The following is a 72,089-nucleotide window of genomic DNA, read 5'->3' on the forward strand; positions in this document are numbered from 1 at the left end:
GGCTGTGAGGAATGGGTGGATGTTGGTGGCCAGTTTGCTACCTGGGACCACAATGACATCTGAGCTTGCTTCCTATGGTTATGTCCAGGTCCACGACAGCCAGTATCTGTGTTGATATTCATAACCCATGTTGCCACCAAGGTCATGGAGATGCCCTGTGTGTGAGCTGCGACTTGTGGACATTTTGGTGTACAAAGGCCATGCCGCTGATAGGGCCATGTTGATCTGAGTAGCCTGTGATGCCATTGGGGGACATAATGACATCCGGAACTGGCTGCTGCTAGGGACCGTGTCATTGTCTGTGACCCTGCAGCAACCAGGCTTTGTGTTGCTATCTATGGCTCCCGATACCACCAATGACCATGCAAATACCCGGGGTCTAGACCATCACCCGAGGCCAGGTGGGGATTTGAGGGTCATGCTACAGCAGGGGCCAAACATATCTGAGTGATCTGCTCTGCCACAAGGTACCATGATGACACAGGTCCAGGCTACAGGTAATGCACATGTCTGGGTTCATTCCGGGGTCTGTGCTGACGTATGTGGCCTCTGTTACTGTTGAAGACCATGCTAATGCCAGGGCTCTGGGCCACCACTTGGGGTCATGTTGGTGTCCGAGAGCCTTGCTGCCATAGGGGTCATGCTAATCCGAGTAGACCGTGCTGAAACCTGGGGTCATGGTCACATGCAAGCCCAGGCTGCTACTGAGGATCATGTCTGGGTCCCTACCAGAGCAGGGGTCCTTGTTGATGTCCATGGCCCATGGATACATGGGGTCTGGGCTTTTACCTGTGGCCATGTTGCCTTCTGAGGGACATACTACCACCAGAACTTTGCCAATCTGGGTGGCCTGTGCAGTTATATGGGGCCAAAGTGTTGTTCAAGACTGGGCTACTGACATGGGCCATGTCTGGGTCCACGGCTCAACAGCAGGCAGGGTCTGGGCTTCTGTCCATGGCTCATGTTATCATGGGGCGGTCACAGTTGAAATTGTGCTGAGTCGGGCCCCGCCCCTCACTGGTCCCAGGATAGCTGTCCTTGTTTATCACTGGACACTGGAGCAGGAGAGCTGACACCGCCCCACCCCTTGTGCAGGCTCAGGAAAGATAGCCCCAATGGTATCAGTCTAGGTACCACCCAGACCCGCATCCTGGGCCTTGGATTGACCTAACCTAACATCTGCCCAATCTATGACTTTTGGAATGTAGGAAGGGACTGGATCTGGGGAATGAAACCAGGGTCCCGCATGACTCGGGGCAACAGTGGGGATATCCAAGAGGAGTTTCAGTGAGGACCATTAATGATGGTGAACCACAGGCCTTGAACCAGACCAGTTACTCATTGCAATGAACATTTTGTGGTTGGGGCTGGTTGGATAAAATGGTATACTGTGTGACACACTGCAGCTCCTGATGCCAATGGATGAATGAAGAGGTGTTGGAAAGATGGAAGAGTGAGGTGGGTTTTTTGCATGTTTTGTTTTTAATTAATTTTTTGGGGGGAGAATCATGCTGCAGAAGGGTGAGGACAGTTATAAGGGAACTGGGAGGTGAGTGGGATTGGAGTGCATGATGTGAATTTCCAAAGAGTCAATAAAAAATATATAAAAAATCAAGATAAAAACGTTCAACTTTATAAAGTTGCCTTCTTCCTATAGAAACATACTAGAATATACATGATCTCCTGTTTAAATGAAACATAACACAAAAGACCTAGCTATAACTCTCCTAAATAGCATAGGGACACGTATTAAAATAATAATAAGCTATGACATATCAGATATATCATAAAACTATAATAATTAGTGAAGTGTTGTACTTGTATAAGAACAATGTCTCCAAAATGATATCTTAGAAATAAATAAAAATAAATTTGTATATAATAAAGATAAAAACAGAAATCACTGAGGATAAATAAATAATTCAAAGAATAGCACACGGTATTGGTTATTTGTAAAAATAACAGTTTGAAAATCATGTGTGTGTGTGTGTGTGTGTGTGTGTGTGTGTGTGTGTGATTGTGGGTACACATGTGCTATGGAGTGTTGGTGGAGGTTCCAGGACAAACTCACTTGTGGGTCCTTACCTTAAGCCTTGTTTGAGAAAGTTTTTTTTAAAACGTGTTTACTTGTATATTCCAGGCTAGATAATCCATGAGCTTCGGGGAATTCTTCTTTGTCTTTTACCCATCTTACAGTAGGGACATAGGAATGATCTGCTACATGGAATTACAGATATATGATACTAAGGCTTTGTATGAGTTCTGGGGACAAAATTGAGGTGGCTTAGTTGGTAAATGCTTGTCACAGAAGCATGAAGACCTGTGTTTGAATCTATAGGATTTATACAAAATCCACGCTAATGACTGTTTGTAAACCCATAACTGGGGAGATAGAGACAGGGTGATTACAGGAGGTAGCCATCAAGCCTAGTAAGATAAATAAACTCCAGTTTCAACGAGAGACCTGTCCCAATACATAGGGTGCAGATCAAGAGACACAAACATCTGGTACCAAGATCTGACCACACCTGCATATGCAACTGTACACACACCATGTACATATATACATGTGCACAAACACATTCATATACACATGAGAGAGAAAGAGACAGAGAGAGAGACAGAGAGAGAGCAAGAGAGAGAGAAGCAGAATCATGCACACAGACAGCATCAGAGATAGCATCAGAGAGAAAGACAGTGAGAAAGAGAGAACATCTGATGACAGGAATAAGACATGAAACAATAAGAAAAATGATGGATGGATGGGTGGATCAAGGGAGTAGCTGTAGAGAGAGAAAGAGAGAAAGAAAGAATATACATGGAGAGAACATACACAAGAAGGCAGTGTGCATGAATGCTTGCTAAGGGATAGAGAAGGGTTTTCTAACCAATTAAAAATAACCATAAAATGCAGAAAAGAAAAATGTCAGTTGGCTTTAGTCCATAAACATTAAATATAATATAAACACAAATCTATTAGTAAAACAACTCAGTGTCAAACATCACTTTACTTTTCAAAGGTGCCACAGATGTGAAAAGAGGTTGGTACCCTTGGTGTACAAAGAGATATTAAAATTGAAAAAAAAACAGACAAATCAGAGAAGAATCACAATTGATAAAAGTCCTATAAAAGTTCCCTTGACAGCTTTGAACTTAGCAGAGAAAAGTCTAGGACAGGCAGAGATGTTGAAAATTAAACATCAAACTCAGCGAGAAAGTATCAGGATGAAAAGCTTTACTGAAGTTTTAAAACAAAACAAAACGACCTATTAAAATGTGTTTAGTGTGGAACATCATTTAATACTTATTTTTAGCTAAAGAATTCTGTGGTGAAAATACTGAGCATGTCTGAAATGAAAAGAAACTTGACTAAGCTCTTCATTTTTAAGTTATAAAGCATAATTTAGATTTCTATATGATTTCTAAATGATTACATATCCTCATGTCTGATATGCCTAGCATGGGAACAGTGGGAATCACACTCTAGTCTGATCTCAGACTAATTGACTCATGGCTCAGGTAGAACAAAGGAGCATCTATGAAATGGGAGTGTCGGAGGTGCCCAAACTAAAAGGATAGGATCACATGGCTAAGCACCATCTTCTTGTTGTAGCTATACTCTGAGCTAGTGGTTTAATGTCTGCAGGACACATATTTCATTCATCTGAAAAAATGGGCAGGTATGGTTGATAAAGTCAGAGTATATTGAATATGAAGAATATTTAATATAGTTCTTGACACTGAGGAAGTGCCCAGCCAACTTCTGTCATTAGCAGTATACATTCACTGAGCATAGTGCATCAGAAAATACAGCATGACTCCAGTTTAAGTACAATTATTAAGAAGATAATCTCCAACTGGCCAGCAGATGTTTGGATTTGGTTCTTCCTATGAATTGCACTTGGCTGAATCATGTCTACAGTAAATCTGTTATCTCTTTTCCTTTTAAATAGACATCACCCAGGTGAATAGCAAAACACACATCACTGGAGTTTTATTCACTCGACCATTATTAAAATGCCACTGCCATTAATGTATGTTTTAATATTGCCTCTCTTGTTTTAGCATTCCTGGCCCCAAATCCTCCCCTAGGAAAGAAACTCTCAAGTGACCTCAGAAGACATTCGTCCAGTATTGTTAGTATGTCATTTGGCATGATCGCTAGGTGGCCTTAGGAAGCTGTGTAAGAGAGAACCCCGGCTAGAAAAAGCTAATGATGGGAGATACTGGACTTGGGGAGTCTAGTCTGGAAAAATTGTTGTAGTAAAGATAAGAAATAATGGGGGTCTCAAGTAGAGTAGAGACAAAGAAAAGAGGTGAATAAGGCTACTTTGTCATGTTACAAGCAAAGGACTTATTAGGGTTTTATTTCTGGCGCTTGGCATAGCATCATCCAGTAATTTCACCATAAGATCATGGAGAAGAGGGTTAGCAATAAATAATTAACATGACACTCGGTAATGTTTATGGAGTACATATTACATGCTAGGTAAAGTTATTATTTTACCCTCATATTAATTCCTCAGAAAAATCTGATTAACTTTTATAATTACGGTTATTTTTACAGACAATTAATAGAGGGAGAGAAATGTTAAACAAGTCATCCAAGAAAAATTACAGAGCTGGGAAGTAACAGAGTTGAGATTCAAACCCCAGGCAATCAGGCTGTAGAGTTCCCATTTTAATCACTGTTCCATGACGATGGTTATAGTGATGGTGTTAAGAACGAATATCACAGGTTTCCTCGTAACACTGTCAAAGGCTGTTCATGAAGTCCCTGCTTGCTTGATCACATGACAGCAGTTCAATCACAGAAGCTTTCATTAAGGTCTCCATGCCTATATTAAAGCACTAAACCAGGCCAATGCTCCTGACTGCAGTTCCAATTCCTAGGGGTGTATGGTCTACATCCAGAGCATGGAGCATTCAGGGGTGGAAATGGGTCTTGCAGAAAAGCACATTCCTAGTCTCTGAAGCCCTGCCTGTTGCCAGGAGCCCTGCAGGTCTCATTCATTTACTCTCACAAAGAAACTTTCTAAAACCTTGAATAGTAGTATGGCATTCTTAAGACAAAGGACATTCTATTTGGGCTCCCAGGCTGTAGTCCTCTAACATGGGGAAGATAGAAAATTTATCATAAATATTCATCATGCCTATTTTTGTATATTATTTCTTTAAACTTTCCTTTAATTTTTTAAATTGAATTTTGGCTACCCAACTCTCCTGGGAAGCTAATAAAGTTTGGAGTCTTAGTTTTTTCATGAATAAAATAAGGATATGAGTTATTGTGGGACTGAAGGGAGACAGCTCATGTAATAAAGTAGGTACCACAGTATTTGATCTATGTAAGTTTCTTTAGAGGTTAGCTATTACATCACCATTCTTATTTGCAACAACTTCACTCTGAATAAAATGTAGCATTTTTCATAATATTCTGAGATAACTACAGGAAAAAAAGAGTCAGTATAAAATATTTCCCCAAAGAGCTGTCTCAAATGTAGCAAATCTAGAAGGAAATATGAGGCAAATAGTTTAGGGATTAAAATAATTTAAGAACACAGAATGACAGTTTAGATAGCTTTCTAAAATATGACCCATATTAAAGAAAAATGCTGTGTATTTCCATCCACATGGTTTGGGTAGGCTACTATTATGGAGAATTAAAATAATTACAACATAGCACTTTTTTGGTCTTTAATACTCTTGGCATTAAAGAAAAGAAAGGAGGTTGAAACACAGTGGGCCTTTGTGAGAGAACAGTCCTGAAGATGGTAAAAGACCAGAAGAAATAGACTCCCACAGTGTGTGTTAGAATGTGTGTCACCTTTCCTTATTGTGACAAAATACCTGAGAAGATAATTTAGTGGGAGGAGAGATGCTGGGTTAAAGTTATATAGGTTTAGATCCATGGTCAGCTTGTTCCTCTACTTTGGGCCTGTGGTGCGGTAGACCATCAGAGCATCACTGAGAGAAAAGCTGCTCAGCTCACAGCGGTCTGGAAACAGAGAGTGAGTCAGGAATGGGCAAAGGCAGTGTGTAGCCTTCAAATGTATATCCTTCATGACTGACTTTCTCCAAGCAGGGCCCCTGTACTGGAAGCCCATTATAAATTAAATTATCAATGAATTGACCTAATGATGAATTCAGAGTCTTTGTGGTCCAATCTCCTTTTCAACAGTGCCATGCCTTCAAATCAACTCTTCAACACATGATCCTTTCTGGGGGACATGTCATATCCAAACTAAAACAAGTAGCAAATTTAAAAGAAAATGCAGGACATAGTATAGTTGCAGTAATGAGCAAAGTGACAAACATCGACATGTTTTCAATATGAGACTTTGGCTGTAACCCAATGATTCCCTTTGTAGTCAACTAGCTCTTAACTACCTTCCAGTATGTTCTTACTAAATTATTAAAATAAATACTCATGACTTTTCCATGCCTTTACAGCACAAATTTCTTTTGGTTCTAGGTGTCTAAACACTCAGGCTGTTCAAGCTTTGGTCCAGTCTCATTCCCAGAAACACTGATGACTTGGTAAATATAAATCCCTGCTAGTTGACCCTAGAAGGTTTGAGCTTACACTTAATGGAAAGATCAGGAAAAGTAAAACCACTATGTCTCAGTAAAGCCAGACTGCCAGCTCCTTTAAGACATCCATGTACCAAAGCACTGGTTTTATTTATTCTGCTCCAAATGACTCACTCTCCCTCATTCAGGTACAGTTTTTGTTTTTCTGCATCTATAGAGTTGGTCATTTACATATTTGAATTGAATATAATAAAAAATTCAAATGAACAAATCCAGTAATGTCTTTCTAAACTGGTCTGAGAAGTATTTTGAAAAGTGAATACAAATGATTTTGCTATTTTTGTTGTTGTTGTTGTTAATATATAATACACTCAGTCTGGAATAATTTTTAGCTTCCCAGGGAACATAGACTTTGATTAAAGAAAAATATATGCTTTTATGACTCTAAAAGTAACACAAGTTAAATTTGGCAAATACAGATGTTCTTATCAAAAAGGAACAAAGTAAACACAAATCAAATGAGAAAATATTCCCCAATATTAATATATGGAGAAATAAAGAGGCCTTCTGCTTTCAACTTTTCTTGAAAAGAAATGAAGCTAAAAGGAACTGGATCCAGGCATGGTGGTTCATGCCTTTAATTTCTGTGCTTGGCAGGTAGAGGTAGGAAGAACTCTGGGGCCAGCCTCGTCTATGTGAAATTTTCCAAGTCACCCTGTATTTAAACCCTGTATTTTTTTCAAAAACAAAACAAAAAAGTTAAAAATACTTAGCTCATTTATATGACTTGACAACATTTTAAAATGTAATGTGAAGAAGATTTTTGGGAGTAGAATAGATATATGAGAAATGGAGAGTATTTAAAGAAAGACAAAATGAAAAACAAGCATCAGACTTCAAAATAAAGTATAGGTCAGTAGTTGTGATGTTTAGCTTGTGATAAAGATTACAGTCATCTACAATAACTGATTAGCCGTCATACAATATTCTCTACAGTTGCCAAAGCTGATGGAAAGCTACAAGTAACTATGGAGTTACTTGTAACAAGAGTTACACAAGAGTGACTTTCAGGGGTAAACAAAAGCAAAAGGCTTCACTCACAAGAAAAATGTCCCCAGTCTTGTCCTTTTGCAGTAGGACATGAAGATTATCACACAGCGACTAAAATGTCCTTTGGTTTTACTAACATAAGAAATGTAGAAATTGAGCTAAAAGATTAGATGGCCTAATAAAACAATTGACAAACATACCAATTGGGGATATCTACAAAGGCGAAGGGACTATGACAACCAGAAGATTGTTTAATATAATGTCAAAAGCTACCAATACAAAAGACTCCAATTTACTCCTGTCTCCAGATGCTGGAAAAGCTTTTGACAGTTAATTGGAAGCTTTTATTTTTGACATCGAAAAGCATGGGCTTGACACAATTCATTTTATGGGCAGAAACATTATCTGATCACCCAAAGGCCAAAATTAAGGCTAATATGTATAATTGGAGACCATTTCTTTCTTTCTTTCTGTTTTTGACAAGGAAGCAGCCACAGGCTGTCCACGTTTTCCCTCTATTATTTGGTTCATCAATAGAATCTCTGGCAGGCAAGATGAAGGAATAAAAATGGGGTACTTAAGGCCCACAATTTTATTGTGAGTAGATAATGTGTCTCAATTTTGGGTTGCATGTAAACTTGTGAAATCCACTTCTGTGAAGTCAAGTGGGAATTGAATCTCCTCTCTTACTGGAGGTGCTATTTGGTTTTAGTTCAAGAGGTATTTTTCTCTTAGATTCTTTATTGCTAAATAAAAATGTTTTTCAGATGGTGTCTTCTTTGTCCTTAGATCATATGATTCCAGTTACTTTTTCTCTTCTTGACACCCCCATAATAGAAATCTGTTCTATGTGGATCAGATGTGCAGAACTTCCGTAATGGCCACACCCTTTTACATTCTCTTATACTTTTATATATACCTGATATTGTCTGATGGGTAAATAGATAAATAAAAATGATAAACTCATACATCTAAGCATTAAACATCTAACAAGAACAACTTAACTAGAAAAATGAGGCCAGGGATGGTGCATTGTGCAGATTAATCCCTTTTTTCTCTTTAAAACAGCTTTATTGAGGTATACTTAATAAGTACACTTCACCCATTTAGAATGCACTATCAAAAGTTTTATACATTTAAATGGTGTGAAAACCATTCTGATGCTGAACTTTAGGATATGTCTTTTACCCCAAAGAGAAATCCTATATCCATTAGTAGTCATTTGCCATGCTTTTCTAACTTTGCAAGCCCTGGGAAATCCTTAATTTCTATTCTATTGCTAAATATTTGCCTATTTTGAACACTTCACATATGTGAGATCATATATTTGGCTTGTTTGTATCTGGCTTCTTTCATTTAGTACAGTGCTTTCAAGAGTCTCTCAGGCCATCATAAATATCTTATTCCATTCTACATATATATCATCTATTTTTATCCTTTTTTTGTTACTTGATGGGCATTTGAATTGTCCCACCTTTGCCTGTTCTCAATACTATTGCTATGAAAACTCATTCACAACTTCTGTGTGGTTTCATTTTCTTCCTCAAGTATATTCCCATAATGGAATTCTTAGGTTACATGGAAACACTGTATTTAGTTTGCAAGATATTTACAAAGTGGCAGCAGTGTAGAATGGATGGAAGGGTGGGAGTTTCACATGCTTCCCAGATCCTTCTCAACAATTGTTAATGTCAACCATTATTATTTCATTGTCATCACATGTAGTAAGGAGGCCACTTGCTTGGTTCTGGCTGCCCAGAACCAAAATAATCACACAGAAACTGTATTAATTACAACATTGTTTGTCCCATTAGCTTTTGTATATTTCTAGCTCATTCTTATCTTTTAAATTTACCCATTTCTATTATTTTATATTTTATCATGAGGCTTGTGACCTACCAGCACAGCTTGCATCTTCCTCTTCTTGAGGCTCCATGGTGTCTTTGACTCCACCTACTCTCTCTCTCTCTTTTCCAGTCTGGCTATATTCTCTTAAGCCATTGGCCAAAAGCATCTTCTTATTCATTAACTAATGAAAGCAACACATACACAGAAGGACTTTCCACACCAATTACATGATATTTATATTATGTAATAGCTAATGAAGTAATATATTTTTTATGTGATTATTTTTCTTTGCATTATAGTTGTGGGATTTTCTTATATAGTCTAGAAACATTTTGTCCTACTTGATAAATTGCTATGATCTGATACTAGATATTATTTGATAATTTTATCTTTGTCGAAGCTTTCTTTATATTCTATGATGACAGTTTTAGAGGGAGTTCCATGGACTGCTTAAGAAAAATGTATATTTTACATTTGCTGAATAGAAATTTTGAGAATATCTATTAGTCCAATTGATCTCTGACTTAACTCTTACATTTTTTTTTGCTGAACTTTAGTTTTGATGATCTAACTAGAGACAAAGGTGAGTATTGAAATGATCAGCTGTTATCATATTTGTACTTATCTGAATTTTATGCTCTTTAGTGTTTCTTCTATAAAATTAAGAATCTTGATATTTAGAACATATGCATTTACATTTTTATAACTTCAGAAGGTATTGTTCCATTTATTCATATGTAGTGCATTTCTTTACCCCTTCTGATGAAATATGATTTTAAGTTTGCCTTTCAGATAGCAAAATAGCTATACTAGCTTGTTTTAAGATGTGTCAGATTGGTAAGCTGACTTCTAGTCTTAGAATTGCAATTTTTGGGCATCTTTGTCAGTTAGGTGTTCTTAAAGACAACAGAAAGTTAGATCTTGTTTTTAATCCAGCCATCTGGTCAATCTTTTAACTGGTGAACTTAGGTCTTTTGGATTTATTTTATTATTGATAGGGTTGCTGTTTTTTTCCACCTAAAGATAAGTTTTATGCTACTGATGCTTTTCTGAGAGAAGAACATTTTTTTTTTTTTATACCACAGCATCATTCCTGTTTCTTCTTTCCACTCTTTCTGGACTGCTCATTTGATTATGACCCTGGGATTGGTCACTACTTTATACTTAGATTCCTTGGGCTCTTCATCTTCAAATGCTCCTCGTAAATAATACATATGCTTCAATATTAATTGAAAGCAATGTTTGAATTTGATTGACTTGGCCAAATATTTACTGTTCTTTGATAACCAAATGGATTTTTTTCCTTATGTTTAGCCTTTTTGCTTTTACCAATCTACATCAAATTCCCTGTTCCTTATTTTGAACATGTTTCTGGAAAGAACAGTTAAGCTTCATTTGTCAAAATCTACATATTGGTTCAAAGAAAATAATTTTCATATTTCGTGACATAGTCTTACATTAATTTTGGAGTCATTTTAGCATAATCATTACCTGCTCAATGCTATCCAGTTTTTTTTTTTAAAAAAAAACCTTGTCTATGTTACAGTGTATTGTGTACCTGGATTGGTAGCCGATGAGGTTTGCCTCTTAGGAATTCCATATATGAACATATCGTTGTTGTATTTGCAATTTGAAGAATTAGAAATACTTGTACAGCCTCATTTTCAACACTATAGTTGTACATGACTAATATAAAAGTATAAGAAAGTTTGTGCAAATGAGACTTCCCATGTTATTCTCCAAGCTCTAGCTCAATGAGTGCTCCTGACATCCCCATCCATGCAACCTCCTCTGCAATCAGAGCTGCCTCATATCCAGTATATCCTGAATATACCACAACTTACCTCTAGGCTTCTACTAGGAACTATCTCCCAATCTAGAGGCCCTGCTGTTGTAAGGAGGAATGGGCCGCATCCTGCCGCCTGGCTAGCTTAACCCCCTAAAATAACCACATAGAAATTGTATTAATTAAATTACTGCCTGGACCATTATATCTAGTCTCTTCTTGGTCAACTCTCACATCTGGTCTAACCCATTTCTACCAATCTGTGTAACACCATGAGGTCATGGCTTACTGGGAAAGATTGTAACCAGTGTTAGTCTCAGGCAGGAGCTTCATGGCGTCTGCCTGTCTGCCTGTCTGCCTGTTTGCCTTCTTCCTCCCAGGATTCATTTCTGTCTCCCTGCCTATCTAAGTTCTGCCCTATCAAAAGGCCAAGGCAGTTTCTTTATTCAACCAATGAAAGTAATACAAATACAGAAGGACCTCCTACACCACCCTGCTATGTGAGATCTAACATTTCTACCCAGTCAGATCTATGCCATTACTATAGGCTTGAACTAAGAGGCACATCATATACACCATTCCAGTCCCTTCTGTCTACCTGACTTCATTTCACCCAGGCCATTTTCAATTTCTAGGCCTAATTCTCTCTTCTGCCCCAACTTACATTGTGCAGACACAGAACTAATAAAAGAAGTCTACATGCCCAGATGTCAATTCAAATATCCCAACAGTATGAAAGATCAAGCCAGTATCTTCTACACAAATTCTATCAGTCCTGTAGAAATGTTTGCCAATAAAAATTACCTTGGTGAACCCCAAGGCACAGAATTAAATAGAACAATTGTAAACTTTAATAAAGAATTGAAGAATTTAAAGAAGAAACAGAAAACCAATTCAATGAAATTAAGAAAAAATATCTTAAGGAAAATAAACAACATTCCTAAGAAAACACAAGCATAGGGCTGATGGAAATGAAGACAATAATCAAGGACTTAAAAGTGGAAGACAGTAGGGAGATAGAAACACTGAAGGCTCAAGCTGAACAGGAGAGAGAGACAGAGAGAGAGACAGAGAGAGAGAGAGAGAGAGAGAGAGAGAGAGAGAGAACATAGGAAATCCTAAACATCATCAGAAAACCAAACCTTGAACTGTAGGCATAGATGAGGTAGAAGAAACCCAAGTCAATGGCTCAGATAAAATCTTCAACAAAATTATAGAAGAAAAGTTCCACAAACTAAGGAAAGGTTCACCCATACAGGTACAAGAAACACACAGAACACCAAACAGAAAATATCAGAAAGGAAAATCTCTACATCATATCATAGTTAAGACACTAAATATCAATAACAAAAATGTATATTGAGAGCTGCAAGAAAAAAAAATACAAGTCATGAATTAAGGGAAACCAAAACAGAAGAACATCTGGTTTCTCAATGGATACTCTGAAATCCTGAAGAACCTAATACAGTGCATTCCATGTCTCCAAAGACTATGATGGCTAGCCTAGACTAATATACTTAGCAAAACTACCTACCATTATTGAAAGAGAAATAAAATATTTTCAGGATATAAACAGCCTAAAATATTTTATAGACAACTATCCAAACCAAAAGAAAATACAGAAAATATTATTTCAGATTTAAGAGAGGAATGAGCATAGCAGAAAGACTGTGAAAAGAAATACAAAGCCATAATATTAAAACATAAAGTATCACCAAGAACATAAACAACACCAGTAATTAACCAAATGATGAACTTCTTAACATACATAATTCAATAATAACTAAATACTATTGGCCTTAATTCTCCAATGAAAAGATAGAGATCAAAGGAATATGAAACAAATACAATGTATCTGTTGTTGTCCAAGATGCAAACAGCTTTAAAGACAGGCATCACTTTATACTAAAAAGATGGACAAAATATACCAATTAAATAAAACAAGAAAGCAAGTAGGTACTGTTATTTTATTATCTAACAAAATAGATATGGCAGGGTAGGTTTCTTGAGGTATAATAAAGAGGTGAATAGCTAGGTATGAATGATCAGGTAAATGGGAAAGGGAAATATAATTGGGAAGGGGAGATGTAGATAAATACAGAAGAAGGAGAGAAGCAAATAAAATAAGAATAAAGATGTATTAAAAGTTATAAAACATCATACAATTAACAATTTTTCCTTTTAAAGAATTATAATACATGTAAGTCTGTGTATAAATATATGTATATACATAGTTTAAGATTTAAGTGAAATTTTCTTATGTGGGCTTATAATGTGTCCTTCCAAAACCAAAGACCACCTAAGAAAAAGCCAAAAATCTGGCATAAGAGAAGATTTATGAGAGAGAAAATGTGGCATAAGAGTTATTCAGCATTGTCCAAGAGACTCACAAACCATGAAAACTATTGCTATTGTCCTTGCTTGTCCCCAGAGGTGGAAGGTAAGTCCCTATTACTAAAGGCACATACACTTCAGACTCATGTCCCAGATGCCCCTGAAATGAAACTGACTTAAATAGTACCCTCACTGAGAACTAGCTTTTTTGATGCAAGAAGGTGCAATTCAAGCTTCAAAAAGAGGGAGGTAACCAACAGTCCAGCTCTCACACCAATGAATGGCAACAACAAGAATGACACAATATCTCTAAGGGTTCATTAGTGGCACACATATCTTGGCAATAAATATACACAGCTCTCAAATTGGACTTAAGACTCACTCAACAAGAAGGAAACTATTCCTGGTACTGGAAACCTAACCAACCACCAGGGATAGGGAAGTCAGGAATCTTGGAGGAGAGCTTACAACCGTCACTTTATTAAATCAGCTTCTAACAACTAAGAACATTCTAAATATGATTATAACCTTCAGCCCATATCAAAGAAACTTCTCTCTTCAACATACAAAGATCATTACAGAAAACCACAGCTAGTCAAAATATAGTTTGTAGTTCAGTCCCAAAAGATACATCTACAAAACAACTCTTGCACCCAAGGCTTAGGGAACACTGTGGAAGAGAGAGCAGAAAGACTACGAGAGCCAGCAGACCAGGGAGTTTGTGGTAAGATTGTCTCCTAGGAAGGTCAGAAGCTGTAACCATAATTTCCCATCAACATAACTATCTCAGCATGAGTTGAACAAAGGCAACAACAGCAGCCAAGCCAATGTAGATGAGAGAAAGCTCAAGAGGCCTCAACCTTATACAAAGAACTATAGACAGCTAAGAAATGATGGGAGTGGAAGGAAGAGTCTTCTGTAGGGAGGAAGGCACAAATTGATCATCCAATACCAAACTAACATGCCGTAAGACATATATAGAAATAATATTATAAATGCTGTTAAGATTATATTTAGGAGTGCATATATATATATATATATATATATATATATTATAACAATTAACAAGAAAAGAACCCATGACTTTGTAAAAGAACAAGGAGGGTTATATGGGAAAGTTTGGAGAAAGGAAAGAGAGAAATGATATAATTATTTTATAGCCTCAAAAATAACAGAAGAAAACTTGTTTATCTGAAATAGGGCTTGGATTAGTAAGTAAATGTGTAATAACTTATCAGCTGTTGAACGTAAGAACTTAGTTTCATTACTCTCCATTAGCATGAGGCATAATGTCCTGTATCCCATGACATTTAGCTAAATGATTAATTTTATTGCTACTTTTTCATGATAATAAGACTCCAGAATTTGAAAAACATTTGAATTTATGATTTATTATACATTTGGATTCTAATAAATGTTAAGACAAAATAATTTCACTTACTCATGTTTAAAATAAGTTGAAATTATCTCCATGTGCTCTTTGGTTCAACACAATATCTGTCTTGGGTCCTCTTTTTGTTTATTCCTCTCTTCTTATGCATTTTCTTCAAACTTATTCTAAAATTTCTTGGAGTAAAATGTATGAAAAAAGAGAAAATATATACCACTTGAAGCAAAAATGGATTTAAACAATCTAATGCCAGAATTATTTTTTTTAAAAATTTCTGCCACTTTGAGGTCATTTTGTCTAAATACACCTTAAATGTTTTAATTCTTTTTATAAATAAAGTAGGCTCATAAAACAGTATTCAACATAAAATATGTTGAATATATTGATGTCGTTTTTCTACAAAGAAAGAATTGAGCTGTTTTGTGTGTTTGTAAAGCAGCAGAGCAATTCTTTAGAATCCTTGAAACATCTTTGTGCCATGAAAGTTTTGGACAGGAATGTCGGAGTACAGAATCCCCATGGTCAATGGTGTTGTGGGATGCATGTTGTCTTTATAAAATGGTGCATGTTGTGGGGAAGGCAAAGAACCTGGTGTTAAAATATTGAGAGACGTAACTTTTGATGTGTTTTCCTAGACTAGAAATCAGAAAAGGAGGCAATAAAAGCATGCCCAGTGTTGTTTCTCCAAAAAGGACATGAACTCTATAGTTCTCACAGCCTCTTTGTAGTCCCCTAATTATGAACCCATTAGTGAATTCCATCTATTCATAGTCCCTATAATGCAATCACTTTCTAAAAATCACATTGATTGCCAACAGAATCTTTTACTATGTAAATCTGCAGAGCCATTTCACATTCAAACTTTCATAATTGATTTCTATCTTACTTTATTTGAGTATTTACTATGTGACTCTCACTGAGACTCAAGGAATTTCTTATATTGTCTTTATTTCCTTCACACGTGTATTAAAGTTATTGTTTAAGATCATTTATTATATAACTCGGATGGTTTTGCCATTCCTTCTTTTTAGCAGCATCCATTATTGGTGTTGTTATAAAAGGACGAGTTCAATGTCTCTTTCTTTTTTTTTTCTTTTCTTTTTTTATTGAGAAAAGGAGAAAAAAAAAACAAGTTTCCACCTCCTCCCAGCCTCCCATTTCCCTCCCCCTCCTCCCCCCCTACGCCCCCTCCTCCCACCCTTCTCCCCCTCCCCCCACTCCTTTCTGCTCCCTCTCCAGTCCAAAGAGCAGTCAGGGTTTTCTGCCCTGTGGTAAGACCTAGGACCTCCCACCTCCGTCCATATCTAGGAAGGTGAACATCCAAACTGGCTGGGCTCCCACAAAGCCATCACATTACGTAGGATCAAACCCCCGTGCCATTGTCCTTTGCGTCTCATCAGCCCTCATTGTTCGCCATGTTCAGAGAGTCCAGTTTTATCCCATGCTTTTTCAGTCACAGTCCAGCCGGTCTTGGTGAGCTCTCAATAGATCAGCTCCACTGTCTCAGTGGGTGGGTGCCTCCCTCGTGGTCCCGACTTCTTTGCTCATGTTCTCCCTCCTTCTGCTCCTCATTGGGACTTTGGGAGCTCAGTCCAGTGCTCCAGTGTGGGTCTCTGTCTCTATCTCCATCCATCACCAGATGAAGGTTCTATGATGATATGCAAGATATTCGTCAGTATTGCTCAAGGATAGGGTCATTTCAGGTTCCCTATTCTCAACTGCCCAAGGAACTAACTGGGGACCTCAGCTTGGGCACCTGGGAGCCCCTCTAGGGTCAGGTCTCTTGCCAACCCTAAAGTGGTTCCCTTAACTAAGAATTGTGGTTGCGTGCTCCCCTGTCCAACCTTCCTTTATCCCAATCCTCCTGCTTTCCCAAGGCCCGACCTCCTTCCCTTCTAACTTTTCTCTCCCCATCTCCCCTTACCCCCAACCCACCCCACCCCAAGATCCCAATTTTCTCCCCGGCAATTTTGTCTACTTCCCTTAGGCAAGAGGATAACTATATGTTTTTCCTTGGGTTCCCCTTCTTACTTAGCTTCTTTAGATTCACCTATTGTAGACTCCTTGACCCTTATTTATGGTTAGAAACCAATTATGAGTGAGTACATCCCATGTTCATCTTTTTGGGTCTGGGATACCTCACTCAGGATAGTGTTTTCTATTTCCATCCATTTGCATGCAAAATTCGAGAAGTCATTGTTTTTTACAGCAGCGTAGTACTCTAGTGTGTATATATTCCATACTTTCTTCATCCATTCTTCCATTGAAGGGCATCTAGGTTGTTTCCAGGTTCTGGCTATTACAAATAATACTGCTATGAACATAGTTGAACAAATGCTTTTGTCATATGATAGGGCATCTCTTGGGTATATTCCCAAGAGTGGTATTGCTGGGTCCAGGGGTAGTTTGATCCCGAATTTCCTAAGAAACCGAAACACTGACTTCCATAGTGGTTGCACAAGATTGCATTCCCACCAGCAATGGATGAGGGTACCCCTTCCTCCACAACCTCTCCAGCAAAGGTTATCGTTGGTGTTTTTGACTTTAGCCATTCTCACATGTGTAAGATGATATCTCAAAGTTGTTTTGATTTGCATTTCCCTGATTGCTAAGGAAGTTGAGCATGACCTTAAGTGTCTTTTGGCCATTTGAACTTCTTCTGTTGAGAATTCTCTGTTCAGATCAGTGCCCCATTTTTTAATTGGGTTAATTAGCATTTTAAAGTCTAGTTTCTTGAGTTCTCTATATATTTTGGAGATCAGACCTTTGTCTGTTGCGGGGTTGGTGAAGATCTTCTCCCAGTCAGTAGGTTGCCTTTGTGTCTTAGTGACAGTGTCCTTTGCTTTGCAGAAGCTTCTCAGTTTTAGTAGGTCCCATTTATTCAATGTTGCTCTTAATGTCTGTGCTTCTGGGGTTATACATAGGAAGCGATCTCCTGTGCCCATCTGTTGTAGGGTATTTCCCACTTTCTCTTCTATCCTTTTCAGTGTGTTCGGGCTGATATTGAGGTCTTTAATCCATTTGGACTTGAGTTTTGTGCACGGTGAAAGATGTGGGTCTATTTTCATTCTTCTACAGGTTCAATGTCTCTTTCTATGTAGGAAGCTAAAACAGTTATTGAAGCCATCCATCTTATTTACCATCTATCTGAATGGTGACTTGTTGGGAACTTTTCATGTTTTGATACTGACTGAAATTTCATAAGTAATAAAAACATTTCCCCAAACACAAACAAAATATCCAAGATAAGTAGGCTATGTTCCTTTCCTACACTTAGTGCTTTCATTGACCACCTATATCCTCTGATTGCATCTTGATGAAAATTCTTCAGTATTTTGTGTATCAAAATTATGCCGTGTCCATACAATATGTTACTTGTACCTTGTGGTTGCAATATTTCTCTAGTAAATGACTCAACTTCGTATTAGAAGGAAAAGAATCATTCTTTTGGTTTCCTTCATTTTAAATTTCTGGGCGAGTTTTTTCAAATTTAATGTTTCACAAAGAATTTCATTATTGGCATGTGACAACTTGCAGACTACTGTTGGGATATTCATTGGCAGTTGGGTGACATTATCTCCCTGTCGGCTAAAGTGAATTTACTTAGTAATCAAGGTTTTTCATAGCCTAGAAAAATTCTGATACTTTTATGTATTTATGTTGCTATTGTATTTTGTTATTTTTATTTATTTAATTTAATTAATTTAGTTATTTTAATTTGATTTTACATTCCAACCACACTTCTCCCCCGACTTATCCTCCTGTCCCCCATCGCCTTTCACCTGCCTATCTTCCATCAACTCCTCACAATGGGTAAAGGCTCCCATGGGGAGTCAACAAAGTCTAGTGTATTAAGTTGGGGCAGGACAAAGAGCTTCCCTCCTGAATTAAGGCTGGCCATGGCATCTCACCATAGAGAATGGGCTCCAACAAGCTAGCTCATTCACCAAGGACAGTTCCTGGTCCTCCTGCCAGGGACCTCTCAGATAGGCTTCACCTGTCTCCCACATATAGAGGGTTTCTATGAGAGCCCACTGATGATAGTGTACCAGTGGCCTTGAATCAGAGCAATGAATCTTTACAAGAAACATTTTGTGATTAGGATTAATTGGGCAAAAGGGTATACTGTGTGATACACTGCAGCTCCCGAAGTCACTAGGATAAATGAAAAGGTACGAGAAAGATGGAGGAGTGAGGTAGGTTGTTTGTTAATCTAAACATCTATGAACACCTGATTTTTGACAAAGAAGTCAAAATGGTATAATGGAAAGCAGAAAGCATCTTTAACAAGCGGTGCTTGCACAACTGGATGTCAACACGTAGAAGATTGCAAATAGAGCCATATCTATCACCACGCACAAAATTCAAGTATAAATGGATCAAGGACCTAAACATAAGTCTAGTAGCATCGAACCAGATAGAAGAGAAAGTGGGAAATAACCTTGAATGCTTTGAAACATGAGACCAGTTGCTAAATATAACCCCAGTAGCACAGACACTGAGAGCAATGATCAATAAATGGGACCTCCTGAAACTGAAAAGCTTCTGTAAGGTGAAAGACATGGTAAATAAGACAAAATTACAGAATGGAAACCAACTCTACATATGACAGAGGGCTGATTTCCAAAAAATATAAAGAACTCAAAACACTAGACTAGACATCAAAATACCAATTAATCCAATTAAAAAATGGCATAGAGATCTAAACAGAGAATTCTCAACAGAAGAATCTCTTAATGGTGGAAAGACATTAAAGGAATTGCTCAACATCCTTAGTCAACAGGGAAATGTGCCTCACTGAGGACTGTTTTTTCTAGTTCCATCTATTTGCCTGCAAATTTCATGATTTCATTGTTTTTTTTACAGCTGAGTAATAGTCCGTTGTGTAAATGTATCACATGTATTTTCCCCCCATTTTTCAGATGAGGGTTATCTAGGTTGTTTCCAGGTTTTGGAAATTATGAATAGTGCTGCTATAAACATTGTTGAGAAAGTGACCTTGTGGTATAATTGAGTATTCTTTGGGGATATGTTTGGCAATGGTATCACTGGGTCTTGAGGTAGGTTGATTCTGAATTTTCTGAGAAACCATCCTACTGATTTCCAAAGTGGCTGGATAAGTTTGTACTCCCACCAGTAGTGGAGGAGTATTCCCTTGACTCCATATCCTCTCCAACATAAGCTGTCCTCAGTATCACAATGGCTAAGATAAAAAATACTGAGGTATCCCAGACTCAGAAAGGCAAACATGGTATGTACTCAGTCATAAGTGAATATTAGAAATAAAGCAAAGGATAACCAGACTACAGTCCACAGCTCCAGAGAAACTAGGTAACAAGGAAGACCCTAAAAGGAATAGCATGGCTCTTGGATACCAACATAGCTCCAGGTGACATCCCAGACCCTGACATTGGCATGGCCTTTTATGGTATCAGGAGTCATGGACATTAATACCCTAGCTCGCTCTTATCTCTTAAATTAACCCATTTCTATTAATCTGTATTTTACCATGAGGCTTGTGGCCTACTGGCAAGGTTCCAGCTGGCAACTTACGTCTTTCCCCTCTGGAGGGTCTGCTTACTCTCTCTATATATCTTTTCCAGCCTAGCTATATTCTGTTAAGCCATTGGCCGAAAGCAGCTTCTTTATTCATTAACCAATAAAAGCAACACATACAGAAGGACCTCCCATACCAAACCTCAGTATACTTTTCAATAGTATCTATGATAGTGAGGAATGAGTGTGTGCCTAACTTTAGACAGATTATCTGAAAAAATTTGCTGTTATGTGCAACTTTTTCAGTGGACTTCTAATGTGCATGCTTTATATTTTATTAAGTTAAGCAAATGTGTTTGCATCCGTATGTGGATACACTCACATTACCTAGAATGGAGTTCTAAGTATGGTTTTGTTCTAATAGGGTAGAGTAGTGGGTTTTTTAGTCGTTTTTCTTATTTGCAGTTTAAAAGCATTTTGGAGAACTTACATTCCTCTTGAAAAATAAGGAAATGCTATTTGGAAAAAAAATGGAATGTATAAAATGTGTATTACTCATCTCAAACTACCAGTAAAGGGCCAGACTTGAGTGGTATCATTTATCAGTTAGCCATTTGTTTTAAAACGTTCACCAAAATCCATTCCTCGGCGTATTATTGATTCCTCCGTGTAAAAAGTGTTCATAACACAAAAAATTAAAAAAAAATGTGTTACGAAACAAAGTTAAATGTGATTTTTTTTAAAAATGCAATATATTTTTTAAGGTTTGATTCTTTAAGACACACATGAAGTGAATCTCCGGTTTGATTCTTTAAGACACACATGAAGTGAATCTCCAGTGGGGGATACAGAATCTGCTACAATTTTCAGGGGCATCTCCCTATCAAAGTCTTGTTTTTCTCTGTAGTTTAGTGTGATTTTTATGTGTTGCTATTTGAAAACCAGAACAAAAGTCATTGGTATATATGCCCAATTAAGCACAATTTACATCAGAACTGTTTAATAAAGACTTGTATCAGTGTTTCTCTAGGGAGCAGTCTACTTGTCTTAGAAAGCAAACCAAGTAAACCAAAAAATTAGTCCATTCTGCTCTGCTGTCTAGAGATTAGGTTAGTCACAATGGATAAAACTAGTCATTTTAGCACTGAGAACGAAGCTGTCAAAGAGGTTTTAGTTTAATCAGACATGTATTTAGTATCTTTCTTTTGGTTCAAGGGAATAGTAAGACCATTGCTAACAGTACTTAGATTATAAGATACAGGGATAAATGGTGTAGGAAATCCTTCTGTCTTTGTGTTGTTTTCATTGGTTAAGAAAGAAACTGCTTTGGGCCTGTTGATAGGGCAGAACTTAGGTAGACAAGGAAGAGAGAATTGTATGCTGGGAGAAAGAAGGGCAGAGTCAGAGAGACAACATGGATCTGCCAGAGACAGACACTGTGAATTTTTCATGGTAAGCCACTGCCACATGGCAATACACAGATTAATAGAAATGGGTTAAATTAAGATATAAGATAATCAGCCAATAAGAAACTAGAGCTAATGGGCCAAGCAGTGATTTAATTAATACAGTTTTTGTGTGATTATTTCGATGCTAAGCTAGCCGGGAAGCCGGGACAAACAAGCAGCCCCTCCTTGCAACAGATAAACACACAGATTGGTTGGTACTGAGTTCAAGACCACCTGAAATGGAATGTCAGATGGGAATGGGATAGATTCATTTGACTAACTACCACTACTTTATTTAATTGGCCTGGCTTCCTCCCTTGTATGGTGGATACAACTAAGAGATTCACAGACACCATGGAAGTGCAAGAGAGCAGAAGCAAAACATTTTGGAATATCAAAATAATTTAATTGGACCCCAGATGAATTAAGATGCATAGGAGTCCAAATTATACCCCCACCTCAAGCTCGTATAAAGCTAATTTAAAAATAATTTAGAGAGGATAAAGGTTCCATATCAACAGAAAGAAAGCAAAAGCTACAGTGAGTAGCTGGAAGGAATTTCATCCATATAAAATTCCAGCTACCAAGCTTGTATCTCAACAAAGATGGGCAAGTTGGAATCTATTTGAAGTATGGAAATTTAAAGTTTTCTATTCTTCATTTGATGTATAAGTACTGAACACAGTTTATACCAGTTTCTTTGGTTCATTTAATGGTGTTTCTGAAATCTACATGAAATCTTACAGTTTAACATATGCATGTACATAAACAACCTTAGAAAGGTCCTTAAGCAAGCAGGCTGTCATCAGAGTATAGGAAAGGTGTAGTTCTCCTTTCATTTCTCCTACTTTCTGCTTCCTTCCAATTTTCAATTCTCTCTCTCCTCTCCTTTGCCTCCTCACCTTTCTCTCTTTTCCTGTCTCTTTGCTTCAGATAATGAAAAGTCCTCAACTTCCATGTTCCTTTTAGTCTTTTTGAACTTGTGATCCAGTATTAACTTTTACTCTGTTGTTAGGATGCAGCTACTAATAGGGATACTTGGAACACTCTGATGGTGGACTTAAAACAAAAACCAAAACCTATTAGAGAGATCAGGATTTTAGAGATACATATAATCAAAGACCTTTTTTTTTTTTTAAATTGAAAAATCCCATCTCCAAGTATGGAGAAAGGAATAGAGTAAACTAACAAGGTACAAGGACATTTTTCTGGCTCTTGTCTAAAAGTACAAGATATGACGCACTGAGAAATAATCTTTTTGTATACCGTGAAGATGTGTTGCTCTCACTGTTAATAAAGAGATGACTGTCCAATATCTAGGCAGGAAGAAGTTAGGTAGGAAAGCCAGATGGAGAGGATGTTGGGAAGAAGGAGGGCAGCGTCACTGGCCAGACAGAAGAAGCAACATGAAAAGTAGTTGATGTAAATGAACCTCAGGCCGCACAGAGATTAATAAAATTGTGCTAGCTTAATTAATAAGAGCTAGTTAAAAACAAGTCTAAGCTATTGGCCAAATATTTATAATTAAGAATAAGTCTCTGTGTGGTTATTTGGGGAGCAGCTGGCAGAACAGAGTTGACTGGCAGTCTAGACAAAAATCTCTGCCTACAATGAGGATTTCCTGCCTTTTAATTAGCTTTAGTTCCTGATAATGAATGCAGCAGTATAGTCCCCTTTTCTGTAGATTTCTTCTTCTCTTCTTTATTGGGTTCAAAGAACTATTTGCTTGTCTTAAACAAAAACAATATTATTTATAATATGTTAACTTTGAATTTTATGCTGATGAACTTATGACACTATAATAACTATATCATCAAATATGAGTTAGATTAACTGTTATAAATTGCATTTGTCAATATTACTAAGCTTTGTTCAAATGATCAAATGTAATTATTGACATTAACATTAAAATTTTTTTAAAAATCTGAGAAGTTGATATTAATATAACTTGTTGTAATGGAATATAGAAATGATTGGCTAAATTATTGAATTCATTCATTTATTAGCCCTTCTTCAAAATCTGTACCAAATTAGGACATAGCGATGCAATGCCAAAGACTATGACTCTATCTTCTAGGAATTAATAGTATATTCATGTTGTACTCCCCTCTGTATGCTGTGAATGCCATTGGTTAATAAAGAAGCTGCTTGGGCCTATGACAGGGCAGAATAGAGCTAGGCAGGAAAACTAAACTGAACACTGAGAGAAAGAAGTCAGAATCAGAGAGACGCCATGTAGTCTCCAGAGGAAACAAGCAGTCAGCTGAAACTTTGTGGTAGGTCATGGCCTTGTGGTGATGCACAGATTAATAGAGATGGGTTAGTTTAGGATATAAGAGCTAGCTAGAAAAAAAAATGTTTAAGCTATTGGCCAAGTTTCTGTTTGATTAGTTTGGGTCACAGCAGCCAGCAAACAAATGAGTAGCCTCCACCAACAGTGTATAGTGGAGGTCAGAGAGATAAATAAACCATTACATAGTATGGGAAGTTACTAGAGGAATGGGCTATCACCAGCAAGTGGGACTGGGTAAGATTAAAGATGACATAGAGTTGAGTCTTGTGTGCTATGAAGAGTTAATCAGGTAGAGAAATGAGGATAGATCCCTGCAAGAGAAAAGCAACAACAGGGCACAGAAGCAGTATATATATGACCTCCATGAGGTTCAGCATGTTGACAACCCAGTATGTGTTGGTGGAAGTGAAAAAGGTGTTGTTTGGGAGATCATAGAGGACTTTGGATGTCTTCTCCTTATTGGGGGAGAACAGCCAATACATGAGGCACTCCTGGGCTAGTCTGTCATGCAATGCTTTCCTATTGCAGTATTTACTGAGTTCCCTATATATGGTTAAGATTCTGCTACACTCTGTGAGGAATTTATTTTTCAGAGGAATTCCCAAATGAAGTTATCTGAGGTTGCCTTTTTGGTGTATAGTATAAAATTTGTGATATTATAGCTGCTTAACTTTAAGCATACCTTTCCTTATCACATGCTTCATATTTTAAAGTAAAATAATTTCATCTATTTACCAATTGAAAAGCACTGAGGATCCTTACTGAGATTAATCAATGCCTTTTTAGTGTGACACAGTTTCATAGTGTTTAGTTCTCATTGTTCTGGTTTCAATCAGTTTGACAAAATGTAGACTCCCTAAAGTATGGGGAGGAAATCAGAAGACTTCAGATCACAGCAGTGTGTAAGGTATGGTTCTTTGGGATGGGCTGAGATGAACTGAGCTTATCTTATGCAAGTCTGTGGTGGTGAGGGGACAGGAGGAGTCTTTGCTCTGAGGTGATTCTGCACTTTCTGCTGCTGTCAAGGTTCTTCTTTTGAATTTGGTGGCAGATAATCTGGTATTCAGATTACAGGACTAACCAAAGCTTTAAATTGTACTGCTAGTCTAAGGTGGGTAAGGAGATCTCATATCAATATAAAATGTTCTTTAATTTTGTTGAGCATCTCTTTACAATGGGTGCTGTGCATGCATTATTTCTGAAGGTCGTGATAGCACTGCATGAGTCTTCATTTACAGCTCTGGGACCTTAACTCTGAGAAAGCAAGTCATGGTCTGCCTTCTTTTGAAGAGACATCGCAAATGTTCTCATGAAAAAAATAAGCATATTCCATGCGGGTCAGGGTGGGGTCACTCATCACTAAGTCAAAGGCTTTGAGGGTTTTTTCCTATAGGGATTATTTTTCTTGGAATATAACTCACATAACTTATCACGTGCCCTTTCAAGGTATGCAATTAAATGGTATATATATTTCAGGTCAGAGCAGCCGGGAAACAAATGAGTTGCTTCCACCAAGAGTGTATGGTGGCGGTCAGAGAGATAAATGAACCATTACATAGTATGGGAAGTTGCTAGAGGAATGTGTGTGAGGGGCTGTCACCAGCAAGTGGGACTGGGCAAGAGTAAAGACTTGACATGGAGTTGGGTCTTGGGTGCTATGTGAAAGTTAATCAGGTAGAGAAAAGAGGATATATATATTTGATAACATTCCCATTAGCCTTATAAAGAAACTTCTATTTGTAGTCATTCCCAGACTGCTTCATCTTTTCTGGTAGCCACTGATTTGCTTTCTGTCTCTGTGAGTTTGGCTATTCTGAGCATTTTACAGAATTCAAATCATACTATACATGGTTTTTCTGTCTAACTGCCTGTACATAGTATGACGTGTTCAAGGGTTGGTGTAAGTACTTCCGTCCCTTCTATAGTTGTCGACTGCTTCTTTTCATGGGTACCATATTTGTGTTAACTTCTGTCTACTGATTCATCAGGAGATGAGCATCTAGATTCTTTCCACTTTGGGCCCACATTGAATAATGCTGCTATGTCTTTGAGTTTTTGGCTGTGCTAGGAACTTCGTGTCACTGATGTGTGATTTTGTATTATAGTTTCCAGCGTTTTGTCATTTTTTTCTTACTCATCTATAAATCCTAAAAGTTCAAGAATGCATTTGTCTTATTAGCGATATGTCAAGCACAGCATCTCTGTGTAAGCAACATGTGACTGAACAAATTAAAGAAGACAGCCCTCTAGCTCCTGGTGAGAGCTGTGAGCTGTTCATCTAGTGTGCCCTGTCATTTAACTGAAGGTGGTATCCCTTAATGTTGAGAATGAGTCTGGGGGTGAGTCTCCCGGCTCAATTTTTTTCCCTGACATATTTTATTGTGAGAGTGAAGGTTACATTGATACAGCAGACTCATAATTTGTTTGGTTGAGTGCTATCACCTATCAACCAAAGTCAGAGAAATTTGAGATTTGTTTTGACAGCTTGTGCCAGGAGCACTTGGGACATTTATTAGTGTGGGAAGCAGACCATGATCTCAAGTTTGTCTGTTGTCTTGCCAATTAAACCTGCTTGCCTGGGTGCCCATCACTGCCCGTAGTGGGGTTCTTCCCACTGGGGATCACGGACAAGTTCATCAATGTTTAGTTCATCTCCCTTGTTTCCCTCGCTCCCTCTTTGCTTACCTCTTCATTGCTTAGTTCTGAGCTCATGAAGGAAGATTTTTTTTTTCTGGGCTTAATATAAAATGCCACCTGATTACCAATCCTAATTTTAAAAATAAGAGGGACTGATCAGAGCGGCAGTCATCTTGCTTATTGGTCCTGGCGTTGGAGTCTGCTTTTCTAGGGGAGATGTCTGCATCTTTTTCTCTGTCTGGAACCCAGCAGAACACCTGAGGAATGTTGGGTGCTGGGAAGGCCTGTAGTGGCAACTCTGAATGTGGCAAGTGCTCTGGCAGCAGCTGAGTTCCCTCTCCGCCTTCATCTGCCTACTCTTTAGCCTTGTGAGAACGACAGGAAGGGAGAGGGGAGCTGCCAGCTTTCCTGTATGTGTGTCTGTGGGAGGGAGACGAAGAGGGCTGGCAGCCACGAAGTAAGTGGGCTCCATTCCATCCGTCTTTTCTGATTAAAGTGAAGCAGCTTCAGGCTGCTGCCTGGGAACTGTGGTGGGCTCTACAGCTCACAGATAATTTCCAGAATGACTGTTCTAGATGTCACACCCTTTTCTACTCTAAAAAAATCCTCATAGGCTACAGGTGAAATCTAGAGTTGTTTGTGGTTCATGGTTGTCATCTGAATGACAGTCTCCACATTCTATTAAATACATTTCAAAGAAAATGCTGTGGAAATATATAAAAAAGGTGACCTTAGAACAATAAAGCATTTTGGTATAGTATCCATGACTTTGGTTTTCATATTGTTTTATTGCTGTTGATATCTTCTGTTTGCTGTAAGATTGACTAAGTGTATTTGTTACAAGAGAATTGAGCACAAAGATCCATTGAATGCATTAATTCATTTATGCTTTTCTGCCTGGTTATTGAAACCAATTCCAGGTGCTAGGTGATGGTTCTATTAACACCTTTTCTAAGAATCATATTCTAGTGTAGGTAAAACTTGTTAAGAATCTAGGCAATAATCACCAAAGTAGTAAAATGGTATTTGAGCTTGAAGTTCTATGGCAAAATTTCTGGGATGATCCCCTTGATAGAGTTCATCAGTTCTTCTTTGAACCAACAGAACCCGCTTCTTCTCTGTCATAGAGCATACAATGGATGTCACCCTTTTGCAGCTAATTTCAAAGGAAGGCTGCTGATGCCAACATAAGGTTTATTGCTTTTCCTGTTGTAGTTGGTAGTAAAATCATTTTTCAATCACTCTTTGTGCTTCACAATCCCTTTGAGAGTTGATAAAGCATCAAAGGATGAACAATGGAGGTTTTGTGTGTTTTCCCTTTTTCCTTTATTATTCAGACAGCTTCTATTATTACTACAAATTTTGTTTGTTTTAAATTTTTATTTTAATTTTATTTTTATGTGTATGGTCATTTTTGCATGCCTATACACCGTGTATTTACCTGTGCCAATAGAAGCCAAAAGAAGGTGTCAGAGTTCCTGGGACTGGAGTTACAGATGATTGTGAAATGCCCTGTGGTTGCTGGTAATCAAAACTGGGTCCGCTGAGAGAGCAGACAGTTTTCTTAACCACTGAGCCACCAATGCAGCTCCTATTTGTTTCTTTTTATGAGTCCAGATCTTATACTGTATCATGCCTAATCAGGAACATGCTACGTAGCCTAGGGGTGGCCTTGAATTTACAGTAATCTTCCTGTGTCTGTCTTCCAAAAGCAAGGGTTACAGGTGTGAGCAATTCCAGTCTAAGTGATTTTTCTTTTTGCTGTGATAAGACAGCATGACCAAGGCAACTTAAAGAAAAAGAGTTTATTGGACACTTTCAGTTTCAGAGGGTGAGTCCATGACCATCATGATGGGGAGCATGGCATCAGTCAGGCAGGTAGGCACAGTACTAGAGCAGCAGCTGAGAGCTCATATCTTGATCAACACACATGAGATAGAGAGGTAACTGGGTCTGGCATGAGCTTTTGAAACCTCAGAGCCCACCTCCAGTGACACACTCTCCATAAGGACACACCTCCTAATCTTTCTCAAATAGTTCTTCCAACTGGGAAGTAAGTATTCAAATGTATAAGTCTATGGGGTTCATTCCCATAAAGACTACTACAGCTATCAGGGTGACCATATTGTTATATATCTAAAGCATTAAGCTTTTAACTAAGCCTTCAATTTTCTCAAGAAATTAGACATAAAATTTCTTAGGATATGTGAGGACATTTCTGAGGCATTCTGTATTGCTTGTCAAAGTAACCATTTGTCATGATTAGGATCATGTAGCAGTACAAGTTTTATCTCTACCACTGACTTTACTTCTCAGTAGACAGTATTTGCAAGACAGGTATGAACCATGAGGAGAAAAGAATACCAGGTGCCTGTAAGTATGATCAATGTGGAGTAATTTGGGATATTGACAAGTGTTAAGTCATGCTATAACCAGTAGAAAATCTCAGTAACTTAAGACAGAAAGTTATCCTTACTACACGTCCCCAGTCCTTGAGTCCACTATTTAACAACTCAAGTCCTCTAAGACATCATGACTGTTGGATGAAGCATACATCTCACCACAATGATCAGGGTTTGCCATAGTGATGCAGAGATCACAGGAGCACAGCACTGAGATGCTCCCACTTCAGATGTGATACATGACATTTTTATTCATAATCAATCAACTGAGGTTTCATGTCCTATACTTTCAAAGACAAGAGGACTTGGTATCTTGGTAAATTTTGAAAGCAAAAAGAAGGCCTAGCTACAAAGTATGTTGGTATGAGGTTTGAGTAGGTTAGAAGATATACAGGGGATAAAGCTAGCATTCCTACAGGTAGTTTTCTGTACATAGTATCCATTGCTTCTTTCAAGGAAACAAACGATAGGCTGAAATTCTATACCTGAATATTGCTCCAACAAGCGGAAGCTACTCAGAATCCTAGTCTTTGCTATGAGTGTGGCTCCTGTAGAAGTTACTCAAGTGGTGGAATTCAAATGGGGCAATTTTATACTGCCAAGCACACTCTGTCATTAAATATAGAAATGTGTCGAAATTGCTGGATTCACAGGAAGGCCACCAAATGCAACTACATTGCTAGAACCATACCATCTGTTCATAGGAAGGACAACATTGCTGGACACAAATGTTTAGTGAACATTAAGCTAATACACAGCTACTTTGTAAGTTCAGAAGACTCGTATGACACATCTGTAACTTTTTTTGGACAAGACCCACATGTAGGAAAAGTACAACTATTTAAATGATACAGAAGCTTTCATAATTGCCTCATAAATCCCTAGGGACTTTAAGCATTATACACTGCCTCAATTATCCTTTAGACCCATTTCCCCTTTAGACTATCAGACTCATTTATCATCTCTGTTGACAAGGATTTCTCTCCTGTCTTTTCCCGCAGCTGTTCAGTCCCAAAGAAACACACAGAGGTCTACATTAATCATAAACTGGTTGGCCTGTTAGCTCAGGCTTCTTATTTACTCTCACATCCTACATTAACCCATAATTCTTGTCTGTGTTAGCCACATGGCTTGGTACCTTTTATCAGCAAGGCATTCTCATCTTGCTTCCTCTGCACCTGGGTCATTACTGCAGACTGAGTCTTTCCTCTCCCCAGAATTCTCCTGTTCTCATTGCCCTGCCTATACTTCTTGTTTGGTGTCCCCGTTTATATTTCCTGCCTGGCTACTGGCTAATCAGTGTTTTATTAAAGCAATACAACTGATAAATCTTTACAGTGTACATAGAGTTTACAAGATCAGTGTCCCCACAGCACCTTTCTGTTTGCTTCTTTTACTTCTTAGGAACTCCTACCAATAGCATTTAAAATATTTATTTATTTATTTATTTATTTTCTGCCCTAAAAAGTATGTTTTAACCTCTTGGAGGTATGCTTCCAACTGTTCTATCCTTAGATCCTAGATGGTGCCTGACATAGACTTCATATACATATCAAGTGTTTACAAAAGTAAAGAAATTAGTACTAAACATTTTTCCTGTGATACTGTGCTGTGTTAAAATGTCTTAACTATGAAATACAATTTTCTGCTTCCATTCCTTATCTAATGTTTTTGAGTCCCTACTAAGGGTCAGGCATTACATATACATGGGGAAGTAGGATAGCTATCCCTCTCTGTTTATCCATAGCTTGGAGGTAGAAAGAGATTGTCAGCAAATATAAACATGCAATAAATACTATTTTGGAAGGAAATACATGCTTAGAAATAGAAAAACTCTAACAAAGCAGAGGAGGATTAGAGTTTAGGAGCTGGGCAGGAGTAGGAGTATTAGTTTGAGTGGGTAGAGGAAGGTTTATTGACTAGGTAAGTTTAAATACAGAGCTTAAAGGTAAGAGGCATAGCTAGTAGGAAGTAAGATGGGTGAGTGGTACTTGGAGAGATGAGCAGAGATCAGCACCAGGGCAGAGGTTAGAAAAGATAATGAGACCAGTGAGGTTAAAGTAAAGGAATGAAAAGGAAAATAGTAGGAGACAGGGTCAGATGAGACCTTCCAAGTTGCTCCATGTATGTTAGCTTTATCTCTGAGTGAGGCAGGATGCCTCTTCAGGCATCTTTGAATGAGAATCAATGTGACTGGTGTTTAGAAACATCACTCTAGAAGCAAGTGGAATAATGGGCCGTATGGTGGGAAAACTGGAAGTCATCAGGCCTGTGATGAAAAGCTGGCTCAGTCCAAGCTACAGATGACAGTGGTTTGGTCAGGGACAGATCTTGCTGATATTTCTCTCTGTCATATCTGATGGTGTTTTCTTCCTCTGATAGTTGCTGGCAAGCCTGATCAAATTTTGGCTCAGTGAAGGCCTGAGAGCCTACCTTCAGCACTCTGATTTCATCCTGCACTCCCTGACCACTGTTTGAACACACCATTCCCTCTTTATAATTTGCCGGGCTGTCCACCTCCACATGCCATCTGAATCCAATAAGGACACTTATTTATTGAAAGATTAGAGCTTGAAACCTAAGTCTGTGTTCAGCTTTCACTGACTGAACTGTTTCATAGAAAAAGAATGCTCTTTGCTTTTGAAGAAATCTCTGTCATCATTTGTTAGAGAGGGCGAGGAGTGTTCTAATCTTACAAACTATTTTTTCTTACGTTTTAAGTTTGGCTTCTCAAATCACAAAAGCGGAGGCATAGGTCGGGCTGAGGACAACACTCAGCCCATTTTTTTTTCTGTGAGGAGAAAGCCTGTTACTGTGGATAGAGGCCCTGGGACAGTCAGGTCAGAAGGAGCCAGTGACCTTGGTCAGTCATTCACAGCTCTAAGTTCAGCTTGTGTTTTTATCTTTTTTCTGTATTTTATTTATCAAAAAAAAAAAAAACCAAACCAACCAAACAAAAAAACCCACCCACACTCCAAATATATGTGTCAACACCCTTTCCCGAGATATTTTCATGCTCTCTCTTTCGCAGGGAGGACTTTTGTTTTCACAAGCAAAGGTAGTTTTTATTTTCCTCCACAGATTTCTAACAGGTGTTGCCATAAGTTAATCTAATCACACATGTCATCTAACTCGAGATCATTTCTTCCTCGCTCCCCTCCTTTCTGTCCCTTTATGGCAGTGACCCAGAAATCAGGTCACAACTAAGTTTGCAGCATTTTTTTGCATTTTTTTTTTTTTTTTGGTGGCTGAGTTGAATCTCCTTTCTTTTTTTTCCAAGTTTGTGTGAATTTTTATATTTAGAATAGATGCTGTATAAAACCCAAAACTTGTGAGTGTATTTACAGAGCGGGGTCATGTTACCATAAAAGTAAAGGGAGAGTGACTGGGATTTGGCAGCGAGTGGCTGAGAGTGAAGAGCACGCATCCCATGCGAGCAGCCAGCCAACCTGGGTTCGCTGCTCTTTGGAGATGAGAACTGTATTTCAGGACCACTCTTTTTTTTTCCTTCCACCTCCCAAGCAATGGGATCACAAGCACATGCCAACATTTTTATGAGTGTTCTGGGGGATCAAATTCAAGTCTAAGGCAAACAATTTTCTGACTGAACTATTCTAGCAACTAGACATAGTTTTAAGGGTTTTGATATTTTAAGGGTTATGATGAATATTCATTTATTTCATTTTATTTTTTAAATTAAAATATAGTTATGCAGTTTTCCCCTTTCCAACTCTTCCCATATTCCTCTTGAATTTTTGGACCCATGTGTGTGTATGTGTGTATCAGTCTTTTTATTGTTATTTGTATGTACATAAGTTGAGGGCTGCCCAGTTGGTATTGCATAACTAATTTGGGGCTCCTTTCTTCCAATGTCAACATTCCTTATTGCCTGTAAATTTTTGCTTAGGGATGAGGTCCTTTGAGATTTCTCCCTCGAATATTGGCATGCCTATTGGTGTTCTATTGCTTCTGGTCTTTTTTAGGTGGCCATATTGTTGAACTCAATCTCTATTTTTAATGCACCAGTTTCTTGGAGATAAATGAAAATGGAGAAGGTATGACTTTTAAGTCAATTTAAATATTGTGGAAAATCACATCCCATTCACAACTATACAACTATTTCAGCAAACCGCTTTGCCAAATTTGCTTCTCCAGGGTTCCATTAGATTCCTTTGGCTGAATTAAGAAATCCTAGTTTGGGTAGCATAATAAAATAAAAGTTTATTCTCTCAAAGTTCTGGAAGTCAGAATTTCAAAATTAAGATATTCCCATAGACAAGTTCATGCAGATGGTTTTGACAAACCCTGACATCTTGATCTATAATCATTTTGTTCCAATCCTTGCTTCCATGCTCACAATAAGTTCTCAGCTGTGAGTACCAAATCTCTTTCTGTCTCTTATGGACACGTATGGTGACATCTGTAGCCGACCTAGATAGTCTGTGAAAACCTCATTGTCTCAGGATCTCCAATTTAATCAAATCTTCAATCCCTTGTTTTCCTTGGCACCTGTTCTGATGCTGAGACCCTCTATCCCCAGAGCCATATTTCAACTGATGACAAGAGGACACTAACCCAAACACTGCCTCTGTCTCCTTCCTTCACTGATTCTCTCCTACAAGTTCCAAAAACACATCATATGCTTTCTGCCTCAATAAGCACTAACTAATAAATGTATTCCTTTAAAAATGATAGAGACAATTTCCTCCATTGAGTTTTATATCAGAGTTTTCTGTAAAGAGCCAGAGAATAAATATTTGATGGCTATGGTTTTATAATCTCTAGCACTTATTCATCTGTATCTTTGTAGTTGGGAAAGCAGTTACAGCCAATAGAAAAGAATGGACAAATCTCTTTCCCTGAGAAATCAAGATCAAATGCCCTTTATTTACTAACCTGTGTTCTAAAGACATCCTGTATTAGTTAGTTTTCTGTGTCTGTGATAAAATACCATGACCAAAAGTATTACTTAAAGAAGGAAGAGTTTGTTCAACCATTTTCCAAAGGGATGAAGTCCCTAACAGTGGGGGAAGAGGGTTTGGAGTCAGGAGCAAGAAGTTGACTCATCACATTTTCATCTGTACACAGGAAACAAAGAAAAAGAGGAAGAGTGGGCAGCTGAATAAAGGTATATACTCTCAAAGCCCACACCCAGTGACATACTTCCTCCAGTCAGGCTCCACCTTTTAAAGGTTCCACAATTTCTCCAAACAATGTCTCCAACTGGGAACTAAGTGTTTAGATACATGAGCCCATGGGGCCATTCCTCACTGAGACTCCCACACATTCCTATGTCTATTAATTTTTCTATTTATGAATATGAGAATTTAATGACATATTTTCATCAGATTTATTTCCTGTTGGAGCTATTTATTTATTTATCTGTTTATTTATTTATTTATCTATCTATCTGTCTGTTTATTTGTTTTATCCTACTGTTGAGCCAAAAAAAATTTCACAGGTCAATAAATTGAAATTTGGTGCTTTGAAAATCACACATTCATAAAGATTTCCACTTCCTTTCTTCTGCCTGTAGATTCTCCTTCAATAACGAAGTTGTTAATTCAGCAAGTCTTTGTTATCATTGTGATGATAAGCAACAAGTCCAGCTCTGAGGTCCACATGACTGACTTACATCATGAAGAAGGAATGGAAGGTATCATAACTGTTTCTGAGTTAGCATAGGCAACGAAGTGATCAAGACTTGTGCTGGTTGTTAAGGGTTGGGTGTGATGTGTGCCAAGGAAGAACTCAAAGGTAACTCACATTTTGGACTCAGTACTGGCTATAGGTAGAGTTTCTTCCTTAAATGTACTGAAGACAAGATTTTGTGGACATCTTTGAGATCTGATTTTCCTTATCCATATCAATGTTTTTTTTCCTTTAGCTTTTCTTATAAATGTGAATATAATTTGAGCTACTCTTTCAGAGACTATTATAATCTTGATCCCACTTGTTTGCCATCTACATTTTGTAAGAGGCAGGACATTTATTCCTGTACCAATCCATGACAAATTAAAAAAAAAAAACTAAGCCAATAATCATTTATTCAGCACCCACATGAGGTATTTTCAAAGAAATTTTATTCTTGCAAAGTAGCTATGTCATGGCTGGAATGTTGCTTCTAATACAAAATGTTTAAAAGGAGACATAGAAAAGTTCACAGTTTTTTTTTTTGACTTTCTAACCTTGGATTTGTACCCAGCCAGCTTTTTCTTATTCCAAATTGTCCCGACAGACTTGCAAACAATTTGATGATAATTATAAAATATAGTATAAATCCCCCTTTGTATTAGTTTTCAAATGCCACATGTTCCTTTTGCTATTCTACTTATTTGGTTGCCATTTACAGATTGTAAATATTTTTATTTGATCTCTATATTCTAGCATAATTCAAAAATAATATATGTTCAGTACATGTTTTCTAAATTGTTAATCAATCTCTTTCCAGTTTAAGGTCTAGCAGACTATTATTATTTTCCTTAGTTTCTAATTTCTTCACTACAGAGGCAACCAAATAGTTGATTCTTTTGTTCTATTCCTGGTGCAGTGCTACTATTTTGTTCTTGGGGATTCTTAACTAAATGGAAAGCAAGGGAAGCCAATTAAAGTAAGCAAAACACAGAAATGTAGCAAAACACTAAGTCCTGAATCTCCAGTTAAGTGAAGTCTACGGAAGACATGTTCCTGTATGCTGCTATCTAAAGGTGAGCTCCTGGGAATAGGATAGACAATGAGAAGAGGTTGGATCCACCTTCTTTACTTAGAGGCTCAAGATGAGATACCTCAGGGGGAAAAAAGGCATTTGATGATGAGTCTGAGTCTCAGAGTCTCAGAGGTTTTCCCTCACTTTGAGTTGAGGATTTTAAATTTTCACTGGCCCAGTCATTGGAATAGATTTGGAATAGATGTCTTGGCTACATTGTTTAGTTTAATCCTCACAGTGTTGTGGATATATGTTTTATTATTTAATGCTGAGAAATTGAGAAACAGGTACTGCTGGTAATTTGTCCAACAATATGCAGTGCTAAGAATAAATGTTGCAAAGTCTGTATTTTTTTCCTTCCACCATGGAGTGAAATGTTCAAGCAATTTGCAGTGACAAGGGGTGCTACCTCCTAAGTTTCCCTAAAGCACATTTCAAATTTTAATGTCCATAAAACACACCCTAGGATCTTGTGAGACAGGGATTCGGGCTCAGCATAAGGCCTGAGTTCGGGAATTTTTTACAAGGTCCCTGTGACAGCAGAGCTCTTGGTTTATGGACCAGAAATACTTAAACTTAAGGGATGTTACAGCTAACTTCCATGGTGATAGGTAAGATGAAGTTGAAGGTACTCCTGAATCACAGCCTGCCTTAAACTTTAGGTGGAGAAAACTTCACTGCAGGAGTGGATCTCAGATGCCTGCCATGCCTGCTGCTGCTCTTTTAGATGCTCTGCTGTCTTCCAGGGGAAGGAGAGATTGATGACACTGTGGGAAGAGAACAGGATAGAAATAAGGTGAAGATTTGTCTGTCATATGCTCCATCAGCAGTAATCGCCTCTGGCATGCTGTGTTATTGTTCTTTTCTCAATACAAGTTCACTGCTTTTGCTGGTGGTTATGTTGGAGGAAGGACCTCATATAAAATCTCCTTTTGTTTTGACTCCTGGAGGTCTAGTCTTTTGTCACAGCTTGTCCTCAATCCAAGACTGATGAGTGAGGGATCGATGAAGGCTTCTATTCTGCAGCCTCTTCTTCTCTGTTCAGAGTATTGGAGAGCCTGAGGAATCTGGCTCTTATTGTTGGAAAGGGAGAGCTACAAAAAAGGGCTGGCTGCACAGCTTCTCATTCTCTCAAATGGTCTTGTGTATGGCTTTTTGCTTATAGATTAAAAAAAAGATAGTAAGGTAGATGAGACCCATATTATTTTAATTGATTCTTCTGGAATTTGGAGAACCTGCTATTTTTCTGACTTTATCAAATCATTGTTAAAAAGAAAACCAAGACAAAAAAGAAGAGACATAAAAACAATGAAAAAATGCTCGTGGTTTATCTTTGTCATTTGATTTCTGATTAACAATTTATTCTCTCGTAGGGGTTTGAATAGATTGTTCAGTACCTGGGAAGTATGTGTTTATCTAAGCAACATCCCCTTTTTTTCCTCTCTCTCTTGTCTTATCATCTTGTTCTATGATTGCTGTTTCCTGTACTTTCTTAGAACACGTACAAATAGGAAATAGAATTGAGAGACAGGATAGAATCACAATTAAGAGTTGGTTTGGGGAGTAATGACATGGATCCTGCTTTTTTGTTTTTTTCTGGTTCCATGGGAACTTAAGCTTTGAGGATCACTTTGTTCCCATTTTTGTCAGTGCTGAATCTCTGTCTTGCTGAATCTTTTTCCCTAGCGGAGCAAGGGCCACTCACAGCAGCCAGCAGTGCAGACAGCAGGGTTTTCCTGCCTGTGTCTCCAACAGGACTAGTCACGTAGCTCACTGCTGTCACATAGCACACAGCCTGTGTGCTTGGACTTCTTGCCTTACCCTCTTTAGGGATTTCCCCTGGTGCCACCATCTTCTAACAGTGCCTCAGCTTTTCGGCATCTTGTTACTTCTATGTTTTCTCTTCTATTCCCTTCTTTTCTTGCGGTGAAATTCATTGGGACAAAGTCAAATATGAGCACTCCCTAATTTCTTAAGATGAGCATCTAAATTATCACTAATTCTTAAAAAAAAAGCAAAAGCAAAAACCCTGTACTTCTATTAGCATGAGATATCTTTCCAAAGCAAAGAAGGCTATTGAGACCAGCCAACACAGCTTAAATTTTAATTTTTTTTAGATGTATGAAATAATATGAAGTAATACATGTTTTTATGGTAGATAGACGAATACAGTCATGGATGCTGGGGGTCTGAAGTCTGGTCCTCACACGTAAAGCAAGAGCTTTACACATTGAACCATCTATTCAGACCCCTGTTTTTAAGTCCCAGGTTTTTTTAACTATAAAATTGAGCATTTATATCATTCTCCTTGATGTATATTAAAATTCCATATATGTTAATATTAGAATAATTATGATTTAGTACGATCTGCTAAATAGAATATGTCTTCTTAAAATAAACTCTCAGGCATGAAATAACCAAGTCAAAGTCTCATGTCAACACTTAAAGCCCTAGTTCAGAAATAGTGTTAATATAATTTTATCAGATAAAACTTTTAAATTGCCTATTTAACAAATCCAAAGTGCTACCCAGTTTTAAAAGTTGCTTTTAACTGATTATTAGTTAGTGACTTTCAATTGCTTTTTTTTTCTTGATAAGTTCGGTATTTATATCCTTATCACATTTTTTCTGTTGTCATCTAACAGTTTGTTCAATTTTATCACAACCATCGAAGGCATGTTTGGAGTTTTAAGAGTTTTTAAGCTAAGTAGTGACTAGTGTTTTATTCAAAGTGCTTTACTATTCTGAAAAGTGTTTCTTTTCCCCCCTGCTAAAAGCAAACGGGTGTGGGATTTCTTTCCGTTCCAGCATGTGCTGACTTCTTCTGCAGATTTCAAAACTGTCTCTGGGCCTCGTGTCAGCGTGACCCAGAAAAGAGTGGAAACACGGCCAGCCCAGGTCCCTGTCAGAGCTGTAACCTTCACTCTGAATTTTTACGTCCCCTACGGTTGACCTCAATATACATTCCATATTCTTGAGCAGAGTGTATCATTGGATTTATTTTCTTTTTGCCTTGTCAAAGCAGATTAACCCATGCTAAACTTAGAGCATGTCTGAGAATCCATTTCAAAGTCTAGATTCACACTGGCTCCTCTATCTCATTGTCTAGGGATTCCGTATACTGCTAGAAACCTCCAGAACTTTCGATTCAACTGTGTGTTCTGAGTCTTTCATGGGATTATTTTGGCCATCAGATCTTTCTCTCATTTATCTTGTTTCCTCTATATCCTGGTGTCTGCTAGCCTTTCCCTGCAGTGCCTTTAGGTTAATGAGCTTGAGTCTTACTGGATTATCCATTTTGAAGGAAATGTGTAAACAAAAGAATTCCCTATGGTTTCACAGATGTGCATATTCTGCTTGCCATGTATCACTATATTCTTGCTAAAAATCTTTCTTTTAAGATGCTTTGCACATACTGAATTAGACACACAAATTTCCCCAAAGGCCTTAGTTGGGTGACACGTTCAATGGCTTGACTCTCTGGGGTATTGTTTGCTGTCTTCTTTTGACACATACAGAATCATAGTACAATTATTTTCAATTTCTCCTTTCCCACAATGGTGTATGTATCCTATAACACAGGTATATAGAACTGATTTTTTTATGCTCCACAATCAATTTATTTTTCTCATAGAATGAGTGTTCTGTGGTTGTATAATTAAAAAAATCTTATTATTATAATGGTGAGAATTTCAGGCATGATGACAGACTAGAGAAACGTGAGGTATTTTTGTGCTTTACATATGGTTTAATACAGATGGCTGCCAAACATGCCTTATAGAAAGGGCAAACATTGGTTCAGGCAGTTCCTCAAGGAATGCTGAAGCTAAGTTTCAGCTGTTTGGTGATATTCACTTTTAGCAATATTCTTAAAAGTCAATATTATACTTGTTTTTTCTCAGGAGATAAAATCGTCTGTCAAAATGAGTAAGAAAGGATGAATACAGATCTAGCCAGGAAGAAAAGTGTCTACAAAGATGGGGAATGAGTGCTGTGTTCTGCTAGCCACAGGTGGTGTTCTACATGATAGCGTCTTTTTCTGGACTGAGAGAGATGCCATGGAAACAGTACAGGTGTCTGGGTTGTTTCTCTGCCTCCTAGGTGTTATAAAGCGCTCTTCCACCTCAAATTTTCTTTTGAGGATCTCATTTGACTTATGAGTTTGTGCTGACCTGTGCTTGTGCAAGAAATTTGATGTAGGCCACTAAAACTATCATCCAAAATCACTGCTATACTAATGTCTTCATTTTCTGTTTCTATTGCACAACATTCCAGATCTTTTCATCAGTAAGGGATTAAACATAAAGAATTTACACATTCTATTTCAAGGAAAACTCCCACACATATTCTTTCTCTCTACAGTTACATACAGAACTATAAATAACTCAGTTATTTTCTACAAACAAAGAGCTTTCCTAGCCAAAGACTATTTGTAAGTAAATTTTGATGAATTATCCTATTCCAGGTCAGGGAGGTGTCTAAAGACCTTGTGTTTCACAGTTAAAGTAAGTCCAGGTAATAGACGTCATAACTATGAGAAACTGTGTGGTTGGGGGTTATGATGACACAATGTCCTATGCAGACAGAGGCGGACCAGAGAGCCTACCCATGGGTGGATGAGAGCCTGGGATGTACTTCTCAGAAAAGCTTGGGATTTGATTTTGTTTCTTTTTGAGATAATTTGGTTCCATTTAAAGAAGGAGCTGCCACTTAGAACACTTAGGGCAATGGGCATTGATGGTACTCCTCACCAGAGAACAATTACATTAAAGCAAAGGGTGTATTTTTTTCTATTTTTCTCAATTTCAAGAAAAACACATTACTTTCCTGTTTGTTATTGGTCAGTACTGTCAAAAATATGTCAAATTCCTACATCATCAGCACAGTGAACACTGCTGCCTTTTGCAAACATTTCATTCATTCTTGCTTTTGATTTGATGTGTGTGTGTGTGTGTGTGCGTGTGTGTATGCGTGTGATCTAAATTCCCTTGTAAATATTTCAGTCACATGTTTCTGATTTGATGTGTGTGAGTGTGTGTCTCTCTATTTGTGTGATCTTAAACAACCACTTCAATTGTTTGAAAGGTCAAAGATTATAAGAAAATTTGCAGCCATGTAACATACTCTACAATATTCAGAATTCAGATTTATCACTCATCTTGCATCCTAACCATGCCCCCCTCCTGTCTGCTTCCTTTCCTCCTTTCCTTAACGGGATCAAACCCAGGACTATGCACACAACAGGTGCGCCCTCCCTCAACAAGCTCCGTGCCTAGCCTGTCATCGTCTTTTTGTTCTATAATTCAAAATTCAAAACAAAACAAAGCAAAATCAACAAAGCTTTTGGCAGAACTTGAAATCTGATAACGGAATTCAAACCAATATACTAAGGATACAAAAACAGCTAGCTTTTAAGCTTTATTTGGCTCAGCACATAAAGAATCTTGATTGTTTTAGGGAACTATGTCCTTTTTATTTTTCCTTATTTTAGCTAGTATACATCCATGACAACTATTGGTGGGCATTATAGCATGCCTCTCTGATAAATGGAGACATGCAAGTAGAGAGATTCACTTTTCTTCTACTACTGGCTGAGTCTATATAGGATGCCTGGAATACTTGCCAACATGAGAATAGCTGGTGGGGAAAGGGCAGAGGAGGGATGAAATGCCCTGCGCGAGTACCAGGGTAGCATTGCACCGTCTCAGTGCTTGGGACTTCTTACAGGGTATAATAAATACCCTTTTATTTTGGCCGATGGAGCTATAAATTCTGACTCGGATCCAGTACTATCATGCCAGCTAAAGTATGATATTTTTTCTGAGTAGGCTGGAAACCACTACTTTACAGATAGTCCTGTTGTCCTAATATCTTCCTTCCTGAAGGAGTACCAACAGGCGCTTCCGTGAGTTAAGACACTTAGCCCTCTTAACTATAAATATGCTTTCAGAGGATGTGGCATATTTGCATTTTGTCCCAATGTCTAATCAAATCATCATTTGTCACCAAGATCCTGAGAAAGTAGCAAACCAGATCTTAGTAGGATCTGGTAAAGAGAAAGGAGCCAGGCAAGATGGTAGGTGGGGAATCACGCCAGGGAGTGCAGCTTAGGAAGCCAAGCCTCAGGTGGGTGAGCTGGTGGTGGGACAGCCCACTTCAAAGGTCTAGTGTGTAAGGCCAGTGTGAGTGACAGGAGCAGCTCATTTCAGCCGCCAGTTTACAACTTGCAAGTGCTGGGGTGTCACAGTTCTGAGCTGGATGGGACACAGGGCAGGACAGGGTTTGCCGAATGTCTAGTTGCTGCCTACCAGGGTCCACTCTCGTGATGCTACAAGTTTTGGCTGGTGTGGTTTTCAGCTGGCTGGAAGAAACAGCTTCTGCAGCTCACTTACAGGGTTTCAACTCAGTGGAATAAAAAAAAAAACAACTATTCCCATAAAGTGGACTCAGAGTCTAATAACTTTGGTGCATAGAGTTTGGTTTGCGTTCTCCTGTATTACTTCTCTAGGCATCGATCATCGGCCCTCTTCTTACTTTTACATGAAAGGCAGACTCCTCTCTCCTGCATACTTCTCTGCTTGCCTGTTTTGGTTTTCTTCTCTTGGTGGACATCGATTGGGGGAAAAAAAAGCTATCTCAAGGATAGACCCTGGAAAGCAGTGGTAACAAGAACAAGGAGACTGAGGGCAAGGGCAGCTTCTGTTGTCATCCTAGTCGCCATAAGTCACCTTTTCTGAAACCGTCCCAATTTCCTCCTTAGTCACCAGTGCGCCGAGGCCCCCTCCTCCTCCGCCCCAGGTGCTGCCCACCATGCGAGCAGAGCATATGCTTCTGCTAATGGGCAATAAAAGTTGAGGGAAACCATTGAAGCCTGTACCCTTCTGGGAACACGGAGCTTTCTGATCAATTCTCTCATGATCCACCCACGTCCTCTTGGCACCTCCCCTTCTGGGCTCTGCCAAGCATTAGCCCATGGCTGCCTTTCATCTCAGCCAATTTGCTCGTTGGAGGCTAATCCCATGAATCCCATTTGTTACTTTTAGGAAGGGGAGGAGGAGGTAAATCAAGAGATGGAATTGTTTTGGAGATCACCTCAAGGCAATTTCAATAATAAATGACCTCGGGGCTGAATTTCATATGCTAATTATAAGTGATGAGCCCAGCCTCTTCCACAGAGTGCTTCGGCTTCTGGTGTGCTCTTAGCCGAGTACTATTTCAAAATTATGCCTTAGCTTTATTATGCATTCCGCGGAGTGACCAGCGTAATTAAGTTGCCAAACAGCTTCCCCTTTCTTTCTTCACCACCTTCTCTTTTCAATTACTGCGAAGTTTCAGGAAAATTTAGCTTAGTGCCTTCAATTTCCTACTTGATCCAGGCAAACGGGGCCAGAGGAAGCAGATGGTGCTGCCGCTGCACTCCCGCCGGCCAGCCGCCTCAGATGCTGTTGGATTTGAATAGATTTTTAGTACTTTGGGGGCTCCACCGTAAGTACCCACCATTCCACTATTCAGAATCACAACTCTTTTGGTCTGAGCTATGGGATCATTGGAGCCATGTGAGACCCTGTCCAAGGGATAACATACAAGGGTTTCAGCCATGGGATTCCAATTTTTAGTAAATAATTACACATTTATTAAGGTGAAAATTAGTTAATCTGGCACTCTATCAGCCTGAACTCTCAAGTAGCAATTTTGCCCAATTATAGTAAAAGACAATTAGTACCCATAATGAGGGCTCCGAGTCCCTGCAATTATCGGAATGCCTTCTGACTCATCCAAGAGGGATGCCACTGTGAACAGCGCGGTTGGTTATGCTTGTCATGTATTCCACTTTTAAAAGTACGAGAAACTGACCTTGACTTAAATTTAGTTACCTGCAACCTTCTCTTGTACCTTCTGTTAGGATGTTGAGTTTATTTTGCGCCCATATCATTTTGTTTAGGAGGATCATATTATGGGTGTGTCTTTCCACCCTACATCTTCCTGCGTCAACTAATCTAATCTAAATAATCCCAGGCAAACATGTTCAACAATTTGTTTCGTTGGTGATCTTAAATTCCAAGATGGCAGTCATGATCAACCATTACAATATTTCAGCTACTGATGTTTTTTAATAAATTGTATCCTGTTTAGTTTCTGTAATTACCCATCTACTATAAGAGTCAGTCTCCTGGTTTTATAGGCGAAGAAATCAAGGTACAGAGATGTTAGAGGAAAGAGCTGACACTTTAAGTGAGGTTTCATGTGATGCACTCAGCTAGAATGGGAACTGTCGGCTCAATCATTTGTGTTGAGTCATAATGGTGAGAGATGGAGGAACTGGTCCCACACCTTTCTTTAGGCAAACATTGCTCTTACTTTTTTTATCCAATGTACAATGATTGACTAGACCTCCCTTATAATGTCCTTTGTCATTAAAATAATCATCATGGGAATAAAATTTCCTTGAAAATTTATTCTGCAGCAAATACACTTTCTACTGTGATAGAAGCTACTTTAGATAATGAAATGAACAAAATCTGATTCCTGCTTTTCTGATTTTGTCTGTCTGTATGACTGTGATCTGTCATATATGGAGCTTTTCACTGGCCTCTAGGAAACTTAGTGTCTCTAGGCAACAACTGAATGTGTGGGATATAAATTATATCATTGATTTCCTTCTTTCTCTCATGTTTTCCTTCCCTGTTTTCAAAATATTTACTACATCTCTTATTCTGTATGTGGTTTAGTAAACTGTCTTATGTTATCCATAGAATGAATGCAAATATAAATGCTTTATCCCTTCCTTAGGCCATACTAGATTCTTGGCATCTTGTTTCATATGAACGTCTACACCATCATTGTAGCGTATGACAGGTGTGATGCCTGGGCATAGCGTATAGTACTATTGGGTACTGATGATTGTTATCTGTACAAAGGTCACACTTGTTGGCATTATGACATGAGTTGCAAAATACTAAAGGAGAATAAGTATTGTGCTCCACTATGTCAAGATGAATCTTATTCAATTGGAATTTGATACCCTAGGACAATCCTTCTATATGATTGTATTATAGAGACCTTTCTCCATTGTGTGTGTGTTAAACAGTCAAGTCCTCTCCTTCCACCCTTTTGTTGTAACTACAGCCCATTTTAAATTATTTTTTTTCTATCAAACATGAGGTCATATTGAGTAATGACTGAGTGTGACTGAAGTACTGGGCAGACATAGGCTTGGATATGGACTCTCCCTCTTCTGGTTATAAAGTGTAGAGGTTGAGTCCATTATTTAACCTCACTAAGCCTCACTCCCTTTATCTTCAAAATATGGAGCTAATTATGCCCTTTTAGGTAGCAGAGTAGAAAGACAGTATTTGATTCAGAATCATTTGTTAAGGATCACCATGATGATGAACTATTTTAATGACAAAGGACATTATAAAGGAGGTCTAGTCAATCATTGTTCATTGCATTCAAAAGTAAGAACAATGCCTAAAGAAAGGTGTGGGACCAGGTTGTGGAGTTTCTCCATCTCTCATTATGATGACATAAATGACTGAGAAAATAATTCACGTTGTAGCTGAATCCCTCACCTGAAATCTAACAGTGTCAGCCCTTTCTTCTGACATCTTTGTACCTTGATTTCTTAGTCTATTTAACCAGGAGACTGACTCTTTATTGGGACAGTAATTACAGATATTAACCAGGGTACAATTTATTAAAATATCAGTAGCTGAAATATTGTGATGGTTGCTCATGACTATCAACTTGATGGAATTTAGAAACATCAAGGAAACAAATTCCCGAACATGTTTGTGAGGGATTATGTAGAAGATAAGAAGATACAGGGTGGAAAGACATACACAAATTATGGACAGTATCTTCCCATAACCTGAATAAAAGTATACATATACTGAATGTGTGTACTGAATAAAAAGTATAAATTTCACTGGGCAGAGGTATTCATCACTCTCTGCTTCCTGATTAATGTATTCAATGGAACGAGCTGTCTCGGGCTCCTGGGGCCACTACCTCCCTCCATGAAGGAGTGTACCTTTGAACTGTAAGCCAAGAGAAACCCTCTCTTTCTTATGTGGCTTTTGTCAGGCATTTTTTCACAGCAACAAGACACATAATTAATACACTTATCATTTTAGAATTGTGATACAGGCCCTTCTTCGTTACTTAGAAAACTATAATTACATAGCCCATAGTTAATGAAGATGAAATAAATAATAAAAATAAAATTAATATAGAATGCTCTTTTTTTATTGAGAAAAAAAAATTTCCGCCTCCTCCCAGCCTCCCCCTCCCCCCCCACTCCTCTCCCCTCACCAAGGCCAGCTGGACTGTGACTGAAAAAGCAGGGGATAAAACCGGACTCTCTGAATATGGCGGACAATGAGGGATGATGAGAAGCCAAGGACAATTAGAATACTCTTAAAACATCCCAATGCACTAGGCAGTGTGACTAAAGAAAGCATTATATTTAATGTGTTCCTTAACCTTTCCCAGTGTGCAGTTGTTCCTTACTAATTATATTCATAAAATGTACCACTAATACGGAGAACATTTCATTCCACAAAGCTGAGACTCTATCTCCATCACATAGCAATTAGCCATTTGCTCCTTCCCTGGTCTTGCAATCACTATTCCACTATCTGTTTCTGTGAATCTTGCTACCACAAGTCCTTGCGTGAATAAAATCAGGAAGCAATTGCTTTGCTCTTCCTGGCTTCTTTTATAGTAGTATACTGTTCGCAATGCTCATTCATGATGTAGGATGCATTAAAATTGTCTTTCTTGATAAGGCTGAACAATATTTAACTTCATTCGTACATCACATTTTGTTTATGCTTTTATTTTGGAGAAGATACTTGAGTGAATTCAACTCAGCAGCTGCTGTGAATGCTGCTATGAACATGGGAGTGCAAATGTCTCTTCGAGATCTTCCTGTGAAACTTTGCATATATATGCAGAAGCCAGATCATATGGTAATTCTATTTTTAATTTTTGAATACCATATTTCATTGCATTTTCTAAGAATTTTTTTTGGTTATTTTGTGAATGAAACGTTACTTACTTTAAATAATAAATTCCTACTAAATTAGAGTTTGTAAACATGAAATTTAACTCTTACTGCTTTTGTGCAATATTCTGAATGGAAATGCACCCATTACTTTTGGATTTACATGTCTAAAACACACGAGAATGACTTAGACATAAATAGATGCATGACACCACAGGATTGGCAGGTTCATACTCAGTTTTCCCATGACTTCACTGCTGAGTGACACAGCCCATCATGTGGCATTGGGTCATCACAATGTGATTCCCATACGTAGACTGATTCTTTGTAGAGCCTTGAAAGATACTATATAAAGAACTGAATAAACTATGCAGCTACTTAAACCTCAAATGTTCTGTTTTGGGCACAGTCTCATTAACGACTTTTAATGGAACATTACATGATAGCAATACTCATTTTTCAAATCTGCCCCCTTTATGGGAAATGTATTTACATAAAAGGCTGAGGGAGAATTCTTTTATTTTTCCATTGAAACTGATGATGAATAAGTGGGTCATATGCTTTCAGGGGTGTGTTTGGAGTGGAGAGAAAGTGAGAGCAATGTGAGAATAGCAGGGTGTTAGGGTGAAGGCTGGAGCCATCCCATTACCCCATGTCTCCTAGGAACAGTAATCCCAGCTCCATTAGTACAGAATGAGAGGCCATTTGGGTAAATATAGTCACATAAATATATCATTAGGCAGTTTTGTAAAATGCACATTATTTACTCAAGCAAATATGTAATTAGAACATTTTTTAAAACACAGATTATCTACCAAAGAGACTCAAACTGTTCCTTTGGTGCATTTGAGCCTATTGGGTAAAACTGTAATTAGGCCATTAATTAAACCCAAATCATATTATTTATTAAAAGATGCTTTGCTGATCTGATAAGCATTTTCTTTACTCTTTAAGGCATTTTAATAATTGATTATTGTGAACCCCGTGGCTATCAGTTGCCCTTCATTCATTCCTTTCTGACTTCCTTCTTGTTTCATTTTATGATGATGGTTATAGATTTAGATTTCCCTGTGGATGATATGTGCAAAAATGCTTGATGTAGCATTGCCGTTCCCCTTTCTGCACAGTTCTTCAAAGCTGTGAGAATGAAAGGACCTGCTTGCTGGATTCTTTTTAACCATACCCTTTTGAATATTATTTGTAGGGGGAGTGGTTTATGGATTTGTCCTTGGGTTTTTCCCTTATTGTGCATATGGACTTGGTAAGATAAAAAAATGCTTTGAAGTTATGAAACATTGAGGTTATACGAACCTTTTGCAAATGGATTTGTTTGGAGCACACTGAGGTTCCATCTTTGAAGCATGTTTGTAACTGGAGAATGTTGATCTGTAATTGAGATAAACTGTGTGTGGACCAGGTAAGGATTGATGACCTCTTGTTAGTCTAGTCACTTGCATTCTTTCATGACACATATCCCAGGGGATTTTAATAGGTGGGATATATTAAATTATTTCCTGGCTTTGATTTGCTCTATGCCAATCTCTCTATTACAGCTAATGTTTATTATTTTTTCTAAGAATTATATGATCAGTTTATCAGAGGTCAAGATTTTTGCATTTCCTCTTCCTTCTTTTCACAACACTGCTTGCCTTGGCGATTCAATGGCGTGCCGAATTAAAAACACATGGGGGAACCAGGCTGTTTTGGTCTGAATTGAGCTTCCTTTCTAATTATCTATGTGGCCATCACAAGTCATGCCATTTTGGTTCATATTCTTGTGAACTACTGCATATCAAGAAATCATGAGTATTCATGGCTTTGTTTCTGAAAGCCTTCCTTAACATTCCACATCTGGGATCTCCTTAAAACCTTTTCTGTTTTAGTCCCTGCCACAAAAAGAATTGCACTTGTTTTATGATGACCTACTTCTTACACTAAACTAAGAATTACATAAGAGAAATGAGGAGACCAATCTTTTTCAGTATTATGTTACAACATCAGGTACAGTGCTAATAAACAGTATCTGGTGCCAGGAGCACCTAGCCATCTCAAGGTGCTGTGTTAAGTGATGAAGAATTAGGAATACGTAAGAAGTACATCCCTTGCACTTTACTGCCTGATTTTTTCCCTGGGGAGATGTTAAGAGCAGTCTTTTTACCCAGATAGAATGTCACCAAGGGATTTTTATCAAAGTCCAAATTTGGAAACCAGTGAATTCATTGGTGTGACTTATGGAAGTGTAGGTGACTCAACACCACTGAGAAGTCCCAGTCAATTGTTTAGCTCTTCTCTACAGGTAATTAGAATCTCAAAAGGGGTCTGTGCAGGGTCCCGTGATGGATTTGTGAAGATCTCATGAACTCAAGAATCTTATGAGTTTGTCCCTAACTGTGATTGTAACTGTTAATTGGCCTGATTTCTTGAGGGTATTGCAAAGATCATCAGAGCTATTGTACTTCAAGATGACAATGGTTATCTTTGGCTCAGAAGAAACACCTGCATAAGGAAGTATTAAAAACACATTAAATCATTTTAACAAAATAAGAGACACAACTGGGGCCTATGATTTTCCCATCTACAGATTACCCATGTTTATAGTATCAAACATGAATTTCTTTCTGTGGCACGAACCTTAAAAAATGAAAACATGGTTGGTTGTACCAATAATAGTTGTGCAACTATTATACTCACAGAACTATATTATTTGGTATGCTGATAGCATAACATGCCAGGTTCATAGTCAATCAGAACAACTGACGACAATTTTCTCCCAGAAGTCTTCACAGTACCTTCTGGTATTATGAGCTAGTCAGTCAAGAAGAAGTTCCCACATGCGTTTTCCATATCCTGTAACCAGGAGATATGTTGTCATCAGCAACAGTATCTAAGTAAGTATCCAGTTTTGGCATGAAACCAATGACAGTGGAAATTGCCTGTAGAGTATGTGGGCTTCCTCAGGCAATAACTCACAAGGAATAGTTCATCACAGATACTGAGACTTTCATTTAGTAACCATATGACTGCTGGTAGTTGCTTTTTCCCCATCCATGTAAGATGACTTCATTGTTTTAACTTTTTCCCTGTTCATCTAGTTGCTTTTCTAAGTTTGTAATGTATTTAATGTTAGCTCTGTATCATCTGTGTAAAGATGCCCTTTTGCAGAGTGTTCTAAATTACAAAGCAAAGTCCTAACTCATGTTTTTATGAAAAAGTAAAATCGTAAAGAAAGCCTCAGAGAAATATTTTGAGGGTCCACACCGGACTGTTCTGGCCAAGTTGAATTAGTCTTGAGACTTAGTAGCAAAGGGGGAATTAGAACAAAACAAAGCAAAACACGCTATCAAGGTCCAATATAACATGAAAAAGCCCCATCACTTGTTTCAACTGAGCAATGTTGGATACAGTACTTTGGACAGGGGTGTCTTTCAGGTGTAGATGTCTGCATCTTTTTCTCTGTCTGGAAGCCAGCAGAACTCCTGAGGAATGCTGGGTGCTGGGAAGGCCTGTAGTGGCAGCTCTGAATGTGGCAAGCGCTTGGCAGCCGCTGAGTCCCCTCTCCGCCTTCATCTGCCTACTCTTTAGTCTAGTGGGTGCATAAAAATTTACATGGACTTCTCTCTCTCTCTTTAATCCCTTTCACAAAATAAAATGTTCATGCCTTAAAAACTTTCAGAAACTCACAAAGATTTAACATTTTCTCAAAATTTTTCCTTAAGAGTTTCAGATGAATACAAATCTTGCCTCATTTGCTTTTGCTTTTGAATGACCTGTACAGGCTCCTTTGTCTGCCTTCCCTTTTTTCTCATTTCTCATGTTTAGCCAATTTACTTGCCAGTTCAGAGGCTCAGCCTCAGTCTTATCATCCACAGAAAGGGACGCAGAATTATTGCAATGGCTCTTTTACAATCCTATTTTATAGAATTATTTTCAGGTCTCGGAATATATTTATCCAGTCTTTTGTTCATTTTCAGAACATCACCACACTCACATGGTTGACCACATTCATCAAGGGGGCCATATCATCTCTTGGAGACAGATGCAAACAATTACTTTAGATGCTTATCTTTAGTACTATTAGGTGCTTCTTATTCAAAATGTTATATGAGTTTTCCTGGGAAGGTATAAAGAAATGTTTATTTATCCCAGATAGATAGGATATCTATAGAGCAAAACAAAAAATAATTGTTCAAATCCAGCTTGGTGAAACAATGAGCTTAATGGAGTTACTTGCAAGAGCATAAATTATTCACAGGTGGTATACTACCAATACATTCTATGATTAATGTTTGTGCAAATATGCCAAGAAGTCTTATTCTAGTCAATACTTTACCTTATAGAGTAGCCATTGTAATCCTACAAGTACATTTATGAGGACCTCATGTAGACCTTGTGATGGTCTTGTGGAATTATCTCATTATTAATAGGGCCATTCTCATGAAGATCTCATGAGGAAGACATTGATGTTCATATACAACCTGGAGGAAGTAGTTGCATCACACCCTCACATAGCTTATAATATAATATGGAGGCTAGCTATTGAGACAATTAATATAAAGAAAACATAAAACAAGACAAGTGCTAAAAGTTTAGGCCTTTAATTTTGTGAAAAATCTAACACATGATGAGTATTCAGTACACACCTCTTAAGAAGCAATGTTTGGCTAAAATCTGAAGGATGAGTTGTCAAAGCATAGAATAGAAAGACAGAGAAATACCTTCAGGCAGAGAAAATAGTTTATGTCAGTATTCTTGTCTGAGCCCAGCAGGTGTGATGGATTGCGAAACATATGGGTCTTAAGTAGAAGCTATGAGCAAGTGAGAAATGCTTGCTGCAACTAAAGGGACAGACAGAGGCTGTGCGGAGAGGGCGTACACAAATAAAAGATTCCTTCTATTGTAAGTGGGAAACCATTGATATATTTAGGAAGAGAAAAAGACATGATCATAAGGACATTTAAGATTCAGTTATCTAGACATAGTGTTGAATATATTTGAAAGGAAAATAAAAAATTGAACAAAGAGAGTGGGCCAAGAGAAGAACTGTATATATTAATAAAACATATATTTTAGCAAAAAAAAAACAAAGAAAAAAGGTAGCATGAACTATACTTAACATTGTTAAGATGAACAAAATGTAAATAGATTTAAGAAGGGTTCAGTTACAAGAGTCAAAAGGATTTGATGATGATTAGATATGAGTAACAACTAATTCAGGAAAAGAGACTCACAGATGATGCCTAGTATTAGTAAGCATATGAAAGATTAATCCTATCACTTCCCAAAAGGGCACAGAAGAAGAAGAAGAAGACAAAGTCTAGGATTGCAGCAATGAGCCACATATTTTGCTTGAGAGAATCTTGAGACACTGCAGACACAATTTCAACAGGAAAACAGAAAACTGGTTCTAGAAATTTAGAAATGAAATTTGGAGTGTTGATGTAACTGTGGGCATCACCTCCAAATGGGTGAATTTTGCATCTATGTGTATATAAACACAGAAACCTAGTAGGAAGAGTTTTGAGTAAAAGAATAAAGGGCCTACAGTTATGTCCTGAAGAATCCCAAATTGATTAACTGGTAAATGGTCTATTGATGTGGGAGTCCCCTCTGTGTGCTGTGATTACCATTAATGAATAAAGAAGCTGCCTTGGACCTACATCAAGGCAGAACTTAGGTAGGCAGAGAAAGTTAAACTGAATCCTGGGAGAAAGAAGGGTGGAGTCAAGACTCACCATGTAACCCTTCCAGAAACAGACACTGGAACTTTAGCTGGTAAGCCACAGCCATGGATGATACACAGATTAATATAAATGGGTTAAATTAATATGCAAGAGTTAGCCAATAAGAAGCTAGAGCTAATGGGCCAAGCAGTGATTTAAATAACAGTTTCTGTGTGACTATTTCGGGGATGAGCAGCCGGGAATGAACAAGCAGCCTTCTCTAATAGTCTATGAGCTTGTAAAAGTATAGACCAAAAGCATACAGAGAGAAAGAAACTGGGAAAATTGCAAGAATTGTGTGAAAAACAAGTTTCACGGGGCCAGGTTCAGTGATAAAGTTGGTGTTTGGTAAGTGTAAAACCTTCTGTTCAATTCTTTGGATTTAATGACCTTACCAATAAAGAAAGAAAGACAGATGTCACTGATAGAATAAGTTAATATAGTCTGGAAAACAAAAGAGAAAGGGAGCTTCTTTTGATGACTATTTTCTCAAAGTCTGTATTGTGATTTCTGTAAAGTAGAATTCTATCATGCAATACACATATTTAATTCTTCTTGGCCTGAATTCATGCTTTCCCTAATATACCTTGTAGATAAGCTGTTTTGTGAAATTACTACCAGACAGTATTTAGCTAAAAGAAATACTTGAACAATAATTCTTAGTTCTGACATTTCTCACTTCATAGGAAGGCTATCCAATGTACTTAACACATCGTGATGGCCATGAGTGATCATATAGGTCTCTGAAATGAGACTCCCAAGGTTCACCTCTTTTACTTGCCATGTGACTTTCAGGTGGTTATTAATCTTCAGAAGTCCCTAGTTTTTTCACCTATACAATGCAGATTACATTTATGTGACATTTAAATGAATTCAGTATACAAAGCACTTAGGAATATGTCTAGTGCACAGGAAGAAATTTAAAACTGTCAGGTATGATGATGATGATGAAGAAGAGAGGAAGAGGATATTAGTAGGGATCTTAGATCTTTAAACTACAGTAGAATATTAAACAACCAGTTTCTGTTGGGAGCACATTGAGGAGAAAATGCTCTTTTCTGTTGCATAGTTTGCATTAAAGATAAAGTTAAAACATTACAGATAAAACTAAAACCAGAGTATACCTGTGATCTATGTACATCCATTTTTATTTTACTTATCTTTTAAATATAATTATTATTTAATTCTTTTTTTACAAGCTATCTTTTTTTATTTTATATACCAATCCCAGTTTCCACTCCCTCCTCTCCTCCCATCTCCTCCTCCCATCTCCTCTACTTTTCTCTATATCCCACCACCCCATCCACTCCTCAGAGAGGGTAAGGCACATTGCTTTGAGGAAGGACCAAGGCCTTTCCTACTATATCTAGACTGAGAAAGGTATCCATTCAAAGAGAATGGGTTCTAAAATGTCAGTACTAGCAGTAAGGATAAATCCTGGTGCCACTGCCTGAAGCCTTGGAGTCTGCCCCAGTCATACAGCTATCATCCACATTCAGAAGGATTAGTTTGGTCCTATGCTGGATCCTTCTCTGTCCAACCAGAGTGGATGAGCTCCCACCAGCTCAGGTAAGCTGATTCAGTGGGTATCCCCATCATGGTCTTGACCTCTTTGTTCATATTCTCACTCCTTCCACTCTTCAACTGGACTTTGGGAGCTCATCCCAGTGCTCCACTGTGGATTTCTACCTCTGCTTCCATCAGTTGCTGGATGACATTTAAGATATTCATCAATCTGACTACAGGGCAAGCCAGTTTAGGCATGCTGTCCACTATTGCTTAGGGTCTTAGCTGGGGTAATACTTGTGGATGCCTGAAAATTTCTTTAGTATCAGGTTTTTTGCTAGCCCCATAATGGCTCCCTCAATCAAGATATCTTTCTTTGCTTATTATTTAATTCTGAGACAAGGGCTCACTATGTAGCCATGGGAGGGATTGGAATTTAATGTGTATATCCAGTTGGCCTTGATCTCATAAAAATATGTCTGCTTCTGCTTCCTGAGTGTAGGAATTAAACGCTTGCTTTCTGAAACACGTATTTATTGAGACCTTCAGGGAGCGTAGACCAAACTTGGCCATCCATGTGGGCTTGTAAGAGCCGATCTCCTATTCAGATGCTTACATTTCACAAAAGAGGCTGACTTTGCCTTCCATTCCTGCAGCGTTGCTATCACTCATGTATAATTTTTGTTTTTGCCAGAAAGCATTCATTGCTACTTATCTATTATTATAATCTTTGTTAAACGGAAAATTACTTGTATTTATGGATTATAGAAAAGATAGAGTATTCAATTAAATATTTCTCCTACGTTAAAACAAATTACCTTAAGACCATGATAGGTTTTTAAGCCGTTATTGTGTCCTTGTAGAATTCTGAACTGCTCAGTGTATTTGGCCCTGGGTTGCACCTACAGGCATACTATAGAGGGAACTTTACGAAAATCACTCTGCCAGGCTCTCATGGGAGATATTTATTGCAAGTCTCTGTGCTTTCACAAGCTACTGATGCACCATTAGTAACAAATGTAGTGCTATTTTGGAACTAATTATCCTTCATGTGTTCTGGCTAGGTGCAGAACTGAATTGGAAGTACACGTTCTTTATGGAAGTTATCCCCCTTATTCCTGAAGCTACCCTGCTCTGTGTTCCAGGGTGATACCTGTGTGGACAGTATCAAGGAATCACATTGTCCTTTGGCTTTTATTAGGTTCAGCCAGAGAGAAGTACTAGAAAAAGATCCAAGGACAAGAAAAGCCCCAGAGCTGTGTTTATTCCCTGAGCTCTTTGCAAGCTAGGACATTGTAGGTCAGTTAGTTCCCTTAACAAGTCCATCACTCTTTGGGGTGCTACTCTTAACAGAGTTCTTTCTTTGGGTACAACTAACAAACTCCCTTATTTTCCCTTTAAGGCAAGAATAGTAAAAACTCCCAAAGGAGCATTTCTGTTACTTTTTGGAGGCAGCCGGCTACTCATTTCCCCCATTTCTTCAACCCGCCCAACATCGTTGCCGATAGTCCCTTTATTCAACTTTCCTTAATGGATTCTATTTGAGTGAGCCATCAGGTTCCTGCTGAGACCATGACTGATCTATTCTAGCAACTGTGCTAGGCCCTGACTAATCACCTTGTATTTTTCCTCTGCCCTACTTTATGTATGGGTTTACCTATTTTTATTTTTGCAAACTGTAAATACCTGTGTAACCAAACGTGTCAGGATGATTTTTGGCGGGTAGGTAGACAGCTGTAAATTGGCAGTAGAATATGTAAAAGAATTAGGTACATGGAAATAAAAGGACAATTAGGTTGTAGTCCTTGGGGGAGGGCAGTGTCCTAGCGGAGGACGCCCACAAAAGCAAAACCTCACAGTGCATTGTGGAGAATCCTGAAGGTGGGAGGACAAAGGCTCCTGAGAATTTGAATGATGATGTTTTGCACTGTTCTTGGAGATGAAGGGAGGTCAGATAGAAAGAAATAGTGGTCAGAATATGTCACACTTGAAGAAAGGCGAGGAGGATGGTCACAAGTAGTTATGAAGACCCTTCAGCCATTTCTGTCTCCAATATCCATGTCCCTGCTTGATGCATTGGAGTTTTCTCTAGTTTTCTAAATCATTGCTTATTTATTACTTAAGAAGCCTTTTAATTCTCAGGTTTTGATTTAGGGGGAAAAAGCCTAGGAAAATGCAAAGTACTTTGTTATTCTCCAAAGATTTATGTTTAACTCAAATGTGACTAATGAGCCTTGCAAAATATGCCTAATTCCTTTCCCCTTTCATGTACTACAAGGCTTACATAAATCACAAATCTACTTCATCAAAGATTTTTTTCACAAATAAGATAGATTATTACTGAGAGTACGAGCAGCAGGTAGGTAATGTCCAAGAAGTAAAACACACTCACTTTACTTTTAATAAGAGGTGAAAATTATTATGTTTCTTTGAAAGAAAATTGTGATTTACAGGGGATTTTAGACTATGCCCAAGGGTGGGACCAAAGAGCCTGCGGGCAAGCACAGTACAGCATGCTATGTATGTCAGAAATGGCTACTTATTATCCGTCACATATGTTTTTAAAAAAAGACTAGGTGATCAGACTCTCTGCATTGTTTAATTTTGGATTAATCAGAAGATGAAACATAGGCTCTCAGTCTTTCATCAGCCTTCAAATGAGTACCGACCTAGTCTGCAAACTTATAAATAAAACTGGAGTGCCTGCCTTCCCTGCAGTGTCAAAAGGTTTGGCTAGCAGGGCCTCCTGGACTTTTTTGTCTTTTGAGTTTTTAATGAGAACCAAAGTCTAGGTTCCTGGAACATTGTGGATTGTGATTACAGTGGGGGTCCAGCCTGGCTGGAATGGGAGAAACGTCAGAAGCCTTGTGTGCTCACCAGCCAGCTTCTACATGAAAGGCTTTGGAGGTGCTTCTCAAATTCTGCTCAGTTCTTGGTTTTTATCCAAGCCCAAACTCTAAACCCACCGAGGTTCAGTAAGCACGAAATCCTCGCCAATCATTGGCTTTGCAAAATGCCAATTCCTCATTCAGCCAACAATTAGAAGGCATAATTGCTTCTAGAGGAAATCAATCGACTTCCATAGATTTTTAATTGCCCATTTTATTTTGCTTCCTCATCAGTATCAAGAAAAATATGTTATTGGATTTAGTAAACACTGTGTTTTTGCTAAAGATCTGACATCCTGAAAGTGAGGAGGAGCCTCTATGATCTCCTTGTGGCATTTCAAATCTCAACTAGAAGCACAGTATCTACCAAGTGTTTAGTGACTGGGCAGAATCCCCTAGAACATGGCAATTAGTGACTTGGTGGGTGGTTTGTGTGTGACAAGAAACAACAAGATATAAAGATTGATACAGGTAGTGTTTGTTAAATCACTTAGGTCTTAGAAGGCTGTCATTGCTTCTAACCCTTATCCAATGTAGGGTAAATGACATCGCTGAGATCATGTGCATTCACACTATTGCTATTAAACAGGCGGCCTCAAGCACTTCAGTGTCTCAGGTCATGGAGAAATAAAGCTATCATGGTCTGTCTAGCAAAGCAAATGTGCTTGCTTCATAAGGTCAGATGAGGTATTTTGAGTGAGAGGGTGGGAAGGAGGCAGTGGATACCCTACATTAGAAGATGAATAATAGGGGCAGTAGAACTGACTCAGTGGTTAAAAGTATCTACTGTTGTCACAGATGATCTGAGTTTGGTTCCTGGCACTTCTGTTAGGCAGCTTAAAACTGGTCCAAGAGGAACAGATGCCTCTGGGTTCTGGCCTCTTTGGGCACCTCTATGCATGTGAAAATACCCCCTACCCACTCAACTATAACAAATAAAAGAAGGTATAAGAAAGGAAGATGAAGATGAATACTAGATAAGACTTTCTGGATGGATGGTTACCTTTTATTCAATATGCAGTAGTCATATTTTCTTTCTTCATTCTTCGAACATTTACCCAACCCAGGATTTAAATGAAAGTCAACCGGTGTCATCATGTGAAATACTTGCTGAAATTAAGCAAAGATTATTAAGAGGAGCTTTCCTGAGTAGCACCTGAGACCTTTGGGAAGAACACTTTCCTTTTTGTTTCTTCTCTCATACTTCAATTACATCTTGGATGTAGTTTTTTTCCCTCTCCTCCTCCCATCCCTCCCCTACTCTTCTCAGATTGACTCCTCTTTCATTTCCCCTCAAAAAAAGTAGGTCTCCCATGGGGATCAACTGAACAAAGCATAACAAGTCACAATAAGACTAGGCACAGACTCTCATATCAAGGCTGGTTGAGGCAACCCAGTAGGGGGTAAAGGGTCTGAAGATTTGGCAAAAGAATCAGAAACACCCCCACTCCCACAAGAACACCCAGTTACACAACCATAATGTATGTGCAGGGAAACTAGCTCAGATCTATAGATGGTCCATAATTGTGGCTTTTGTTTCTGTGATCCCCTATGAGCCCTGCTTAGTTGATTCTGTGATCTGTGTTCTCTTAGTGTCCTCAACCCATCAAACTCCTACAAATCTTTCCTAGCCCTCTTCTGCTGGGTTCTCCTGGCTCTGGTTGTTGATCTTTGCATCTGCTCCCACCCAGGTATCAACCATGAGTATAGCAGAATATCATTAGTAATCATTTCATTGAATTCTTTTTCCAGTTGTGCTTGCTTCTATCCCAAGTCACTGGGCTGTCTAGATTCTGGTTCCTGGTCATCCAGGCAGTGTCCTGGCATGGGCCTCAAGTTGGACCAGTTGTTGGCTGGCAACTCCCACAAATTGCTTCACCATTACCACAGCACATATTGCAGGGAGGACAGATTGTAGGTCAAAGGTTTTGTGGATGGGTTGATGTCCCAGTCACACTGCTAGAAACCTTGTTTGGTTACAGAAGATGACCAGTTCAGGCTCCATATCCTCCATTACGAGGAGTCTTTCCTAAGGCCACTCTTATAGAATCCAGGGAGTTTCCGCTGCCTTAGATTTCCATGATGCTCCCCCAAATGTCCCCAAATTCTAATCATCTTTTCCAGTACCTTCTCCTTTCACACCCCTTTTCTGTTTCCCTCTGTTCCCATCCCCACCCACCCACAGACCAATTGCTATATATATATATATATATATATATATATATATATATATATATATATGCATGCCCACTGTCTGGCAATTCAGATTTATCAAGACATGAGAGATTAAGGCATGATCCTGGGAAGTAAGAGGGTGAGAGATGCAAAGTTGGCCTGACCACGAATAACCTTGTAGGCTGTAGACTTGCATTAGAGTTTATTTGAGGTCAGACAATACATTTTAGATAGAGGGGTAGCACAGTTCAACTGGACTTTTAGGAAAATTTTTAGAGGTCACAGGAAGTGTATTCATTATCATAAATGACACTGGTGTTTCAGTTTACCACAATGCCACATGTCCCTGTTCATCTACACTTGACTAGATAATTTTATTAGGTCACTTTGGTTTGACTATAACCAAACAACAAAGTTCCCAAAGGAGGCTTGGAAACAGAGTTAAAAATAGGAAAAAAAAAATACAACAGAGTGAGTTTTGTTTTCCTAACTCCTATTACTCTTCAAAGCACCATTTTTAACTCAGTTAAAGTACACTTGAAATATATGGATAAGGACATGGACTGTAAAATATGCTACAATTTAATTTTACTTGTAGTTTCTGTGGATGAATCTGTTCTTTAGGAAACTGCTCACTTGAATTCTGTTCCTGTAGAACATTTTGCAAACTGGCATATGATGTGTATATTTCAAAGAGGGACTTAAGGATCTAGAAAGCTTTGTCAATTTTTATAATGATATTTAAATTTAATATAAAATATCCTATGCTATTTTGGATTGCAAGTTTAAAAAACTTTTTATCCTTTTGGAAAACTTCCAAATGGACCCAATTTGCTCTGGTTTTGTTTTTACATTGCTGAAAGTACAGTAGTCAAACATTAACTGATGAAATTTATTTATTTATTTATTTATTATTTTCTGCATTTCAAACTTCTGTGCTCTGGTCACTTTAACTCTATTTTAGGTCATTCTTGTTCTTTTTCTCTCTATGTCTCTCTCTCCGAATTTTAAATTATGTATTTTCACTTTTAGTGTGTTGGAGTGTATCTTACGTTTCTATTTGAAGGAGACCATGAAGGTACATTTAGATCAGGGTACATTTAGAGTCATGAGGAAGAACACATAGAACTGCTGTTTTCTTCAAATAGGGGATGAAGTGCTAACATAGGATCCACCAGTTGCTGGAAACTTTCTGTCAGTTACTCTGTTAATCTATGGAACTTTAAGATGGCCATAGATCTTGCTCAATGCCACATTGTTAGGCTGAAAATCCAGCCTCTTTAATAGGGAAGATAGGGTCTTTCTCTCTCCCTCCCTCTCTCTCTCTCTCTCTCTCTCTCTCTCTCTCCTTCCTTAATTCCTTTCTTCCTTCTCTCCTTTCCTCCCCCTTCTCTCTTTATTTCTTTCTTTTTAATTGAAAATAGATTCTTGTTTCATACCATATATCCCAACCACAATTTCCTCTGTCTCTACTCCTAGCTCCATTCCCTCATCTTGCTTCTCCCAAACATTCACACCCCTTCCATTTTCTTTTCAGAAAAGAGCAGACCTCCAAAAGATGACAGTCAAACAGGACAAAACAAGATACAGTAAGACAAGGCAAAGGTCCTCATATTGAGAATGAACAATAGAACAATTGCAACTCAACAGGAGGAAAAGAGTCTCAAGAGCAAGTAAATGATACACTGATATTCCTGCTCCCTCTGTTAGGATTCTGTCATAGGGTTTTTATTGCTGCAGTGAAACACCATGATCAAAAGGCAAATGGATGAGATAATGGCTTATTTAGCTTACACATCTACATTGCTATTCATCATTGAAGGAAATCAGGACAGGAACTCAAAAAGGGAAGGATCCTGGAGGCAGGAGCTGATGCGGGGACTATGGAGGGTTGCTACTTCCTGCCTTACTTTCTCTGCCTTGCTCAGCCTAATTTCTTATAAAACCCAGGACCACCAGCCCAGAGATGGTTTCAACCACAATGGTCTTGGCCTTCCTACATTGATCACTAATTGAGAAAATGCCGTACTACTTGATCTCATGGAGGAATTTCCTTAACTGAGGTTTCTTTCTCTCTGATGACTCCAGCTTGTTTCAAGTTAACACAAAACCAGCCAGTACAGAGTCCCACGGAAACACCAATCTAATAGTCATAATATATACACAGAGGACCTGGTACAGATCCATGCACTTTCCAGGCTTGGCCTTCCAGTCTTTGTGAGCCCTTATGGCCCATGCTTCGTTGACTTAGAAGGCCATGTTTTCCTGATTTAATTCCCTCTGACTCCTACAGTTCTTCCTCCCCATCTTCTGAGCGGTTTCCTGATCTGAGAGGAAAGACCCAAAGGACACCTCCAATTTAAGCTCTCTTTCTACATAATGTCTGTCTGTGAGTCTATGCATGTTACCCAATCTGCTACTGGAGGAAAACTCTCTGATGATGGTTGGACAAGGTACTGATCCATGAGTATGGCAGGATATCATTAGGAATCATCTCACTGATTTTCTTTGTTTTAGTTTTAAGACAAGTCATGTTTCCTTATACCCTAGGTCTCTGGGTTATCCAATCTCATGTTTCTGGCCACCCAAGCACTGTGGGCCATGGGCTCCCTCTTTTGAAGTGGGCCTCAAATTAAATCAGATGTTGGTTGGCCTTTTCCATAAGTCTTATGCCACCACCGTTCCAGCACACATTTCGGGCAGGCTAGATTGTATGTCAAGGGTTTTGTGACTGGGTTGGTGTCCTGGTTTCTCCTTCTGTCATCTGCAGGTATTCTTTCTGTTCCAAGACTGGAACTTAGGGGTGAAGGCTTCAAGCCTATACCAGCTCAACCACTCTATGTTCAGTGAATAGATTAAAAGATTTCCTCAGCATTGGAGTTTTGTTGTTAGTGTTTAGAGGGTAACCTTCTGTCCTAGCATCAATCTGAACTTTTTCTGGATCTTCACAGGATATCCTCAACCAAAGAAAACTGATTGTTTTTTTTTTTCATCCAACAAGAAGCCATAACTTTATTAGTGATAGAAACAGTACAAATTTCAAACCAAGCTGCAGTTCTACCTTTGAAACACCAAAAAGGGGGGAGGGGATGGGGAGTGTCCTCTCCATCAAATAGGTACATTGTTAATTCCATAACAGCATTTACAATATCATTACTGTTGTTTTTCAGGGCTCGGACTGCCTTTGCTCTGGACACATTCGCCTGTGACTTGACCAATTCTATGTCCTTAACTTCCACACCTGTCTCATCAACCTCTTCCTCCTTACTCTCCTCTTGTACTGTCGGAGTCTGATAGAATCTCAAAGTACTTTTGATTTGCATTTCCCTGATGATTAAGGAGAGCTATAGGGGGAAAGTATGGCTCTCCCCCTATAGCTCTCCTTAATCATCAGGGAAATGCAAATCAAAAGTACTTAGAGATTCTTACACTTGGCAGAATGGCTAAGATCAAAACCATAAATGACAGCTCATGCTTACTAGGAAGTGGAACAAAGGAACACTATTATGTTGCTGGGGGCAATGCTAACTTTTTCTGCCACTATGGAAATCAATATGGCAGTTCCTCAGAAAATTGGGACTCTATCTGCCTCATGAAACAACTATACCACTCTTGGGCACATACCCAAAGGATGTTCCATTCTACCACAAGGAACTTGAACAGCTATGTTCATCACCGCTTCAATCATACTAGTCAGGAACTGGAAATAGTCTAGATGTCCCTAGCATGAAATATGGATAAAGAAAATGTGGTACATTTACACAATGAATTATTACCCAGGTGTTAAAAAAACTGATATTATAAAATTTGCAAGGAAATGGATGAAACTAGAAAAAAAAATACCCTGAGTGAGGAAACCCAAACCTAGAAAGACAAATATGACAAGCAGTTACCCATAAGTGGATATTAGCTGTAAAGTAAATGATAATTAAATACAACCCATAGACCCAAAGAAGTTAGGTAAATGGAGAGAAGAATGAATCTTTTTTTAAAATTGAAAGTGGCATTGAGGACAGGAAGGTAAGGAAAGGAATATGTTTTCTAGACAGACAAACCTTAAGTTAACTTCTCAATATTGTATCAGTCTTTGTCGAGACAAACTTCCTTTATTTGAAAAAGCACAACATATTGAATCATTCCTTCAGTTGGCAGTGAATTCCATGCTAGCAAGGTTTTCATTCTCTTTCATTGCAAACCTCTTAAAAATTCTTCACCTTCAGCTGAGTCTGTCATTATTGGCTGCTTTGCATGATGGTAATTCTTGGGGTATTTTGTTAAAAGATTGTTAAAAGCTAATTGTGTGCATGTGTTGCTGAGAATGTAAACATTTTGAAGCTCATTTTCATTTCAGTAAATTGTTATATTACTCATATCTGGAAATTCTGTGTGAGTTTAGATAATTAATATTTTGCCATTATGAGATTGCTGCTTTTCCTCTGGATAGCATTTCTGTGATTGATTGCCATAGAGTTTCTCCAAATCTACACAATTTAATTTTGATTGTGACTAAATAGAAAAATAATTTTTGAGTGTGATAGTCAATGCTTATTATTTTTATTGCAATAAGGTGTTAAAAATGATGTCTTCATTATTTATTTGCCATACCTCACAGTCTTAGAGTGAGAGTGAATTAGAATACAGAGAGTCCCCTACTGGAGAGTAACCAAAAAATGTCTTCAGTAGTCATTGGATGTCCATATCCCTATACTTATTTTTACAATGTCTGAAATCAGAAACCTTGCTTTAGCTTTGGTCATTTGAAAACAACATCTGTTTTTACTAGTTAGAGACCTTACTCAGTAGATATCTGACTTCTAAGAAGGAAAAGCATTATAGTTATCTTCAGCTTGATATTTGGAGACAATGCCCATGGCTAAGAGTTTTAGAAGGTTAAACCACACGGTGGCAGAGAGACCAGAGGAGACAAGCAGAAACAAAACATGACAGGAGACATGATAAACTAAAACAGGAAATTTATTGGAGGTAATTAATAAGACTCTGTCCATAAGTCATTTGGGTTGTAGTAACTGACTGTATGTTAATTGTTTACCTCCTTAAACCAAGGAGCAAAATATGGTGGGGATGGGGAGGGGGCAGCATTTTCATGTTGCAGGCCACACAGTTTATTTCCTGTGTCTTAACACAGTATTTGACTTAATACACATGGAATTTGAATAATAAGCCTAAAATTTCAGACATTATTTATTAATTGGAAGAGAATTACAGAGTACAGTAGTGAAAATAAAGAGACAATGGACGTACTTAATCACCATATAGAAAAGGCCCAGTATAAAGACTTCACAGGAAAACTGCGGGGGCATGGGACTAATATTTGACAGCAACATTGGGGCAGACATGAGATAACATGTATTGAAATCTCCTAAGCCTGGCACTATATTGAACAGTGCACATTGTCTGAATATTAGTTAATTAAGAAAGTGAAATGATGGCTAAATGAGAAGTCTAGGTGAGTTAGGTAAGAAATAATGAATACTAGCTAGTTAAAACAGCAGAGCTGTGAAGAAAGGAGTTTTCCAAACAGATACAGCATTCACCACCAAGAAGAGAGAGGTTTTAACATACCGAAAACCATACACAGGGACTGCAAAAAAACAGCTATAGGGAAAGCAAACTGGTATCCTGTCAAGACACAGGAAGGCATATTTAACTCAGTGGTATTGGAAGAACTTGGAGGATATGAACCTTGAGTGAAACCTAGAAAGCCACAAAAGTAGCGATGAAAAGAATAGGAAGTAAGGTGATTCAGGTAGACAAGGCAAGTTCCAAGGCTTTGAAAAGAGGAAAGTCTTGTGTGGAACTGAATAGTGTGGAATTGGAAGGATGCTAGCATCCCCAACAGGATGTGGTAGAAAAGATGCAATGAAGTAGGATTAAGAGGTAGGGAGTACATTTTGCGGGTGTGGTGAACTACGTAATTCCTTAGAAAAGGCATTGAAGCGATTTTGTCACATATTTGATAGCATGTGTAAAACCCTCATGGCAACTTTGAAAGATGAAGATCAGAGGCCACAAAAAGCCAAACATGTTTCCTGCACTCTGTAAATGACTGTGCTGTAGGTTTTTATTTGATCTCATAGCTCACGCTTCTGGGAAAGTTGTTTGTGAGTATATCTGTTAGACTCACGATTGATAAGGAAGAGCCAGCCCCAAAAGCAACTTTCAGAAAGCTCTTTTGGGTTTTATAAAAATCTCTTCTAGTGAGAAAGACCTTGTGGATGGACACTTTTAGGTGTTTTGAGTCAGTTTTATGGAGACCAAGTGCGGCAGAAGGAATGAACTAGGTAGTTCAGCATCTCCTACACAGAGATAAGCGATCTGAGGTCTCTTTAGCTAAACAAGGAAAGGGCAAAACAAGACACTTCAGAGGCTCAGAAATGTTCTTATATTTTATAATTTCAAATGAAATGAGCTTTTCCCTAATTTTTTACTTCTTCATAGTCCATTTATGACTGATTCTGTGTTCTATTTAAATGTGACTAGACTTTGCAAGTCCCTTAAAATTGCATTATCTCTTTTATTGGTCATGACAGTCAAGTAGCTAGTGAGCGAGCATCTGTTCCCCAATTTCCCATCTCTGTGGGTGCAAAAGACTGTACTCTATTGGGCACCTTGGAGAATGACCGACAGCCAATGGGTTCATGGCCAACAAAGAATTAAAGAGGTAGATTTTCTTTATACTTAATACAAAGACAAGTTTTACAGTCTTCACGTGTCCTCTTAAAACTCTCTCATGGGTAAGAGATTTCTAATGAGTACTCTCTAGAGTGGTTGAAAAAAGAAAAATAGAGTAATCATTAGGACAAGAGGGTTTGAACTGAAAACACAGCCTAATCATTGTGGTGAGTGCCGTCTGTTTGTTGGTGATCTGGGCAAGTGAAGGCGTCCTGGAGACCTGACAGCTGGCTGGCATATTTCTCAATGAATGAGGAAATTTTCCAGTTCATCTGTGGAGAATTTGGTCCGACATTAAGGCATGAGGCTGCCCATCTGCAGCTTGCAATTGGTACAGACAAGAGAGTCACTATTACTCTGTGGAAACGTGCCACAAATCTGGAACAAGGCAGACTGGCGTGCCTATTTGGGGTTGGCAGAGCTGTGGTTTAGTCTATTGTTTCAAGGCAGCTTTGCCAAGGGAAAGTGAGAGTCCATGTGTATTGTGGCCTCATCACACACATTATCCTCCAATGAAGAGTGTGTGGAACGAACTGTGGAACTCTGACTTTATGAAGTTGCTGTTTCACGTTCCCTTGCTTGTTGTTTGTGTCTGTCCTAATGGCTTAATGCTTTTTTCTTCTGACAGCCATTTGTTATTCAACTTGGATGGCTCTATTTTGGTGCTGATATCAGTTTATGGGTTATTATATCCATTTGCAAATCATGACTCAAAAGAGGGAACTCTGGGATGTAAAACACTCCATATGCCCATAAATCACAAACTGAATCAAAGTTGGCAACAGGAAAGTAATTGTGTTGGGAGTTTGAAAGTCTGTCAGCCAACCTTTATTGAAACTCTAATGTTGTATTCTGCAGTGCTTGAGGGATTGCAAAGAAAATAAAGCATATAGGAATGGAGGGACATCTAGGTAGATGGGAACTTGAAGGTCACATAGAACAAATGGCCATTCACAAAGATGACTGGGCTCTTTCATTGGGTTGATATTTTAAGGGGGGTGTGGGCAACTTATAAAAAAAACAAAGAGTCTATGTTTTGTTCCAAGTAGAGTGAAACAGGCTGTGGTTAGTAAATATTTTTTAATTGGTTTATTTGATTGATTGGCTCTGAAAAGCTTATACCATTATTATTAATCTTTGGGAAAAATAAAGCGATTGGAACTTATTAAGCTGTCACCAGTTGTTGCTTTTTATTTTTGTTGTATTCAAAGGATAGTATCCTGAATCCCCTTTGACATAAAACTCTGAAGCAAATGTTAGTATGAGGGCCACAGCAAACTGTGTAAGCTTGAAGGCAAGAACAACAACTAGGGTTTTACCTAAGGCCAGGATCTGCCATTCTCTATAATAATAAGGAAACAACTGTAGATGAAGAGTCCGAAGACATGAAATAAATGTTTTTATTACGGATTTCTACTTTAATTCTGTTTTGTTTTGAGACTGTGTGTTATGTGTTTTATATTTTCAATATTTATTAATAAATGCTTTATGGAAATATACTGGTGAAAATGGGCTGGAATGCATGCAGTAGATGGAGTGTTGAATCATATTATTTTATACTGTTGCACAGGTCAACTACTTTCCTGCATTCAGTCTATTTGACCTGTTATGAACAGAGTTGTATTGAAGCCTCTGACTAATTTCTTGCTATTCTATCAAGTTATTATTATTATTATTATTGAAAAAATTTCTGCCTCCTCCCCCCCATTTCCCTCCCCCTGCCCCCACTCTTCCCCCCCCCCCCACTCCTCTTCCTCTCCCTCTCCAATCCGAAGAGCAGTCAGGGTTCCCTGCCCTGTGAAAAATCCAAGGTCCTCCCCTCTCCATCCAGGTCTAGGAAGGTGAGCATCCAAACAGGCTAGGCTCCCACCAAGCCAGTACATGCAGTGGGATCAAAACCCAGTGCTGTTGTCTTTGGCTTCTCATCAGCCCTCATTGTCCACTATGTTCAGAGAGTCTGGTTTTATTTCATGCTTTTTCAGTCCCAGTCCAGCTGGCCTTGGTGAGCTCCCAATAGATCAGCCCCACTGTCTCAGGGGGTGGGTGCACCCCTCGTGGTCCTGACTTCCTTGCTCATATTCTCCCTCCTTCTGCTCCTCATTAGAACCTTGGGAGCTCAGAGTCCAGTGCTCCAGTGTGGGTCTCTGTCTCTATCTCTATTCATCGCCAGATGAAGGTTCTATGGTGATATGCAAGATATTCATCAGTATGGTTATAGAATAGGACCATTTCAGGTTCCCTCTCCTCAGCTGCCCAAGGAACTAACTGGGGACATCACTCTGAACACCTGGGAGCCCCTCTAGAATCAAGTCTCTTGCCAACCCTAATGGCCAAAAGAGACTTAAGGTCATGCTCAACCTCCTTAGTGATCAGGGAAATGCAAATCAAAATAACATTGAGATACCATCTTACACCTGTCAGAATGTCTAAAATCAAAAACACCAACGATAGCCTTTGCTGGAGAGGTTGTGGAGAAAGGGGTACACTCATCCATTGCTGGTGGGAATGCAAACTTGTGCAACCACTTTGGAAAGCAGTGTGGCGGTTTCTCAGGAAATTCGGGATCAACCTACCCCTGGACCCAGCAATACCACTCTTGGGAATATACCCAAGAGATGCCCTATCATATTACAAAAGCATTTGTTCAACTATGTTCATAGCAGCATTATTTGTAATAGCCAGAACCTGGAAACAACCTAGATGCCCTTCAATGGAAGAATGGATGAAGAAAGTGTGGAATATATACATATTAGAGTACTACTCAGCAGTAAAAATCAATGACATCTTGAATTTTGCATGCAAGTGGATGGAAATAGAAAACACTATCCTGAGTGAGGCAAGCCAGACACAAAAAGAGGAACATGGGATGTACTCACTCATAATTGGTTTCTAGCCATAAAGAAAGGACATTTAGCCTATAATTCGTGATCCTAGAGAAGCTAAATAAGAAGGTGGACCCAAAGAAAAACATATAGTTATCCTCCTGGATACTGGAAATAGACAAGATTGTCGTGCAAAAATTGGGAACTTGGGGGTGGGGTGGTATGGGGGTAAGGGGAAATGGGGAGAGAAAAGTGAGAAGGGGAGGAAGGGAGGAGTTTGGGAAAATGGGATGGTTGGGATAAAGGAAGGGTGGATATGGGAGCAGGGAAGTATATATTCTATCAAGTTTTTGACTCAGAAGTTTTAATGATCACTATTTAGGTCCATATATATTTGGAATTGTATCCAATAGCAAAAATGGATACTTTTAACATTGTGTAGTATCTTTATTTTCTGAAAATAATCTATTTCGTGAAGATAAGTTTCTTAGAAATTAATATATCAGGTGAAGACAAGGTTACATGCATGCAAGGTGGTATGGCTTTTTTTCCCCCAATTAGTGTTAGCACATATTTTCTTCATTTCTTTATTTGCAATTTATTGTGTTTTCAGTTTTGTAAACAGCATGAGTTAAATTTTGTTTATTTTGTTTGTAAATCTGTAGGTTGGTGGCTTCAAGTGATTAGCATTTAAAATGTTAAATATACAGCTAGATTAATACCCAGCTGTGCTTGTATCTGTCCTCTGTTCATTACCCTGGCAACCTTTCCCCTTTTACTTTCTGTTTTTCCATTTTATTTATGCATTCCATATAATTCCATTTTATCTTTTCTTGGCATATCAATTATATTTATCTTTAAATTTTCCTTGTTTGCAATTTAAACCAACCTTATTTCACTTTGAATTATATTATTCTGCCTCACAAGTGGCACAGATGTCTACCTTATCAGGAGTACCCCAGTAGTCCCTCGCTCTACGGTGAGTTTATCATTGTATTTACCCACGTGCTACAATCATCTAAAACACTGTTCATGTTATAACTTTGCAGATTGGTATCTTTTCAGATCAATAAAGAATAAAAAAATAAAAAGTATCTCTCTTTGCGATATTCTTTTCTCTGATATTCTTCTTTCATTAGGTACATGTGAGTTTTTTAATTAATTTTCTTTCTGCAGAGACTGTTTCTTTTAGGATTTGGGGAGACAGGTGTTGCACAATTCTCTTGGTGTTTGATAACTTGAGAAAATTTGTATTTTTGCCTTATTTTAAGGATATTTTATTGGAAAGGAAATTATTGGTTGGTATTTTAATTCTTTCAATTAAAATATTTCACTCTACTTAATTTCGCTCAATGTTCTTTTGGTTGTAGGGTTTCTAACCAGGTGTCCCCTACCATTATTAGTTAATTATCTTTTATTTACTTCCTTATGGTTGACACAGAGTAACTTCATAATCATCATTGCTTAACCATGGGCACGCTTTTGTGTGCATTAGTGTATGTGTATGCGCAAATGTGTGTAGACTATAAAGTTCAACCTCAATTATCATTCCTCAGGAGCTGCTCATCTTACTTTTTGATATAGCATCTCACATAGGGATCTGGTGCTTGACAATTAAGACGGTTGGCCAGCACTCTCCAGGAATCCTCCTATCTCTACCTTCCTGGTGTTGGGATTATAAAAAATTGCTACACGGTTGCTATGTTTTATGTGGGTACTGGGGATAGAAGTCAGGTTCCCATGCTTGCATGGCAAGCATTTTATAGATGGAGCTATGTTCCCCATCTCTCTACTGCTCCATCTACACATTTTCCTGTTTGAGTCTTGTTTCTACTCCCCTTTTAACATCTTTCAGTAGTTTCTCGTTGTCTGATTTTCTGTGGTTTTGATATGAGATGCATAGGTTTTGGGTTTTATCTTGTTTTGCTTTGAGTTTCTTGAGCCACCTTGATACTGCTTATCATCTTTCAACAGTTCTTAAAATGATCTCCATATTCTTGTTTCTTTGCCCTTTTAGCTTTTGAACTGTATAGAGAATATGGATTTTGAATTTTATCTCTTTTAAACTAGAGTATTGTCGACTATGCTTTCTCTTATGTGTCTTATTTTGATGAGTGGTATTTTATAAGGTAATAGAACCAACATAAATCAACTTTTTCTTGAAAGATTTATGATAATTGGATAGGAGGTTGGGTTGCGCTTAACACTTGGCATTCCCAAAGTATCTTTCTGCATTCTTCCAATTTGCACGCTTCCTTAAAACCCCTGCCCCCACCTTCACAGTTTATACCCTCATGCTGCATTAGCTGCATTGAATGTTATTACACTGGAGCTCTTTGGGTATCATGACAAACTATGATATTATAATTAGTCTTTGTTTACACATACAGTTCCTCTGGACTATAGTTTTTACAGAAGGTTTTCATCAGTATAGCTTCTCACCAATCTCTCTAGCCAGTCCATTTTCTGATTGCCTTATTCAGGATCTGATTCCTTAAAGCCTGAACCCTTGCCAGCTATGTTAACAGATGATGGGTAAGACAGGAAGTGTGTGTGGACATGAGTGCTCTTCCCAGTAGTGATAGGCATGTGAAGTAATAAGGGCGGCAGGGCTGCGTTCTCAGCACCCCCGGCCGCCTGCCCGGCTAGCTTATGCCCAAAATAATTACACAGACACTGTATTCTTTTAATCACTGCTTGGCCCTTTAGTCCTAGCCCTTACTGGCTAATTCTCACATATTAATTTAGCCCATTCCTAATCATCTGTGTGTAGCACCCCAAGGTGCGCTTACCGGGGAGATTCCAGCCTAGTCCATCCTGGGTCGGAGCTTCATCCCGGGAGCGGGGCATGGTGTCTCTCTCTGAGGCGTCTGCTCCCGAGAGAAGAGATGTCGAGACTCTGACCTCACTTCCTCTTCCTCCCAGCATTTTGTTCTGTTTACTCCACCCACAGGGCCAAGCAGTTTCTTTATTGGCCAATGACCTTCCTCCATCATTTCCCCTTTTTCGGTTTAAACAAAAAAAAAAAGGCTTTAACTTTAACATAGCAAAATTACATATAACAAAACAGTTATCAAGTAAAAGTTACAAAAATCTTTATCATAACTAAGGAAAACTGTAACTATAACTAACTATTCTTAACTCCATCAAAGACTCCAGGAAGATACAATACTACCTAAGCAAACAAGAAAAAAGCAACTTTTAAAACTCTAGAAATGACAGAGACATTTCGCTGCCTGGACAGTCACCCAAAGTTCCTCTGTACGGTTGGGGCATCCATCTTCAGCCTTCAGGCCCATAGTTTTTAGCAGACATTTCATTTCCACAAAGCAGGAAAATTCAAAGTCAGTTCAGTC

The sequence above is a fragment of the Microtus oregoni genome, unplaced genomic scaffold (assembly GCF_018167655.1).
Source record: "Microtus oregoni isolate MIOR12 unplaced genomic scaffold, Mior012 000005F_ref0000423, whole genome shotgun sequence".
NCBI classification, from domain to species: domain Eukaryota; kingdom Metazoa; phylum Chordata; class Mammalia; order Rodentia; family Cricetidae; genus Microtus; species Microtus oregoni.